A 72,089-nucleotide genomic window follows, 5' to 3' on the forward strand; every position below is an offset into this window, starting at 1 on the left:
CTCACGGTGTTTATAAGCAGAAACATATTCTGGGGAAGCAGAACATGAGAATGGCAATGATAGAAAGCCATGAAAATGCTAAGTGGTAGCATTAGTACAGTGGGTCAAGGTTTCAGTGAAAAGGGTGCCATTTGGAGTGGATTCCTGCAGGTGTAAATCAGTGATGTGGAAAATAGGCTCTAGAGAGTCATAGGAGGTTGATCTCTGAGGGAGCTCTAAAAATAAGCCACCACATGATCCTCCAATCCCACTCCTGGTCACACATCTGGAGAAAAACAATCGAAAATATACATGCATCCCAGTGATCATAGCAGCACTATTTACATTAGACAAAACATGAAAGCAGCCTAGATGCCCATCGACATATGACTGGATAAAGAAGATGTGTTACGTATATGCAGCAGAATATTACTCAGCCATGAATAGTAAGAATGGAATACTGCCATTTGCAGCAACATGGATGGGCCTAGATATGATCGTACTAAGGGAAGTAAGTCAGACAGAGAAAGACGAATATCATATGATATCACCTACGTGTGGAATCTGAAAAAATGATACAAACGGACTTATTTTAAAACCGAAATAGAAGGTTTTCCTGGTGGCACAGTGGTTGAGAATCCGCCTGCCAACATAGGGGCCATGGGTTTGAGCCCTGGTCCGGGAAGATCCCACATGCTGTGGAGCAACTAAGCCCGTGAGCCACAACTACTGAGCCCGCACGCTGCAACTATTGAAGCCCGCGTGCCTAGTGCCCATGCTCCGCAGCAAGAGAGGCCACCACCATGAGAAGCCCGCGCACCACAACGAAGAGTAGCCCCCGCTCGCCCCAACTAGAGAAAGCCTGCACGCAGTAATGAAGACCCAACACTGCCAAAAATAAATAAATAAATAAAATAAATTTATATATATGTATAAATGAAACAGCCTCACAGACATGGAACACAAACTCATGGTTACCAAAGGGGAAAGGTTGGGGGGAGGGATAAATTAGGAGTTTGGGATTAACGTATACACACTATTATATATAAAATAGATAATCAACAAGGACCTAGTGTATAGCACAGGGAATTCTACTCAATATTCTGTAATGAACTATATGGGAAAAGAATCGGAAAAAGAATAGATATATGTATATGTAGAACTGAATCACTTTGCTGTGCACCTGAAATTAACACCACATTGTAAATTATACTCCAATATAAAATAAAAATTAAAAAAAAAAAGAATTCAGGAGCACTGGCCCCCACCCCCCTCTCCTGTGTCCAAGAGCCTGTGGGTCCCCCTTTTAAGACAACGGCGGACAAGGTGTGTTAGAGACTAACACGGTGGGTCATACTTGGTGAGGCTGACGAAATCTGATGGATGCCAGATAATACCAGGGGGCAGGTGTAGGATTTATTTCCCAGGGGCCTCTGTTAGTCAATAACTGACTGATTCAGTCATGTTTGGTCTTTTGTGAAAAATGAGGATGAAGCTGCTTTAAAAATGTCTTAGCAAGTGGAGTGTGGCAGGCAAACTTCTGACACAGTTTGGGGAAGATTTTATACTCGAGGTCATGTAAAAGGAGCCCCTGTATGGCAGCGATTTTATTTCCCAAGCAATGAACAGGGGCCAATTCATTGGTCTGTCTGGAAAGAATTACTCAGTAAGAATAGGAACCCTACCTGCCTGCCTAAAGCAAAAAAGAAAAGTGCCCTAGATTCCAGTGAAATAATGTCGCTCTAGCAGGACATCCATCTATTTGAAGTGAGGTGATTCAGCCCCAGCAGAACAGCCTGGCACCTGAGTAGATGAAGCCAAGCTGGGCGTCCTCAGCAGCTGGGCAAGGCGTCTGCACCCACAAGGACTTGCAGGCTCCCAGAGCCATTCAGGTCCCCATCCTGCCAGTGTGAAGACTGCCTGACCCCCAGGGCCTCAGGCCCCCTTTAAAAAAGGGAAACTTGAGGCCATTTAATACCCTCGTTTCGATGTAAACTTATTTTTCACTGCCGATGGTAGTGCTGTTTAGAATGACTCTCTGGAGAGCAGATTCTTGGGTAAGATCTGTGTCCAGGTGGTGGGAGCCACTGACAGAGAAAACTGAAAAGCCCAAAACTTGGAAAGAATTAAATAGCTGTTATCAAAACCAGTTTATGGTATCAAGATTTGAATTCCTTTGTTAATAGAAGGTTCTGTTGTGCTGATCGATTCTTTGTATGGAAAATGTCTAAAAAGTCAAAAGGAGAAGACAAAAACATGGCGCCCAGGCGGGTCAAACGCATGGTGTCCCAACCCCTCTGAGGCTGGGGAAGAGGCAGAGAGAGGTGGAAAGAGAGAGAGGAAGCGTTTGCATCTCACTCCTCAAAACATCAGAATGTAAATGTTATTAGAACTCGAGGTCATAAGTGGAACTTTCACTAAGCCTCCCCACAAAACACACACACACACACACACACACACACACACACACACGAAGTGAAATATTGCCTCATGTTCTACCTTCTCCATAGAAAAGTGAGTAAGATCCACAACCTGCGTTTACTGGCTCCCTTTTTTTTTTATGAACATATTTTATTTTTCATTTTTTTACATCTTTATTGGAGTATAATTGCTTTACAATGGTGTTTTAGTTTCTGCTTTATAACAAAGTGAATAAGTTATACACATACATATGTTCCCATATCTCTTCCCTCTTGCGTCTCCCTCCCTCCCACCCTCCCTATCCCACCCCTCCAGGTGGTCACAAAGCACCGAGCCGATCTCCCCGTGCTATGCGGCTGCTTCCCACTAGCTATCTGTTTTACGTCTGGTAGTGTATATATGTCCATGCCTCTCTCTCTCTTTGTCACCCTCAGAATGGGAGAAAATACTGGCTCCCTTTTGCTTTGGTACTCCCACTTCTGTCTCCTCTGCTCTCGTGAACAACCTTATCCAGGTCCACAGTGGCTCCTTTGCTGCCTTCCTGCCGCCTCCTGGCATTCACCACCTCCTCCTTCCTGAAGTCCCCTCTTGCCCTCACTGCTAGGGCACTGCTCAGTCTTTTAGTGTCCCCAGGCTCTTCCAGCATCCTTTGCTATTTCTTTGTGAACCGTCTCCCTTCGGCTGCCCTCTAGTTTGTGAGGATTAAGTGAGGTGATGTTTCTGAAGACACTCAGTAGAGTGTGCAGCTGTCCAGGTGAAGAGTGTTAATAACTTGATAACGTTCTGACATTCGTTTTGTGTCTTCTCTTCTCAACCACATCAACCCACTTTTCAACTCCCTTTGGGTATCTCGCTTTTTCTCATGCAAACCTCGCCTCACGCTGAACTGACCACATTCTCTCACGTTCCGCTGTATCACCTGTGCTCACTCGACTTGGACAGAAGTCCCAAATGACGGTGATTGTGGCACATCGGTCGCAACCCATGTGAGCTTCTGTCAGTGAGGGGGAGGGGTTGGTGTTCCTCAAAGGGCCCCTCTGCCATCAAGCACTAGGTCCTAGTAGAAGCACGGAGTCACCAACAGCTTTGGTCCCTGGCTCATAACAGGCTTCCTAAAATTACTGCTTTCTGGGTTAACTGACCTGTTCTTTTTTGTCTCCTCAATCATGCCAATAATTTTATAATCAGTTCACTGTATTCAGTCCCCTCCATTGAAAGTACCTGATGGTGTTCGTTTTCCTGACCGATCCCTCTGCCTTTCCCATCTCCTCAGGATGTGCTGGAACCTTCCTCACAGCGAAGTCATTAGCTCACCATCAGATTCCATAATTTTGTCTGCCAAACTCAACAATAGTTAGAAATTTGACAAAACTTTGTGTAGGGTGTGTGTGTGTGGTGGTGGGTAGTGGTGCGGTAATGCTTTTCCCTTTAGCATCTGTTATAGTCTCTGGGGAAGAATATAGAAAATAAGCAACATTTAGGACTTAGGTGTAGACTTTTAAGTATCGTTTGACTTGGGGTTATGTCTGGGGAGAGAGCATGCATGAAGGTTTAGCATGAAATCTTAATAAAATGACAACTTCGAGGGCCTGATGCAGTCCTGTGTGCGCCAGTGTTTTTCTGACTATCACGGGTCCCATAAGCCGGGTAAGGCAAACGCTGTGCAGGTGAGTTGGGGCTGAAATCCACCTTGCTTTGTGCTCTCCAAGCCTTGGCTTATGGTGCAGGGCTGCATTCACCTCTACAGTGGTTTTGCAGACCTATTGTTTCTATTCTTTTCAGGCTTATGGTAATCACATCTGGAATAAAAGTTAATTTAAGGTCACTTAGTTCAAAATGATTCAGAGGAAGAGGGGCTTTTCAATCATACCCAGGTGCTATAGGGGCTAGCACAGGTAGGGTGGTTCTAGTTTCAGAAACCAAGGTAAGCTGCCCTCCTTGAGGTAAAGTCACTAATGTATTTTCCAAGGAAACACCCCGGTCTATTCCTCTGGTTATTCGGAGACTCCTGAGGGACAGATGTCTGATCGCTCGTTGTCAGAGTCTGCCTCTGAGCCTCAGTGCTTAAAATGCATGGGATCTAAATCTAATGGACAATGATTCCATCTCTCCACCTTGATTTAAGCTCTCTTTACTTTTTTTTAAATGAACAACTAACGACATTGAAATGAGTGCTTAATTCAATTAGGTTTGCCCTAATGGCTGAATAATTATAGCTTGACCCGAGTTTCAGGCTTCTGTGTTCAGATCTGATGGGACTGGAGCATGTCATGCTTTCCCTGACATTTTAGTTGCTGACAAATGAACATTAAATCCTATTTAATTCTAAGTGAGATGTTTTTTAAAGATGCACTTGCACCCTATCTTTGCACAACATTTCTCTAACAGTGAAAGTGACCAAGGCACGTGAAACAAAAGGGAAAGCCCATGAAATGACAATTCTTTAAAAAAAAATCTTTTGGTTCTTTTCCTTTATGGTTTATTACAGGATATTGAATATAGTTCCCTGTGCTGCACAGTAGGACCTTGTTGTTTATCCATTCTATATACAGTAGTTTGCATCTGCTAACCCCAAACTCCCAGTCCAGCCCTCCCTCATCTCCCCTTCCCCTTGGCAACCACAAGTCTCTTCTTTATGTTTGAGTCTGTTTCTGTTTAGTAGATATGTTCATTTGTGTCATATTTTAGATTCCACATATAAGTGATAGCATATGATATTTGTCTTTCTCTGTCTAACTTACTTCACTTAATATGATGATCTCTAGGTCCATCATGTTGCTGCAAATGGCATTGTTTCATTCTTTTTTATGGCTGAGTAATATTCCATTTTATATATAAATACACACACACACACACACATCTTTATCCATTCACCTGTCAATGGACAATTAGGTTGCTTCCATGTCTTGGTTATTGTAAATAGTGCTGCAGTGAACATTGGGGTGCATGTATCTTTTCAAATTATGTTTTTCTCTGGATATATGCCCAGTAGTGGGATTGCTAGGTCGTATGGTAGTTCTATTTTTAGTTTTTAAAGGAACCTCCGTACTGTTCTCCACAGTGGCTCTATCAATTTACATTCCCACCAGCAGTGTAGGAGGGTTCCCTTTTCTCCACACCCTCTCCAGCATTTGTTATTTGTAGACTTTGTAATGATGGCCGTTCTGACCTGTGTGAGGCGGTACCTCATTGTACTTTTGATTTGCATGAAATGACAATTCTTTAACAAAGAAAGAGCCCTGAACCTATGGCATATTGAATGAGATCATAAAAGTTCAGTGCTCAGCGTGTTGCCTGTTGTACAGCACAAGCTCAGTAATGCCAGGGGCTGATACACCTGTCTTACCAGCAAGGAGAAATGAACAAGAAAATGGATAATCAGTATTAATCAATAGCCCCAGAAGATCAGGTATTAAAAGGTACTTTTATAAAATAGATATTACGTGGTTTCCACAATTCTCTACGTCTTGTCCAAATCATCTCACTCTTGATATACTGAGGCAACACTTAGAAGAATTCCAGGTAGCATAGAATACAGCTAACTTGTGAGTTGGGTTACTTTTTCTATCTATAAGGCAATAGTCTTATCTATGTGACCTTGTGACTCTGCCTACTAGTTGTGCTTTTTGGACCCATAGTCCCAATAATGCAGGTGGGCCATGTGGGTTGTCCCTGTATCTGAGGGATCCATCATATATGATTTGGACCTGAATACACAGGAAGGAGATTTTAGGAAACGTCAAGTTCTAATTCATGTCTGTTAAGTTAGGGCCAACCACAGCTGAAACAATCGGGTAACTGAAATCCAGAAAAGTAAGAGATTAAGTTTTCCTGATGCTTGGGGGGGAAGGAATTTTGTAGACCTTCTGTTCTTTTAGCTCTAAACTGGCAAGATAAAACTATGTTGATAAAGACTGGGGCTTAAATGAAAACTGGAATTTCTCCTTCCTGGGTATTTTATCATAAAGCAGGATTTTGGCTTAACTTTCAAGAATTATTCCCCAACTTAAACCTATTTAACAAACAGAAAGCATCATTAGATGAGAAGTTCTTTTAGACTTAGAGTAATCAAAGTTAGAATAAAAGCCAGCTTAATTCACAATGATGTTTTTGCTTGTTTGGAAAGCTTTCTTGTCCAATATGTCTATAGCATATCAAGAAAGACCTAAGACTTTTGCCAATATTTTTTTCTCAGTGAGAGTGATGACAGACGTGTAAGAAAAATTATTGACACAGATCGAGGTTTCAGTGTATAAGTTGCCTTCTGTAATTGAGTGTCAGCTAACAGAGCTGTACATATTCCTCTTTTAAACACCAGCACCCAAAAGGCAAATGGTTTAGCCCAGGAGTCAGCTTGTAAAAAGAAAAAATAAGAAGGCATCTACCTGACTTTTTGTATTTAATAAGTATTGTAGCAATATCACAGTCATATGCTATGAAAGTCAGATTGCACACTTTAATATATACAAAGATTATTTGTCAATCATACCTCAATAAAGCTGAAACAAAGTTGAAAAAAAGGAAGAAAAAAGAATGGAAAAGTATCCTATCTTCTGTCTTTGCTGATGATGTTTTCGTTCTGTGGCAAAAGCTCATTCAATTCATGAGCTTGTTAGGTAGGAAAAGAATTTTATGGAATATTAATGTTTCCATCTTGAAAGTCTTGTCCCCCCACCCCCCCGCAACTTTGTGGCCAAGAAGCAAAGATCAAAGCTTTGGTAAGATAAACAAAAAGCATTTGATACCAACAATGAAATATTACTCTGGTAATATGAGTGAAAACACTTTGAATAAAAAACATTTAAAAAATTGTAGAGATTTGCTGTTACTTTAAAAACCTTAGGTCTTTCACTATGAGGATTATATTTTCTTATAGTCTTTATGTTTCTCATGATTTAGTGGCTTTAATGTTATTTTTATTCCCTTTTGTTGTCCCTAAGTTAAAAAATACATCTAAACACATTTCTCTAATGATCGACACAACCACTGATATAGTGACTACCTATTCCTTCCTTGTAAGAGCACAGATTTAGATGAGATAATTCGTCCTTACTCCGCACCTCATTTCCTAGTTCTTTTTTGATAAAACTTAAATTCTGAGCCCAGATTAAGTTTAATTAATTTAATTATAGAATTATAGAATTATATAATAATAATATTTTTGACACTTGCATTCTGTTACATGACCCTGTAATGATTTAGAACGTTTTCGTCTCGTTAGCCGTCATTCACCGTGCGCATCGCCACGCTGTTAAGAACACCCTGTTGCCTAGTCCCAGGAGCTATTTTTCAAATTGAGGTACAATATACGTACGATAAACTAATCCACGAATTTTCACACGTGTACCTCGTTTCCCGCAGGGCATTTTGGAAGACCCGCTAATGCAAGCACACATTTCCCAAAGCATGACTTATGGGGTCTGGCTGACACACGGGACTTAAGCACAGTAGACCCTGGCGCGCGTTTCGGCTTCTGAGCCAAGCAAAATAATCCTGAGGGTGCTTTGTACCCACTGATGAGTCTCCCCATGGGCTCTGTCATAGGGTGAGGATATGCTTCCTCCATCTTCACGGGGCTTTTGGTCTGTAACTCCTGTGCAGCACACACTTCCTAAGGACAAACAGTAATTTGCAGAGACAACCTTTGAAACTGAACCCAGAGAATTAGTTTCCTAAAGTCAACATGCGCAGGGGTTCCCTCTCCTGGTGAAGATGCTGTTTCATGTTGTCATCTAACAGGACCCCTGTTCTCATCCTCTGCCCTCCGTGTGCCCGGAGCTCCCTGTGGGCATAGAAGCAATGCCTCCCACTGGGCCTTCCCAGTCCGACCCCCATCTGCCCTGGCCATGACCACCAGATACCCCAAAACGTATTTCCTTCACGTAGGTCAGCTCAAGTTGTGGGCATGACTCCCTCCCACCGTCTCTCTACTGTAGTGGGAACAAGAGGTGCCTTATTCTTTCCCTCGTGCACAAGGCTCTAGGGGACGGGACGGGGCTCTCCAGGTCACATGGGAGAAATGGAAGCAGTTCACCAGGGTCTATCTGGGTGAAACACTCCTTCCTTTAATGCTACTAGTTGTTGGCTGTGAACTAGATGCAGTTCTTTCTTCAGTCTGGGGATTTCTTCCTCTCAACCCTTTAAGCACTTCCTCTCTTTTTGTGCTGCCTTCCCTTCTGGAGTATTGCTTACTGGCATGAACTTTCTGTCTTTGCGTTTTTGGCAGCCCGTCATGGACCCTAGCCTGATTTCTTTGGGGGAAATTGCACTTTCCTCATTGGATGCAGTCTGTGGGGCTGTTTATCTGGGAGTCCTGCCTTCCCTCAGCAAAGGAATGTGAGCCTGCCCCTCTGGAATTTAAATTCTGAACAGAGTGATAAAAAGACCACCCGGGGCTGGAGTTCATTTTCCTTAGTGACTGTATCAGGATGAGACCGTTGAGCTCCCTTGACCCAGGCAAGCATTCTGCCTCTGTCCAGCCTAGTTCTCTAGTCTTCCTTCGTCGACACAATGAATTCCCCGGATCTTGCCAATAGCTTCCCTTTGGGCTTAAGAGCTGGTTCTCGGAAACTTCAGCAACCAAAGAGACATAGCTGATACACTTATTCATAGGATACATCTCTTTGATCTTTGATCTGTCCTTCCTGTTTATTTTCATATCTTTATCTTTCTTTCATTGAGTTCGTCTGGTACTTCAATAATTTTCTTTAGCTGTTTCCAAAACTTTTGCGTGCTGCTGTCATGTGTTCATTACAGTTTGGTCCCGACTTAACTTCTTTCAGCTTCATCCTTAGCCATGGCCTCTGCCCCATTCCATATTCTAACCACAATAAATGGATTTTCTTCCTAATCCTGTCATTTTCACTTTAACCTTCCTGCCAGTGCATGGGCTATTCCGTTTTCCTAAAATATTCTTCTACAAAACTTTGGTTAAATCTCCTCTTAGAAGTCCGCCCTGGTTCCCTATGTGAAGAAAGACTCCATTTTTCATGCTCCCTCTAATGGGATCCCTTAGCATTTGGTCTTTTTTGAGCTGTCACTTGAATTAAAGTTATTTTCATCATGTCTGTTTTATCCAATAAGCTGTGAATTTCTTGAAGATAAAGTCTGTGCTTTACCTACCTCTGTATAGTCTCTATCTTACACAGTGCCCAGCACTTTTTTTTTTTCTTTTTTTTTTTTTTTTTCCGGTACGCGGGCCTCCCACTGCTGTGGCCTCTCCCGTTGCGGAGCACAGGCTCCGGACGCGCAGGCTCAGCGGCCATGGCTCACGGGCCCAGCCGCTCCGCAGCATGTGGGATCTTCCCGGACCAGGGCACAAACCCGTGTCCCCTGCATCGGCAGGTGGACTCCCAACCACTGCGCCACCAGGGAAGCCCTGCCCAGCACTTTTTATGCCCTCAACAAATGTTTACTGAGGGATGGAATGAGTGGCTGAATAAATGAGGGTTACTCACAGACTACCCATCCCTGGAGTGGAAGGCAGACTCGTTCGTTGGTTGGGAGCTCTCAGCCTGCTATTGTGTGCATGGAGCACACTTGCTTGTTTAGGTGTGTGGCTCTTCTCTGCAGGAATTGTACAACGAGAATGATATGTGACCTTTGGATGGCTGTTGACTCTGGACATCTGGCATTGAAACATTTGTTTTGCTTCTAGCCTTGCCAAAAATAAGAAAGCACATGTATCCATACCAACAATATTTATTGAGTATCTGTAATGGGCAAAGCTGGTCATTACCTAGGACGCAAAGATGAATCTGACACAATACGGTCCTCAAGGGAGACCCAGTAGAGTGATGTGATGTCACGGATGACCCCACTCTAGGTATAAAGTGTCACAGCAGATGCATGTCTGATGCATTTGACTAGAGCCTTGGCCCTCCGTCAATGCTGGGAGATGAGAAGGAGGCAGTTTTGAAGTACTGATTTCTAAGGGGTGCCTTTAAAAAATGATGAAGTGTATATTTCTGGAATTACAAAGCCCCCCACTTTTCTTCACCACATTTAAAAAACTTACAGAATAGTTGATTTACAATATTGTGTTAGTTTTAGGTGTATAGCAAAGTGATTCAGTTATATAAATACATGTTTTTTCCAATTCTTTTTCATTATAGGTTATTACCAGATATTGAATATAGTTTCCTGTGCTATACAGTAAATCCTTGTTGCTTATCTATTTTTTAAAATTTTCATTTTTTATAATCTTTTATTTTTATACAAATAAAAATATTTTTATACAATTTTAAAGGCTACTCTCTGTTTACAGTTTTTACTGTAAAACCTGTTGGCTCTATTCCCTGTGTTGTGAGTACACCTTTGAGCCTGTCTTATACCCAGTAGTTTGTACCTCCCATCCCCTTATGCCTATACTCTTCCTTCCCACCCCAAACCCTCACTGGTAACCACGAGTTCTCTATATCTGTGAGTCGGCTTCTTTTGAAAGGCCCGTTTTGGAGACTTTAGTTCATAGTTTGGATTGATCTCGAATTTCTCACGGAGGTCATTTACCTTGGAAGCTTTAACTTTAGAGGACGCTTTTCACTATGAAAATGTCCTACAAAGTCCAAGGAGGCTTCATTTTCTTGACATTTTCACCAAGTGTTTACAATGAAAGAGACGATTTTAATCAAGCATTTTGAGTTTTTGTCATCTGCCTGATGAAAACTGCTGTCCCTTTGCTTCCTTTGAATTGACTGGGAGCCCACACAAAAAGGGGTGCAGAGTCATTAGGAAGAGCTGCAGCTCCAGGGGCTGAGGAGTGGTGTTGCCCAGGAGGATGGCAGGAGCTATGCCCACGCATGGGGTCTCCCACCAGAGGGGTGTGAGGGCTGCCTTCCCTGTTACCAGGCAGGAGGGAAGTCTGGCCCAAGGAGAGAGCCAGAAAAGTACCTGTGGTCTCTACCAGCCACACTCAGCTTTGAGAGGCTCACGTAGACTGTCCTACAGCTGGTAAGGTTGGTAAGGATTCAGTACCTACCACTTTTCTTAAAGTAAGCTCATAAACAAAGGCTAACACTTATTTGTAAGGGCCTTGCGGGAAGAGTACCGTTGTGGCCTAGGAGCAAAGTGGGCTCTCTGGAGATCCAGATGGACAGCACGATATCCTGAACCTTTCTGGGGAGGGTCATCAGCAGTTTCTTAAGTAGGAGGAACTAGGAACTCATATCAGAGCCACTGTATTTCCTTTAGAGTTCATTATGTAAAAGTATGCCTAGGAAATTGTCAGGATTCTCACTGCAGACAGTGTGTTCAGAAATTCTCAACAAATTCCTTTATTATCTTTATAACGTTCTGAGTTAAAGAATCCTTCTAGATATTGTTATTTATACATATACCATCAGCGAGTGGAATATGCCTGACCATTAGCATCAGTCCCAGGAGTGGGAAAAACTAGGGAAGATTTATGCGTAGATAATTCACTTACTTTCCATCCATCTATCCTACAAATTAGGTTGAATTAATGAATATCTATTGAGTACTCGCTACAAGTAAGGATCTACACTAAATATTTTTCTGGAGAGTACAGAGAATTATGCCAAAAATAGCTCCGCCTTTAATCTAGTTGAGAAATCAAGACATAAATCTGCAAAAAGGTAAAAAAAATACAAGTGGTAAGAATATATGAGAATGACAGTGAAAGAGTTCCCCCTGGTATTATAGATCCAGCATGAAAGAATGGTGCCGCTATTTACAACAGGCAAGACATGGAAACAACCTAAATGTCCATCAACAGATAAATGGATAAAGAAGATGTGGTACATATATACAATGGAATACTACTCAGCCATGAAAAAGAATGAAATAATGCCACTTGCAGCAACATGGATGGACCTTGAGATTATTATACTAAGTGAAGGAAGTCAGACAGAGGCAAACACCATATGGTATCACTTATATGTGGAATCTAAAACACAACACAAATGAACTTATCTACAAAAGAGAAACAGACTCACAGACACAGAGAACAGACTTGTGGTTGCCAAGGGGGAGGGGAAGTAGGGGAGGGATGGATTGGGAGTTTGGGATTAGCAGATGCAAACTATTATATATATGGATAACTGAATCACTTTGCTGTACACCAGAGACTAAGACAAAAGTGTAAATCAACTACACTTCAATAAAATAATTTTTTTAAAAAATGGAAAGAAATAAAATAAAAAGAAATGGGGAAAAAAAGAATGGTGGCGAATGGGCCTCAGGGGAGCAGGTGTCTGCACACCAGGGGGCGGGAATTAGTCAACATTTGGATGGGTTAATGGGGTTTGCCTAGTGGACAGAAGAGGAGAATTCATGGCCTGAGTGAGAGCCCGAAGAGCAGGAAGTACCCAGATTGATCCGGGTGATGAGTCAGACAGTTGAACATAGGGTTTGCAGAGGGGAGGATGGGCAGGGGGTGACAATGAGGGATATTTTGGGGCCAGACCAGGAAGATATAATTAGCTCCCTATCTTGTGAAAGGCACACAGGTCCACAAAGCAGAAAGAGGTTTTCTTTTAAACTATACAATTATTAATTTTAATGTTAACTCACAAAGGTAGCTTAGTATGACGGGAAAACCAAATAAACTGTAAATTGGAGATCTTGGAGTCCCCTGCTCTAAGTAATCTGTGGCAAACCCCAACTCTCAGCTTTCAGGAAAAATGTGAGCACAGCCATGACGGCCTCGCCGGCCACCCAGTCTCACCATCCTATTGCCTCTTTGCTCACCGCCAAGTATCCTGGGTGATACTGCCTTGTTATCCCACGAGTGGGTCTGTTTTGGAAAGCACGTGATCTGTCATTTGGAGAAATCAGAGTCACTGATTTCTGCTTGTATTTCTGTACCAAAAGGAAAGAAAGAAAAAAGAAAGAGGCAAGTAATCCAAGAGAAAGTAAAAATCACTTAAAAGCAATCTCCCGATTGTTAGTAAATTCGAACAAAAATGATACCCTCTCCCCCTCCCCTAATACCAATGGCTGGCAAAGAGCAGTCAGAGAAAGCACACCGTTCACTGAACGCTCCCTGTGTTGGAGCAGGTTTTGTGGGGCAGCCTTTGAATTCCACCACCCATAGCAGCCAAGGGAGCTTGACCAGGGCCCTGAGAGCAGAGAGCAGATGGGGAAGGCACGAGGCTCTGGTGGGCTTTATTTGCTAGTGGGATCGCGGACAAGCCACCGGAGAGGCAGAGGATGAGCACAACGAATGGTCTACACCTCTCTTGAGTAGGCGAGTCATCACTTTCTCTTACAACACAGCACAACACAACACAACACAAAGTTAAGGACATTTTAAGAAGAAAGGCCAACGTATCTGAAAAGATTTCTCTAGAATATGCAGGATGTCTGTTAGACAGTGAGATATGCCATTTGATGGTTTAGGGTGAGGACATCATTTGAAGGGGGTGTTAAATGGAGTATTTAATGCAGATTCACAGTCTGAATGGCTGGGTGATTGGAAAGCTGGCAGTAAGTAGCAGAACATTCCTATAAGTCAGATGACCATTGTTTACTGAGGCCGTTTCCATTTCCTGTTGAAGAATGTACAGAGCTGAGTAGGTTTCCATTTCTTGTGGGTTTGGCAGCCATCTTCTCCCTTTTTGTATGGATAAAATGAACTTCTTCCATGTCTCTCCATTCCTCCTACTTCTGGATTATTTCCATAAGGACAGAGTGCTTTCTGGGATTGTCTGAGTCATTAGATAATGAGTAGGATTCTGGCATCCTCATTTAAAAAAAAGCTATGATTATCATTAATACTATTTTTTTTGTTTTGCGGAGTTCATCCAAGCAATAATAAAAAAGCAATTAGAAATATAAAATCATGGAAACTCTCATACCATTAAGAGGTCATTAAGCTTGGCAAGAATTGCTATATCGAAATTTCTGGTCTCATTCCTTGGTCTTTGGATTACATTTAAAAAAAACAGTGATTACATAAATTTTAATACAATAAATGATGTTTGGCTAAAATTTTAACTTGTATTTCTTTGGGGGAAAAGACAAAATATTGTGAACTGAAGACGGAGAAGCCAAATTGACTCTTAATTACTATTTACTATTGCTTTGAATCCAATTTTTAACCACGAGAAATGATCTGTATTTTGGAAGACTGGAAGCTTATACAATTCTAGAGGGCCCGCTTTAACTTATGAATATAAAGTTAGGTATGAAATTGAATATTTCTTTAAGGTGAAGAAAAACCCACACAGCAAATCACCAATTTACAAAAACTAACAAATACAGAAAACAACAATATCCTTATTAGACGAACCCAGGATGCACAGCTAGAATGCCTTTTTTTCCTACATTTCCTTAATTTATAATTCTGCACTTCAGGTGGTTTGAAGCCTTTTCCACAGACTAGCTTTTGCCTCCATCAGTTTCAAACATTGTTTCGTGTCTTCTATCCCTGGGTACTGTGGGACTCATTCTTAGAACAATGAAAGTTCTGGCCAAGTGAGTTGGCACGGTGGTCAGTAGGATTATTCCTGGAAGCCATTCCTGCCCTGCAACTGTATAAATATGTCCCTCTAGATCCAAATTAAATGCACCCTCACCTTATCTCCTTAACTAGAATTCCAAATGCCCGTGGCCCCTGCAACTCTGCCTGACACTTCTCTGAGTGTGATGGGGGGAAGCTGGAGTAGGAAACAGAAGCCTTAATTGACTTCCGTTAAAATATCTCACCTGGGCAAGTTACCCAAGAACCTGCGCCCTTGTGAATGCACTTTTACGGCACCTCCTAGAGCCTGGGGGGTCTGTGCAGGTGAGGAGTCCAAATGATGCGAAGCCACCTCTACTGATATAGCTTACCTTTCCTAGTGACAATTTTTTTGGCAAAAGAAACGCCAGCCAGCGTGCTGTTGGAGGGTCATATGTGTCCTCTCCTGTGTCCCCCTCCTCCCAGCACCGATCGGCTACCAGCGAGGTGTTCGGCATTCGAGCTCGCAGCTTTCCTTTCTCTGCTTCCTTTCCTCCCCCAGATCCTGGCTCAGTCCTGTTGATCTCAGAGTGCAGAGAGGTCCCTCCCTTGCCTTGACCACTCAACCGCCACGGCAGCAGCTTTGTGCGCTCAACCACGTTTACTGTGTGTTTTCCCAGACCTGGACCATTCGGAACCGCTCTGCTTCCAATTTCTGCTATCTGACCACAGTTTCCTACCCTCCCACACTTACCCGTCTTCATCCTATGACCCTTACTGTCTCACACTGTAGAGCATCCCACACTCTTGAATCCTTCTGCTTCTCATTTCTAGCAGCCCTTCTGTGACCTCTATCTTTTCCACTCTTGCAGCCTAGACTCCGAGTTCTACCACTTCAAATACTTTGTGTCTTATCTCTTCCCCTTTAGCCTCTGCGTCCAGTTGTCCATCACAAGCTCAGGGATCAGTCATTGCGTCACCCCTCACCCCGTACCTTCTCCACCAGCTCCTCTAGGCTATGTCGTGGTGTCACGTGCATGGATATGAGCTCAGGTTTCCTCCACGTTCGTAACAAACATTTATCAAGCTCTGTCTCCCTCTCTAGCCTCTGAAATATGGACATTCCCTGCCACTCCACAGATTTATTTTGGCTAAAATCAACAAGGACTTCTTAATTGACAAATCCCATGGACACTTACTGTTTTAAGTTATGGAATATATCAAACATTTTGAAGAGTACAGGTAATAACAGGATACACTCTCATATGCTCAGCGCTCAGATCCAACAAATGCTGTATTTGCTTAGGATATTTGAAATTTTTATTTGTTTAGCAATAAAATGTTACATAGATATGTTTGAAAAACTTTTCATTCAGTCTTCATCCATTTCCTTCCCTCCCTGGCTAGTTAATCGATATTATGAAGTTGGCATTTATTCAATATGTAGTGTTATCTTATGTGTTTTAAAAATTCACACAAATGGTAATGCATACAATACACCTTGTGACTTGCTTTTCTTATTCAAATTAATGTGTTCACTATTTACCCGTATTAATACAATGATAACTTGTTTATTTTAATTTCTCTAAAGTGATCTATTTTTATGAACATGCTACAGTTTATTTATCCTTTCTTCCATTGACATTCAGATTTTTTCTAGTTGTTCAATATTTAAGTAATGCAGTAAACATTAACATTAATGCAGTAAACATTCCAGTACCTGTCTCCTTGTGCACTAGTGATAAAGCTACACTTTGTAACAATATTCACAAGTTATGCCTGTCTTCACTTTTACTAGACCTCACCAAATTATTCTCCAAATTGGTGTACCAATTTATGCGACCATTAGCAACATGGGGGTTTCCATTTTCTTGCATTCTTGCCAATACTTGGAATTTGAAAACTTTACTAACATGGATATGAAATACTATCTTACTTCAGTTTACAATGACCTCATTATTAGAGAGTGTGGGTATATTTTTGTGAATTTCCTGTTGGTATTCTTTATCCACTTTTCTATTATGTGGGGTTCTTTCTACATTATGACTACTAATCTTTCATTACTTTGGAGTATTGCTCTGTCTTTCTGTTTAAAAAAGAAAACTGTTTCTGTGATTGACATACATACAAACAGAGGAAGTTCTTCAAATCATGACCTTACAATGCTATCTTGACTAGAAGTTCTGAATTTTTTTTCTACTTTATGCTGCAAATGACTTTCAAAGTAATACTTACACAGAACAGTGTCAGGAAAAATGTTGTCTATCCGTGGGGTAGTCACTGATAATGTTCTGCCATAGTCTTGCCTATTTTTTCTTTCAGGGTAAATTTTTCTTTATTTAAGACACATTTTTTGCAGTCTGTTTATTGGCTGAGCCTAATGGACATGTTCCGTCTTTTTGTTTTAGTAAATTCCTATTTATATAGATTTTATCCGAGAGGGAGATCAGCTTTTTGGAAGGCAGACGCAAAGCAGGGTGCATAGCTCATTTTGATTCCCTCATTGATTCTGTGTGCCTGCACAGGGGTGGAGTGGTCCTGGAGCAGCATGACTCATCTTTCTCAGTTTGACTGGATATAACGAAAACTCAGAATGTGGCTCCAGAAAGTGTCAGAGAGAGTGACTAGAGCTTTCCAAAGTGCCACCTTTGACTAATTCACTTACAAAGAAGATCTGGCTAAAAACACTCTAGCATCCAAGACACAAAGGCAGCATTTTAAGCAATGTACTTCTCTTCAGATTCAGAGATTTATGTATCCTAAACGTAAAAATACATAAAGATATAAGCCAAGAAAAACATTCCCCAATATGAAAACATTACCACCTTCCCTCACCACCCCAAGTTCATTCTTGAACTTGCTTAAAGTGGAATTTTCAACGATGAAATAATTCAAATATTTTAAAACCTTAGACTCTCAGTAAGAGAAGTAAGATATTATTCTGTTTTGAAAGTTTGTCCCCAAGCTCTGAATGAGTGGACCATGTCTCAGAGTGTGTGTGGAACATGAAAATCTTCCTTCAGCTGTAGCTCTCTTCTGTCAAAGGTGTTTTGTTAGCTGGTCCCTGCGAGGAATTAGTTCACAATCCTATGCTGTTGACACATTCTTCTCTTGTCCCAGGAATGTGGGTTTCAGGAATATGCTGAACTGATTCTAGAAAGGTTTGGAAGCTCTTTGCAGCCCAGTGCTTCTAGGAGAAGGTTTGCTTGTGGTTTGTTCTCTTTTTTAAAAAAGTATGGCTGAAACAAGGAACTTAAGCAATTTATTGAAAATGCAAATATTGATCTGATTTGAAGTCTGTATGGCAGTTGTCCTGATCCACCTTATTTGCAAGTTCTCCGTAAATACCTACCCCAGAAGTTACCTGCCTACTGTGATCCTGAACTCTCATTATTACTCCCCAGTGAGTTTTGCTGATTCAAGATAGAAAATTTTGGAAGAACACCTAGATGTTGAGTTGTTCTCTCCATCTTATGTCAGCTACGGACTGTCATCTCACAGAAACTTTAAATGGAAATCAATAATTGGGTTTCAGAAAAACTTATTTTTCACTCTTCAGAGGCATTGACTGAGTTTCCAGGCAGCAAAGCTGAGTCTGATTTGGAGCTCACTTTTCAGTGGAACCTGTTCACATACAGAGCTCTCTGTAGCTTTTTTTTTTCTGGAGTTCCCTCTCCTCCCTACTAAGTCCCCTTTTGGCTTTTTGTTAATATGTGTTGTTCATTTTCCACCAGAAAATTCATCTTTGGAGCCTGGTGACAGATCTGATTCTGTATAGTTGATGATGAGTATAAATTTCAGTTGCTTCTGTTCTCTGCAGTGAGGGTGGGGATGTAACATCGGTGAGGCCCAGACTCTCAGACTAAGGGCCTTTTGTGTTTTCTCAAGGTTTCAGGAAGTTTGAGTCGTTTATTTAGTGTAGCACAGTGATGACAAAATTAGATCTGTTTCTCTAAAGCTAAGACATTTCTCTCTCTGCTTGTTACTAAAGCACTGAACCATCCCTGGACCTGATAAGGTTGGGATGCACTGTGCTCCCTTCAAGCTTATGACATTTTAACCAGGCATAGTCCAATTAACCTCTGACCTTTCTCAAGTTCATCAGGAAATAGACTAGTACTCATTGCTAAATGCTAGGTTTGTAGTTAAAATTACACATTACCCAAAGAAAGTCTAGTAGCAGGAAATGTGTGAGAACTAATCCATAGAAACTAAAACAAACCTTTGGCTTACCTACAATTTTATTGGCATTTCCCTCTTGACTCCATTTCCCTTTAAAGTCAATAAAAACCTAGGGCTGCTTGTTAAAACTTCCGCAAGGCTTTGTTGGCAGCCGTGTGGTGAGCCTTCTGTTCCGTTTCTTCAGGGGTCTTTCCTGAGTCTGCATGATCAAGGGAGGGCTTCTCGGAAATGCTTACGATAATCACTGTTGATGCCGTTTTTAACCTTGATTAGAACTTCCTAATGTAATGATTTTTACCTAAATGGTGGTCAAAGCACAGAGTTGGGTCCATGAACAAATTGAGCAGATGGGGTTTTGACATGGAGGTTTATCTCTGGCAAAGACCTACTCTCAGTGGTAGATACAGAACACATGGTAAAACAAAAGCAAACAAATAAAAATACCATGGGCATCACTGAGGGAGATACAGGAAGACACTCAGCCTCCTATAAGAAGCCTTGGGTGACAACCGGGGGACACATTTCTATTCATGTTCTGCAATCGATTCCGACCCAAGGCCATTAACTTTTGGTCCCCCAAGGTATGTGCTCTTGAATTTCTAAACTGGAAATAATAGAGCAAGCACAGCCTCTGTATTGGCCAGGACGTTTTGAGAGTAAGTAAAGTAATAGCTTTTTAAAGAGTAGTTCATAAACAGAAGTTCAAAGGCATAGTGGTTAAAATCCTAGGCTCTGGAGCGAGGCAAATTTGGGTTTGATTTCTACTCCCATTTCATAGCTGTGTGCTCTTTACTTCCCTAAACCTCAGTTCTAATTTGTAGAAGATGGGCAATTACGTTCTCCATCAGCTGGTGAAGAAGGGCTCCAGGATGGTGTCTGCCATGCAGGAAGCATCATGCACCTCGTGGCGAGGTCACGTGCGTGACGTGGATCGCTGCCTTGGCAGTGTGGCTGGGGGTGTCGATAGAAACAGTCTGAAAAGTGTGAGAAACTGTTTGTCTGGGGTCTGTGGCAGGGTCTGCCGTCCCCTCCCCGCCTCAGCTTAGCGCTGAGCAAAGCAACCCAAGGGCAGCGAGGCCCTGCCTCGTGTGCCAGGCTGTCACGAGCCTCTTCCTCTGCCCCTAGCAGGTCTCCTCCCCACACCCCTTCTCCCCTCCCACCAGCACCCATCCAGGTCACATTCCTGGCAAGCTCTCACTCTCAGCTGCTTGTCAACTAAGGTGTTGGCTGATAACAAAGCTATGAACTGATAAGGCTTAATTCCTTCAAGTGGTATTTTAAAAGGCCAGAAAGCCTTCAAGAGCTAAAGAAATAATGGAGTAATGACAGGCATTAACTGTGTGTGTGTGTGTGTGTGTGTGTGTGTGTGTGTGTGTGTGTGTGAGTGTGTGTGTGTTTCTGGGAGATGTCTGGGCCGGGAGCCTTGACTGTCATTAGAATAAACCCTACAGAGGTTACCTGTGCCACCTCGGTCACAATAAAGCAGCTTCTTCGGTCTAAAATTGACACTGATCCCACTTAGGAACTAATCGAAGCCGTGCTTTTCCTATATTGGATTTAATACACTCTATTCTTAGCCTGGGAAGCCTTAGGACAAGCATAACAAAAATACAATTTAATGAAAATGTTAAAATATTTATATGCCACAATCTTTGTGATTGAATTAGAGACTAACTCACCCCATGGTCAGAAATAGTCACAAGGACTAAAAGAAAAAAGAAAATAGCTCTTAAGAATAAATTGTTTACCAAGTATTTCAAGTTGAAGATGCCCAAGTTAAGAAAATAGTAAATAAAAGAAAGCCAAAAGTTCATAGTAGTCCTCAACTGGAATTTCGTCTCCCTCTTGCTGTGAAGAAGACAAATTGGACCAGAACAGACGGCTGCTGCCTGCTACAAGCTAGACCATGCTCAGAAGATTTGAAATTCAATAATGTCACAGTACAAGCGGGGGGAAAAGAGAAGCCTCTGGGGAACTCTCTTGGAAAAGATTTACCAATATGCAACTAATTTTGATTCAGGAAAATTGTTATTGAATGTTGGGCTAGGATTCGTTGATGACAGTGTGGCCACAGGTAAGCATGGATACAGCCGCATGTGTATGTGTATATTGCCTTCTAAATATTTGTCATTATATTACCTTTTTTCCTTGATCACCTAGTTTATTATTTTTTTTCATGGAAAGGCATTTTATTTTAAATACAGCAGTGTGTACATGTCAATCCCAAACTCCCAGTCTATCCCTCCCCCGCCTTCCTCTCTGGTAAGCATAAATTCATTCTCTAAGTCTGTCAGTCTGTTTCTATTTTGTAAATAAGTTCATTTGTATCATTTTTTTTAGATTCTGCATATAATATCATAACACTTTCAAGGTTGTGACTAATAGTATTTTTTTTTTGCTGTTTTCCAAATTACTCCCAGCTTTATTTTTTCATCCTCTGCGTGTACAAGAAGTGGGTTTTAATTTTTCAGTATTATTGAGGAAAATACTAAATTTGTAAATTTTAAATCCAAATTTAAAGAAAAATGGCACTAAAACCATTATTTAATATTAGAACCATGGAAAGTAGATCAGAAATGAAGTTAGCTTACTGGTACAACTAATAGGATTTTGAATTCTATTTTGAACTATGAAAGTGAGGTGATGCTTGAGCCTCTGCTGCAATAGAAGGACACTTGCTGCGTCTCCAAGGACTTTTGGAAGGTTTCTGAGCCCAGTGAGAGCAGCAGAGGTGAATTAGGAGAAGTCGTGGGAGGGATGATGTCCCTGGCCACTTTCAACCACAGTATAAGGTTCATTCATTCATTCATGAAATGTGTATTGAGCTACTATGTGTGACACTTGAAAAGAATTTTGGGGCACACAGGGAGCATATAAGGCACAGGGTCCCCATGCTTATGGACGGGTGCTGTTCAGGAGAGGTCCCTGGAGCTATGCTTGGGGGATGCCACCTGTCAGGGAGGTCCAGGAAGGCTTCCTTGAGGAGACAGCAGTTAGGCTGGTATCTGAGGGATGAGTAAGGATATTCAAGGAAAGGAGGAGAGAGCAGAGTGCTCAATGCAGAGGGCCCCCAGCTCCTGCAACCAGGTTGGGGAGCATTATTTATAATAATATGTTCAGCCTAAAAGTTAGGTTATAAACCATAGCATGGCAGTTGTGCTCAGCATTCTTTATGTCAACAGCTGCTTGATTTCAATACATTTATTTCTTTCAACAACTCTTAATTTACCAGTGTGGTTGGAAAAATGTATGTCATACTGAAGGAAGTTCTATGATGACAAGAAATGTGCTCTTGAAAAGATCACTTTTGTCCCCAAAGAGATTTTGCACAGTGTGGAAATCAGAGATACCTTATTTATCCATGAAACATGGATGTTTCTGAAGACTTCCCCACAAATGTCACCGCCTGTCCTGCTGGGGATCTAAAGAACTTGAAATTCTAAACTAGGAGGGACAGGTGGAGGCCAAAACACTAAGTTAAAAAGAGCCAAGTTGGAGAACGTTGGAGAATCTGGCAGCTAAGGGGGCTCTAGGGCTAAACCCGAGGCAGGCTCCCACCTGCCCGTGTAGCCTGGTTGGGGCCCGCCTCCCCCAGGGAGGTGTGTTAATTTGCTGGGACTGCCTAACAAAGTGCCACAAACTGGATGGCTTAAAACAACAGAAGTTTATTGTCTCCCAGTTTTCGAGGCTTGATGTCTGAGATCAGGTGTTGGCAGGGCCATGCTCCCTCTGAACCTGGAGCATCCTTCCTGTCTCTTGCAGCTTCTGGGGGTGCCTGCCAATCTCTAGCTTGCATCTGTGTCGCTCCCACCTTGACCTCTGTTGTCACATGACCTTCTTCCTGTTCGTCTGTGTGTTTGTCCAAATGTCCCACTTATAAGAACACTAGTCATCTTGGATTAAGAGCCCACCCTAATGACTTCATCTTAACTCGATTGCACCTGCAAAGACTCTATTTCCAAATAAGAGCACATTCTGAGGTCCTGGGCTTAGGACTTCAATGTATCTTCTTTGGGGCCACAGCTGAACCTGTGAAGTGGGTCTCAGTACAATTTCTGGCACTAAACACAGAGAATTTCTGCTCCCTGAGCCCAGGTATTTCTCCCCAACGTGAAGAGCCATGATGTCCAGCCATGATGTCCAGCTATTGAATTTGATGTCAACTTCAACCCTAGGTGAATGGCATCACTCTCCCCAGGAACAAAGTGAGCAAAGACCCAGAAAGAGGTGAGAAGCGTCCACCAGTGGCGTTCTGCCTCCGGAAAGGAGAATCAGGAGGAAGAAGGGTCATACCTCCCCTCTCCCCCTTTTGTGTCCACTGAACAGTCAAGATAACACGTGTGAACCGGAACCCATTTTCAAGGTGTTACATTCGCCATGGACTTAAGAGGCATGTTTTCTTCTGTGTGGGAAGGCTTTGCAGTTTGCTTATAGCTTGTATTCCTGGAGAAAAGAGAGCACTGTCCCCCAGTATACGTCCAGGAGAGACTGCTAAGGTACCTTGGTCAGACCATCACTCCCCTACCCAGGGCTGGTCACTGCAGTGTGGCCGCTGGGATCCTCTGGTCGGGCCTGGGGTCACATCCCTCCCACCCCCCCAGAAGGTGCAGAATTGGGCAGGGGCTCAGGCCCACCTCAACCCACGAGCTTGGGTTGATAGAACAGCCTGCCCGTGAAGTCTGTCTTGGGACAAACCTTCCATAGGTTTCTATAATCTCAGTTTGGAATTACTGTGTTTAAGATCAGCGATTTTAATTGCGGTGGGAAGCATTTTGGAAAAGTGTGGGCATGTGTTTCCTTGTCAGTGATCGGGAGGCACAACTAACATGTGGTGAGCAGGGCCCAGGGAGACTAGACATTGTGTAACACATGGGACCGTCCTGAGTGACAGAGTTTGGTATATTTGCATGAGTTTCAAACATCCCTCTTGATATCCTTGTAGGGGAAAACCCTTCTCTTTTATGAACCTCCACTTTATATATGAATAAAAAGTCTGTTTTGTACCATATCATATATATTGATTTTTACAGGAATACAACTAGGAACTGTGTATAACAAGGGAAGGTAGAGTTTTTTTTTTTTTCTGAACTTTATCGGAAGTTCTTCATCAAGAATGAAAATCACTTCACGAGTGGCAATGCCCTCACAGTGTCTGGGTTACTAACCCTGACATCAGTCTGTATTTGAGGCTGTCACTTTCATGGTGTTTTTAAGACTTCCTGATTAGATGAGCAATACATTTGCATACTGAAATACATGTGATTTTTCTCTTGCTCTTTACTATAGTTAAGTAATTATATTGATTAAATTATGTGTAGAAGAAGGTAATATTAACTGCGAATTTTGTTTCAGGATAATAGGAGAATGCTATAAAATATTTGTAGCAAAGAGGGCGTTGAGTCTGATTGCATTGAGAACCACTGATTAAATGTCTGAGCGTGTATGCTACTTCCTCAGGGACACCTTCACCGCACTCCACCCGATCTGTCTCCTCCCCTCCTCTGTGGCGGGTCAGGTGCTCTTGCTTTGTGTTTCCATGGAGGGTCCTGTGCATCTCCTATATGATGATTGATTTTTTAAATTACATATCTTCCTTAACAGACTGTGTGTTTCATGAGAGTAGGGACTCTAATTACGATATGTAGTCCTAAAACAACTTCTGATGTGTAATAGTTATTTAATACACATCTGCTGAATACACGAATGATTATTAAATAGTCACCCTGAATAAACTTTTCTTTTCTTCTGTTTTTTGGCTGCGAGACTTGCGGGATTTTCCCTGACCAGGGATTGAACCTGTGCCCCCTACAATGGAAGTGTGTGCGGAGTCCTAACAACTGGGCCGCCAGTGATTTCCCTGAATATGCTTTTCTATTCTTTATTCTTAGATTTCCTGACTCCTCATAATCCCCTATTTTGACTCTGCATCTGAGTTCCTTTTGATCACTCAGTTTTTCTCTGTATATCATGCTTTGAAATCAGCCTCCTGTTCTGGTGCCGGAAATCCTCCCAAGAACGACTTCTTGGGTGTCTCACCTTGATGTCCAGCTGGGCTCTGCAGGCCTCCGACCTCCCTTTCTTCCATCTAGATTCACCTTAATCCTACCCCACTATGCTCTACTTAACAGGTTTTCATTAACTTCCCCTCACAAGCCTTTTTTTTTTAATAACATCTTTATTGGAGTATAATTGCTCTACAATGGTGTGTTAGTTTCTGCTTTATAACAAAGTGAATCAGCCACACATATACATATATCCCCATATCTCCTCCCTCTTGCATCTCCCTCCCACCCTCCCTATCCCACCCCTCTAGGTGGTCACAAAGCACCGAGCTGATCTCCCTGTGCTATGTGGCTGCTTCCCACTACCTATCTGTTTTACGTTTGGTAGTGTATATATGTCCATGCCACTCTCTCACTTCGTCCCAGCTTCCCCTTTCCCCTCCCCGTGTCCTCAAGTCCATTCTCTATGTCTGCTTCTTTATTCCTGTCCTGCCCCTAGGTTCTTCAGACCTTTTTTTCTTTTTTAGATTCCATGTATATGTGTTAGCATACGGTATTTGTTTGTCTTTTTCTGACTTACTTCACTCTGTATGACAGACTCTAGGTCCATCCACCTCACTAAAAATAACTCAATTTCGTTTCTTTTTATGGCTGAGTAATATTCCATTGTATATATGTGCCACATCTTCTTTATCCATTCATCTGTCGATGGACACTTAGGTTGCTTCCATATCCTGGTTATTGTAAATAGAGCTGCAATGAACATTGTGGTACATGTCTCTTTTTGAATTATGGTTTTCTCAGGGTATATGCCCAGTAGTGGGATTGCTGGGTCATATGGTAGTTCTATTTTTAGTTTTTTAAGGAACCTCCATACTGTTCTCCATAGTGGCTGTATCAATTTACATTCCCACCAGCAGTGCAAGAGTGTTCCCTTTTCTCCACCCTGGTGTGAGGTGATACCTCATTGTAGTTTCGAATTGCATTTCTCTAATGATTAGTGATGTTGAGCATCCTTTCATGTGTTTGTTGGCAATCTGTATATCTTCTTTGGAGAAATGTCTATTTAGGTCTTCTGCCCATTTTTGGATTGAGTTGTTTGTTTTCTTAATATTGAGCTGCATGAACTACTTGTGAATTTTGGAAATTAATCTTTTGTCAGTTGCTTCGTTTGCAAATATTTTCTCCCATTCTGAGGGTTGTCTTTTCATCTTGTTTAAGGTTTCCTTTGCTATGCAAAAGCTTTTAAGTTTCATTAGGTCCCATTTCTTTATTTTTGTTTTTATTTCCATTTCTCTAGGAGGTGGGTCAAAAAGGATCTTGCTGTGATTTATGTCATAGAGTGTTCTGCCTACGTTTTCCTCTAAGAGTTTTATACTGTTCAGTCTTACATTTAGGTCTCTAATCCATTTTGAGTTTATTTTTGTGTATGGTGTTAGGGAGTGTTCTAATTTCATTCTTTTACATGTAGCTGTCCAGTTTCCGCAGCATCACTTAATGAAGAGTCTGTCTTTTCTCCATTGTATATTCTTGCCTCCTGTATCAATATAAGGTGACCATATGTATGTGGGTTTATCTCTGGGCTTTCTATCCTGTTCCATTTATCTATATTTCTGTTTTTGTGCCCATACCATACTGTCTTGATTACTGTAGCTTTGTAGTATAGTCTGAAGTCTGGGAGCCTGATTCCTCCAGCTCCGTTTCTCTTTCTCAAGATTGCTTTGGCTATTCGGGGTCTTTTGTGTTTCTATAAAAATTCTGAAATTTTTTGTTCTAGTTCTGTGAAAAATGCCATTGGTAGTTTGATAGGGATTGCATTGAATCTGTAGATTGCTTTGGGTTACTATAATCATTTTCACAATGTTGATTCTTCCAATCCAGGAACATGGTATATCTCTCCATCTGTTTGTATCATCTTTAATTTTCTTTCATCAGTGTCTTATAGTTTTCTGCATACAGGTCTTTTGTCTCCTTAGGTAGACAAAAGGAGACTTCCTTAGGTAGGTTTATTCCTAGGTGTTTTATTCTTTTTGATGCAATGGTGGAGTGTTTCCTTTATTTCTCTTTCAGATTTTCATCATTAGTGTGTAGAAATGTAAGGGATTTCTGTGCACTAATTTTGTATCCTGCTACTTTACCAAAATCATTGATTAGCTCTAGTAGTTCTCTGGTAGCATCTTTAGGATTCTCTATATATAGTATCATGTCATCTGCAAACAGTTACAGCTTTACTTTTTCTTTTCCAGTTTGGATTCCTTTTCTTTCTTTTCCTTCTCTGATAGCTGTGGCTAAAACTTCCAAAACTATGTTGAATAAAAATGGTGAGAGTGGGCATCCTTGTCTTGTTCCTGATCTTAGAGGAAATGTTTTTCACCATTGAGAACGATATTGGTTGTGGGTTTGTCATATATGGCCTTTATTATGTTGAGATAAGTTCCCTCATGCCTATTTTCTGGAGGGTTTTTATCATAAATGGGTGTTGAATTTTGTCAAAAGCTTTTTCTGCATCTAGTGAGATGATCATATTGTTTTTCTCCTTCAATTTGTTAATATGGTGTATCACATTGATTGATTTGCATATATTGAAGAATCCTTGTATTCCTGGGATAAACCCCACTTGATCATGGTGTCTGATCCTTTTAATGTGCTGTTGGATTCTGTTTGCTAGTATTTTGTTGAGTATTTTTGCATCCATGTTCATCAGTGATATTGGCCTGTAGTTTTCTTTCTTTGTGACGTCTTTGTCTGGTTTTGGTATCAGGGTGATGGTGGACTCGTAGAATGAGTTTGGGAGTGTTCCTCCCTCTGCTATATTTTGGAAGAGTTTGAGAAGGATAGGTGTTAGCCCTTCTCTAAATGTTTGATAGAATTCACCTGTGAAGCCAGCTGGTCCTGGACTTTTGCTTGTTGGAAGATTTTTAATCACAGTCTCAATTTCAGTGCTTGTGATTGGTCTGTTTATATTTTCCATTTCTTCCTGGTTCAGCCTCCGAAAGTTGTGCTTTTCTAAGAATTTGTCCATTTCTTCCAGGTTGTCCATTTTATTGGCATAGAGTTGCTTGTAGTAATGTCTCATGATCCTTTGTATTTCTGCAGTGTCAGTTGTTACTTCTCCTTTTTCATTTCTAATTCTATTGATTTGAGTCTTCTCCCTTTTTTTCTTGATGTGTCTGGCTAATGGTTTATCAAATTTGTTTATCTTCTCAAAGAACTAGCTTTTAGTTTTCTTGATCTTTGCTATTGTTTCCTTCATTTCTTTTTCATTTATTTCTGATTTGATCTTTATGATTTCTTTCCTCCTGCTAACTTTGTTTATTTTTTGTTCTTCTTTCTCTAATTGCTTGAGGTATAAGGTTAGGTTGTTTATTTGAGATGTGTCTTGTTTCTTGAGGTAGGATTATATTGCTATAAACTTCCCTCTTAGAACTGCTTTTGCTGTATCCCATAGGTTTTGGGTCATAGTGTTTTCATTGTCATTTGTTTCTAGGTATTTTTTTATTTCCTCTTTGATTTCTTCAGTGATCTCTTGGTTATTTAGTAGTGTATTGTTTAGCCTCCACGTGTCTGTATTTTTTACAGATTTTTTCCTGTAATTGATATCTAGTCTCAAAGCGTTGTGGTTGGAAAAGATACTTGAAATGATTTCAATTTTATTAAATTTACCAAGGCTTGATTTGTGACCCAAGATATGATCTATCCTGGAGAATGTTCCATGAGCACTTGAGAAGAAAGTGTATTCTGTTGTTTTTGGATGGAATGTCCTATAAATATTAATTGAGTCCATCTTGTTTAATGTATCATTTAAAGCTTGTGTTTCCTTATTTATTTTCATTTTGGATGATCTGTCCATTGGTGTAAGTGGAGTGTTTAAGTCATCTCTCTGAAGTTGTTCTGAACTTCTAACCCATGGAGCTCCATCCTCATGTTAGACATGACAGTCTGTTCTGTGGAGGCTGCCTCCTCTAGAATTAACTTTCCTTCATCTGGACTGGAGTAACAAGTCTGATGGATTCTTTACCCTCTCACAGTCTAGTCCGGGTCAGGAAACCATTTGCAGATGACCTGACACACGTGCCCCACATCTTCAGACTCTTCTTTAGAGCTGATGACCCTCAGGAGTGTCCTCTTTTGTTAACCGATGGGACAGTCTTCATCTGTCCTGGGAGCGGAAGGAGAGATAGCAACACGTGTGTGGGACTCTGAGTTTCCAGTCGTTGGGCTGGAAATATGTTACATGAAAGGGGTCATGCTGTGAGAAATGATCATCCCTTAATCTTACACAGGATTTGTTCCAAAATTAGTCTTATAGACTCAGACTGGAAGAATTTGACGGAGGAACGGTAGGTTTCGAAGGGCCAGCAAGGGTCCTGGAGGGAGGTGGGGGCAGACCCGCATGGTGGTCCCTGTGGGTTGGTAGGGGGACAGTCAGGGGGGCTGTGAGAGCTGAAGGGAGAGTGGCAAGAGGAAGGAGAGCCAATGAAGAGAGGCAGAAGCAACCCCAAACCAAATGTTTCCTTTTTTTTTTTTTTTTTTTGCGGTACGAGGTCCTCTCGGCCTCTCCCGCCGCGGAGCACAGGCTCCAGACGCGCAGGTCCAGTGGCCATGGCTCACGGGCCCAGCCGCACCGCGGCATGTGGAATCCTCCCCGACCGGGGCACGAACCCGTGTCCCCCGCATCGGCAGGCGGACTCCCAACCACTGCACCACCAAGGAAGCCCCCAAATGTTTCCTTTTTGAAGACAAATTCTAGAACAAACCCTGTGTAGAAAGATGATGAGGTCTTAACTGGGTAAGTATTTGTAAGAATGAAGGATCCTTATGCGTTTGCAGAACGGGGAGACCAGGAGATTCAGCCTCCGTCTCAACTCACTTCTCTGATCCCGGTGGCGCTGACGTGGGGCTGGGGATGTGAAGGCAGACACATCCTTAGTCATGAGGATGCTCCATTTTGCACAATTTTAATCAAATCGTCCTAATAACAACACATCTTTGAATTGCTTTAGTTGCTATTCACAGATATGTGTGGTGACTCTGTTTTTGATAAAGCAGACCATCTTCTGTCATTGTAACATGAAGTGGGCAATCACTGGACCGTACTACTCTGCAGATCCTTCTGCCCGCGGCAGGTTTGCTGAGTGCACCTGCGGTGACTCCCAGGCACCGGGCAAGTGCAGGGAGCCAGAGCTCCCATGAGCCGGGTGGGGGGATCTGAGCACAGTCCAAGGCAAGTGCTGCCTGACCAAACAAGCCAGTGCAGTTGCTGAATAAACAATTCCCCTCCTGCATCTGTCCAACTAAATATTTGTACAGTGGCTGATCAAGGCGCTGTGCGTTAACTACCATGTCCAGTAGTGACGATTTACATCACTTCTTCAGGAAGATGCTCCTGGCGGACCTTTCATTTTTGCAGTTTATGCTGTGACATTGCCAGGATGTATTGTCTGCATTTGCAAAACACAGCTACAGGCTAGCTTCAATTCATGTTTATTTATACGGATGCTCTTCACACCAGGGTAACAGCAGGTCTGGCGGAACGAGAGAAACTTTTTTGCTGAAGACACACCACAGACGCTGGGACTTGAAAGAACCCCTTTGATTCTTTCTTTGACTCAACAGAGCCAAGAAAGCAGGTTGGGGAAAACAATAACTTGAAGAACCTGGATAAAGTTAATCCTTAACTTGAGACCATTAAAGCCAGGAAATGGAGGTGAATTTAAAAATCCTGTTGGCAGTGATTCTGTATTCATACTTGTAATGACTTTCCTTCTTCTCCATCTTTTCCTTTCTTCCCACAAAGATGGTGCTGGTGGGCAGGCGGGGGGAAGAGCTGAGAATAAGGTTTAATATCATGAACTGAATTCTTATCCTTAAAGTAACCTTGCCACCGGGTTTCCTTAGGTGTTGAATTCAAATCACTTTTGCTTGAAAAGTTTGGCTTTCTTTTGGTTAAATTTTCTCCCCTATTGCTCCTTTATACTTCCAGGTATATGTAAATCTGGAAATCTCTGTTTCAAAAGAGGCTGATATAAACTGTTGGAAGGCTTCCACATTGAGAAAATCCTGATCTCTACAAAACCACTGATCACCATTCCCAGGCGAGGGAACAATGATTCAGCATTCATTACAAAATGATTCATAAGCAATCATGACCATTTTCAGGGAAAGAGACAATTATCAATTTCAGGGACTCGTACGTGATCACGACTGCTTCCAGGGACTTACAGTGATCAATGACCCATTCCCTGATTAATTAAGAGCTTCAGCTTCCCACCCATATAATATGAACAGTAGTGCGCTCGCCAAGCAGCCTATTCTATTTCCTGACGACAAAGCCTCGACTGAGTGGTAATGGAAAACTCAGACCGGCTGCTCTAGCTTGCGTGCCTCTGCCGCCAAATACAGTAGTCATGGCTCAGTGGCCCCAGACTCTCAGATTTGCTAGGAGCTGGGATAATGCCCTTCTTCACAAAGCCCGCATCTAACTCGCTTTGTCTTTTAGCCTCAGAAGCTTTACTCTTAAAACTCTTTACAAATAGCCAACGGGGCAGTTTGCCAAGAGGGAAGAAATGTCTCAGGTAAAGAGCAAGTTTCTTGGTACTGATGCTCAGATGCTGATGGTCTATTTCCCCGCTGCCTTCTTTCTTCTCTTGCACATCGGACGCTGAGTCCGCGGGTGGAGTGGGGTCACTGTGGTTCTCTTAACATGGCCCCTTCCGACTCTCCCTTCCTCTTCTCTAGAGCCCCCAGAGTTAGGGTCCTGTCCCTGCCCACACTTAGCAGTCATCAACAGCCCCTGGGGCCCCCCTGGCTTATCACAGTCTTTCCACCACGACTGTTACCCTCTTCCTGGTATTCGAACATCCACGAGCACCATCCTTTCAGTGTTCTGGTCTCTCAGTTCCTTGACCTCTTCTCCAAAGATCTCACTCCAGACACCACAGCTCTCCCTTGTTAATAACTGCAGTCACACCCTACAATACCCCCCATTCAGGCATCCAGTCTCCAGCCACAGCCTCCTTTCACCTCCACCTTTACCGTCCCATCGTCAGTGATACTTTGACCCACAGTTCACCTGTTCTATTGCCTGCATTGTCCCTCATCCCCTTCACATCTTCCTTCCCCTCCGTTCCCAGCTTAGATTCCAGTTTCATCATTATAATCATTCCCTGTATCACCATCCCTCTCCTTTTCTCTTCGAATCAGACTTACCTTGCAAAACCCAAACACTGGTTACATCCACCGTCCGTCTACTCTGTACCTGAACTGCGTGGCTAAGGGCGGCTGGAGAAAAACACACACCCGGGCTGACCAATCTAACGCTAATTCATGCCCACGAGCCTCCCATGGGCTCTCATGCACGTGGCTGGGAGACCACGTTCTCTGGTCCACTCAGTCCTGGCCCTTGCCTGTGACTCTTCCTCTTCTCCTTCTAATGGATAATCTGGCTTCCCATCTAACCAGAGTGCAGAGCTGACCAGAAGAGAACTTTCACATGTCTTCATTTTCTCAGCCCACCTCCCTGCATCTGGATCAGGACCGCACATCTTTCCTTCTGCTGCAAAAAGGCAGTTGGCCAGGACCCGGAGGCCGGAGGCAGGAGGCCTTGAAAAGCCAGCTGGGACCTGGATGTGCAGAGGCTGTGAGGGGCAGCCAACGTGTGTCTCTGTAGACCTTTATCTTCAGCCAAGAGGAGGTCTCCCTCATCCACCCAGACTCTACATTTCCCCAAAGTTATAGAGTTATCCAAAAGAGGTGATCTAAACCAGCGCTGATAGGGAGTTGAATCTTGAGTTGATCACTTAAAGACAATATTTAAACTCTAGGAGACTGTGCTATTTTTAATTAGAAAGTTTGTTTTCCCTACTACCCAGGTTGTAACTCATGAGTCATAGAAAAAGTAAGGGAGCTATATCTTTCTCGGCATATTTGAGGCACAGCAAATCCCCTGGTTCCAAGCCTTCTTGCCGTCGCTTCTCTTTGGGCCCTGGGTTAAGCCCACTTAGGACATCGCGATGGTCTCTTACCGGTCCCGCCTCCTGGTCTCGCCCACTCCAGGGCACCTTGCACACCACTGCCAGCCCCTCCTTCTTAGGATGCCAGGGGGAAGGCTCTAGTCCTTTGCTCACAGTCCAGCCAAGGCTCCCCTTCACATTCAGGCCCCAGCGTTGGGCACGGCATGTAACGCCCTGCAGGGCTGGCTCCCCTCCCTCCCCGTTGCCACCTCACTGTGCGCACGTGACACTTCAGGGGTCACACCCTTCAGTCCCTGAGAATGTGCGTGTTCCCGTTTGTCTCCTTCCACTGGCCTAACTCACCTTGACCTAGTCTGCCAGGAGAACTCCTACACATACTTCAGGCCCATCTAGTGGGTCACCTCCATTACTACCCTCCCGTGAACACCCTGGATGGAGCTGACTGCTATCTCTTTTTGACCCTTGTGGTACCTTGTCCACGGGCTTTTATGACAATATGTACAGCAACTTCTTTGAGTCCTTATTTCTGTGTCTTACCCTCCTCTGAGGGCGGGACCAGTCCTGACTCATGATGGAGCGTCAGTGTCTGGCGGAGTGTCCTGCACATAGTAAATGCTCAGTGAATATTTGTTGAAGGACAAAAATGAAAGAATCAACTCACAACGTGTTTACCTTTTTTCTAGGTCTCGGGCTTAATCACAGATTGAAGAGACAGTAAATGTGGTAATTAAAAGAAAGTAAACAGTCAACAAACACAATGAAATGATAGCAACTAAATGACATTTAAAATCTGGTGCCGACCTACCTGACTCCTGCGAACCAAGTGAGGTTGTACGTGTAAGTTGTCACTGTCCTTCCTTTTCAAATGATGTTCACGCTTTTTAAACATTTGTTTTTAGAAAGAGTAGATTATGTGGAGTGCTTCATCAAGTGTGTTCAGTAACCCATGAAAAAGAATGAAATAATGCCATTTGCAGCAACATGGATAGACCTAGAGATTATCATACTAAATGAAGTAAGTAGACAGAGAAAGACAAAAATCATATGATATCACTTATTTGTGGAATCTAAAAAATGATACAAATGAACTTATTTACAAAACAGAAATAGACTCTCAGACTGAAAACAAACTTATGGTTACCAAAGGGGAAAGGGGTGGGGAGGGATAAATTAGGAGTTTGGGATTGACATTATAAATAGATACTACTATAGATAGATACTACTAGATACTAGATACTATACTATAGTAGTATATAGATACTACTATAAATAAAATAAACAACAGCGCCCTACTTTATAGCACAGAGAACTATACCCACTATCTTGTAATGACCCAAAATGGAAAAGAATCTGAAAAAGTATATATAAAACATTGTACGAAAAAACCGGAACGAACTTTTTGGCCAACCCAATATAGATGGATGTATAAATGAATCACTTTACTATGTACTTGAAACTAACACAACATGTAAATTAACTCTACTCCAATAAAAAAGTGTTCAATAACGTTGAAAACAGTACCAAAGAGTCAAACAGCAAAGTTGTACCGCCCATTACTAAATGAACGCAAAGCGAGAAGCCATCGTTTACATGCTGGGATGTGCAGACCCACTTGGCTGAAAGAGTCGGCTTCATCATCTCAGGCAGTAACTGTGACCCAGGAGGGTACTGCCAGTGTGGCTGTAGTTGAAATTCTGCACTTGCTTTGCCGTGAGTCTCTGCGCTTCGTTCCACCGGTGCCTCGAGATGCTTGTTCTGTTTCATGTTGGGCGACAGCTGTGCTGGCGACAGGAGCATTGAGAGCAGGCAGTGGACTTTGTTTAAATACGGAGAAAGCCTTTCTCTCTGTCCTGTAATAAAGGCTTTTCACATTGTATTCAACCTGATATTATCTCACTCGCTCCATTGACTATAGAATAATTATACATACGTTCCAGTCTTATAAGAATTGAATCGAGCAGCAGCTATAAATAATTAAACGTATCCTAGCTGGGACTTGCCAGTATAAAGGTGTTACAAATTCAAAGCCATACCAAGGACAGTAGAACAAGCGAGTTATCATTGCTAAGCCTACAACTGCCAGCTTCTGGGTCTGTGCTTCTATTTCACTGGCTTGTTGCTCAGTCAAGGTCGTTTGTGGCCACAGAGCCCCGTGGCAGGGGACAGAGAAGGACTTGCCGTGGTTTCTCCTAGCTGTCCTGTAAACGTGCAGGGGACAGGGAGACTTTTCATAGCTCACCCCAACTGATGTTTCTGGAAGGTTCTTCACAATTAGAGTCAACGTGTTGCTGCAGCGTTAGTATTAGAAGCCCACACGTACACCAGCAGGGAACATGGGCCTTTCCCAGGGGTCCTGCCTGTGGCAGCAGACACACCTCTTATCTTCTCTACTTTCAAAACCTAACCATGCGTCACTAGATAAATTCACTTCAAAATGGGAGCACAGTTGCTACCAGATCCATCTCAAACCATTCACTTCGGTAACAGAGCTTAATTATGATCTCAGCTCAGGATAAAAGCCTCTGAGGGTCTTTGTGTCATCCCTTCTAAATTTGATTACCGACTCAGCATGAGAATTCTTGGAAGGTACTACTCTAGTAAAGACTAAATGCATAACAATTGCCTTGAAAATGAAATGATCACCAGAGAGGGAAAGAGCCTGTGTTTCGCTTTTCCTGAGTGTGACCAGGGTACTGGGATGCGGGTGTAAAGCTGGAGCCGCTGGCATTACAGGGCACCAACTCTAAAACGACTGGAAGAGTCACAGTGGGTGTGTTCATGGGACGAATTCCCAGTCACAGAGAAGGCTGGTCCGTGCTGAGAGACGGCACAGTGAGCACAAGGCCAGAGGGGTCCTGGAAGGGTGTGTTTAAAAGGCATATACCGTGCAAATTATATACACTGTAAGGATGTAAACAGCAAAAACCGCGTGTGGGTTTATATGTGGAATCTAAAATATGACGCAAATGAACATATCTACAAAACAGGAACAGAATCATGGACATAGAGAACAAACTTGTGGTTGCCAAGGGGGAGGCAGGTGGGGGAGGGATGGATTGGGAGTTTGGGATGAGCAGATGGAAACTAGTATATAGAGAATGGATAGACAACAAGGTCCTACTGTATAGCACAGGGGACTATATTCAATCTCCTGTGATAAACTGTAACGGAAAAGAATGTGAAACAGAATATATGTATATATAATTGAGTCACTTTGCTGTGCAGCAGAAATTGACACAGCACTGTAAATCAACTATAGTTCAATTAAAACAAAACAACTGTGTGTGGGGAAGGATTCAATCCAAGGAAAGAATGGGGAAAGGGGTGGTGAGAAGAGGAGGGACAGCAGCTGGCTTGCGAGGGGAAGGAGGCTGACGTTTTCAAGCAAATGCAAAGGGCTGTATCTCAATTTCGCCTGGAACCAGCCTGCATCATGGCGACTGGACATTGTCTGTGTTGGAAACTTCAGCTCCCAAATCCACTTTTTCAAGAAGACCCACTGTCTCCAAGTGCCAGTCCTGCTACCTTGGCTCTCAGGTGCCAGCGATGGATGAAGAAAGACAGCTCTCGAAGGCAGCTTCTTACCGGAAAGATGCTTAAGCCCCTTGGACACCAAGCCGATTTGCTGACTAATCCACCAGGACAGCTGGTTTCTCTATTCTCTTCTGTGAATCTCTCCTGAGATGGAGATGCCAAATTCAGTGGTCAAGTACTGATAGTAGAGAAATTTTTTCCTGCTTCAAGTGACAATTGTTCCTACGTTTTTCATTCCTCTGTGAGTGAGGGAGCTATTCATCCGGTTGCCTTAAGAAAAACCCTCTTATACTTGACATTATTAAAAAGCCATCATGTAACCGCATCTGAGCAGCTGCATTCTCTTTGCATTTTTCCCTACAATTTGGAAAATTTATATGAAGTGAAATGGAGTGGTGAGTAACTAACGTTTGAAGACATTTTGCACGTGTTTATTGATCTCTCAGCCATTTATGGAGGGCCCACTATGTGTCAGTATAGACGTCCATGGAAAATCCCACTCTGGAATGTCACAGAGTTCTGGAAAGTTCTAGCACCAATTACTGAATTGGTCTGGGTCTCCCCACCTTGTAAAATGACAAGGATGATACTTAAATGATCATGGTGAGAATGAAATGCTTAAAATGCTGAAAATGTCAACTACATAATAGATGTATAATGAATTTTAGATTTTCATTCAGGAGCTATGCCAGGTACAAAGGTTCAGAGAAAAACATGATTCTGATTCTTCCTCTGGGAGCACACTGTGAACCCGGGCAGGAGATGTGGCTGGGATCTGAGGGGAGTGATCAGGCCGGGCTCCCCAGGGGAGACCCCCGGTCTGGAGGTGGGGCTGCAGGGGGGAAGGTCAAGTGAAACCTCTAAAGTGGCCAGCTGCCGTGGTAGCAAGAGCTCTTGGGACAAAGCATTCCTGTGAAAGCAGGCCTCACTCCCCACCGGCCCAGCCTCAGAAGGAGGAGGCCGGAAGGAACTAGTGGCTGGGCTTCCAGCCCAGGGTATGGGGCCCTCGACCTCTGGAGGGTGCCTGGCAGGGCTGCTGCTCGGGGACTCTGCCGGGGCGTGCGAAGGGTTGTGCTGGGTTGAGTGTCCATTGGCTGAATGGCCACTGTCTTGGGCTGGTAGAGCCCGGACAGAGGCCTGTCTTGGTGGAGGGACCACACTGGGCTCTCAGGTCTCAGATGCAGTATCAAGGCTGCAGGGCTGGCAGGTGTTCAGGAGGCCTATGGGTCAGTGGGTCTGTGGCATCTCTGATGCCCATCAGGGCGAGTTTCCCAGCAAATGGGCAGGGACTAGATCCCAAGAGAGCAAGATGAGATGTGGCAGGAGAAAGCCTCACCCCCAAAAGGCCTGGACTTGACAGAAAATAGCAGGCCTCCGTGCTGGTTGGCGCAATCCCTCTGTCAGGCAGCAGGCTGTGCACTGGGTGTGATGCTCAGGCCAACCTTGACTCCTGATGATTTCGGGGAAGGAAATGACATAACTCCTGCCGTGTGCTCTTTCCTCTCTGCTCTCGTGTTCCCATGACTCACCTTCCAAGAAACAGATGCGGCTTTGGTTGCGCAGGATGAAGGCAGGTGGCACTCTGAATGGTGGTGGTTGGTGGGAGAGGATGTCAGAGCCACCGGCCTTGGGGAAGGTCTCCGTGTCCACCGGGCTCCGGGCTCACTCCTCACATCTAAAAGGCTAGCTTCTGAGGCTAATCTGCCATTCTCACCAGGTCTTTCCTGTCCTGTGCCCCTGATGGCAATATGGCCTTGTGCCTTGTCTCCCAGGGCCCGTGAGGCCTGAAGGGTAGGAACTGGGACCATCATTTTACAGAAAAGGAAACGGAGACCCAGAGCTGGGGATGCTTGTTTGGGTTCGTAAAAGCTGGGAGGGAAGATCTGAACCCAGGCCTCTCTTAATGCCCAAAGCTCTCGTTGTCCCCAATATACTATGCTTTATATCGTTATAAAAAATGAGCTCTGTGTTTGTTCTCTTAGAATTGGGATCTCAAGAGGCATCCAGGTCACGTGGGTGACTGTCCTGTGGGTCTCATCGGGGAGGGTTCCCAGCCATTTCCTAAGGCCCACCTCACCGAAACCTCAAATTTTCTTCTTATTCTCTAATCACTTGTCCTGACGTTGCATCAGAGGTGACCAACTCCCACCCTGTCCCCGGCCCTCTTTGACTGCACATCCCCAGGTGGTCCCATGCTGCCGGGACTGCGTAGACTGTGGGTGCAGCCAGTTTCTCCCACCTACTTGCCTTCCCCACAGTTTGCTGCACAAGTAAAATTTCAATCATTCTCCACCATTACTGTGGCCTGAAGGAGCAGAGCCGCGGAGAGAACAATTACTAATAACGTCTGTCCCTCTAAGTCATGGCAGGCGCACCAGTAAAAAGCCAGGAGTTGCTGAAATTCCTCCACTTCTGCAGATGTGTTGCCTTTCCGGGCCTGTGTGACAACGTTTGCTGCCCCTGCTGTCACTCTGCACATCCCCAAGTCTCTTTGGATGGCATTTCATGATTGCTCCCTGCAGCAATGATGGAGCTATGTCAGGGATGTCAAAGGCAATGGCTCCAACAGAAGGGAACAGCTCCAAGCAAAGGTTGTGACCCCCCCCCCACAAGGACCTTGCTTGCCACTGGAAGATGTGGTTGGAGGGTGTTTGAGGCAGACTAAATAGTTTAAAAATAATCAGGTAACTATTTTAGACAGAAGCCAAATACTTTTGTAGTGGATGAAACCTGTTAACGTACAGTCCTTTAGGAGAAAACATCACGACTTACTCTCTGTTGGTATAACACTTAGAAAGTTCATTTCCACCTCTTACCCAAACCAAGCTCTCTAATAACATGGTTCACAAGCATATGTGTCAAATGCAACTTCTGTTAAATTAATATAGTAGATTAAATATATTAAGTAACCTCACCAACAGTAGAACTGCAGAAGTTCATATGTGTAAATTTCTGTGAATTTCCATCTCTGTGTGAAGCAGGTGACGCTTCTTCTGTTCTCCAATGAGCAGCTGACGTGGCTTGGGGGAGACTTAAGGTCACAGTCGGACTCATAGTGCTGTTATTGGCATTGATGTCAGTATCACATTATCAGTGTTTCCCACCACTAGGTATTTTCATTTCTTCTTTCCTTCCTTCCTCCCTCTCACCCTCCCTCCCTCCCTCCCTCCCTTCCTTTCTACATAAAACACAATTTTTACTATATTGCTTCCATCACAGCAAATAGAGAACTTTCCAAAGGAGAAAACAAAAACAATGAAATCTCATGCCTCTGAGAAGGTAGAGTTGCATAGGAGGCAAATGAAATTACAGCATCAGCTCTGCAATCCAGAAACTAAGCTGTTAGGTCAGCAGCGAGATGGAGGAGGCGGGGAGAGGAGTGAGCCCAGGACTCCGCAGGCTCCAAATGTGGGTTAAAAGTGGTTGCAGGGGCGGGCTTCCCTGGTGGCGCAGTGGTTGAGAGTCCGCCTGCCGATGCAGGGGACGCGGGTTCGTGCCCCGGTCCGGGAAGATCCCACATGCCGCAGAGCTATGGCCGCTGAGCCTGCGCGTCCGTCCGGAGCCTGTGCTCCGCAACGGGAGAGGCCACAACAGTGAGAGGCCCGCGTACAGCAAAAAAAAAAAAAAAGTGGTTACAGGTTTGCAGCAGTCCCAGGTTTCTGGAAGACGTGAAAAAAAATTATATCTGGAGGAAGCATCCTCAACTTGGGTCACAGATTTTAAACAGATGAATATCAACCAACTGTCAGCTTACAATCAAAGATCACCAAAACCATGTAGATAAGAGAAAAGAACGAGATTTCACACAAACAATAAATAACAAATTTAGACCACCAAGAACTCCAGATATTAGAATATCAGACAGAACTATAAAATAGCTGGGGATGACATGTTTAAGGAAACAAAAGATGTCGATTTCTCCTTTTATGGCTGTTAGTATTTGCTTTCTAAAAAGGAAAAGAAAGAAAAGAAACTAAATGGAAAGTATTCATATAAAACTGTTCTGTGTAGACTTTGAATGTCTTTGTATGAGTAAAATGATGGAAGAGGTTGTTTGCTCCTGGTAGGCAGGACTATTCACCGGAAAGAGATGTTTACATTTCGAAATGTTGAAATGCACAAAGTAAACTATTGTATCACACTTTTAGCTAAGTGTTGAATGTTTCGAAAATTAGTAAATTCATGAGGTGGAAAGTGACCTCAGACTTTGTACCTCTTCATTGACAGATGAAGAGATGGAGGCCTAAGTGGACCAAGTTGCTGAGATCAAATAGCGAGTTAGTGGGTGAGTCACGGCTAGCACACAGCTCTTTGCCCACGAATGAGCCGTCTCTCCACAACAGTTAAATAAATTTATGCTTGTGATCATTTTGGGCAGCTCGATGGTTGCTTCCTTGTCTTCATATGGTTTTATTGTTGTAGTTTTTAAACACAAGAATATCTAAAATGGTTGGCTGTTACATTTTTCTTGTATGCATTTGTTCCTTGAAGGTAACAGGAGATTCCCATGCCGGATCCCCTGCACACCAGATGGTTTATGGCTTGGAGAAGACAGTTGTCAGGTACCAACTTGCGTTTAGGAAGTCTCCTTCAGCTCAAGACCATCCTGGTAGAATTGCCACAGGAAACCTGGCCACGAAGAAGGGGTGCTCAAGAAATCTGATTTGTAAGTGTGTACTTTCATAGCCAGGCCTGTGCTGGTGCCCCCAGAGATCGGATTCAAAGAAATTCAGGGAACATTTGTTGCCTGCTGCTCTCAAGAAGCTTGTGTTTTCTTGGGGAGGAACTATTACACATCATGCCACCTATTGTAAGGTAGGTAGTTGCGAATCATAGGAAGGAGAGGAAAGTTCTGAGTCTTTCTCCTCTCCCGTCCCCACCTGCCCTCCCATCTGCAGGGGTCACTAATTAACTGGTCACATTCCAAGACCCTGGTTGGCTACTTGACGAGTAGACAAGGTCACCATGCTTAAAAGGGCATAGACACTTCTGCCACCTTCTCTTTGCTCGAGGTCACCAGGCTCGGCCCCTCTTTGCACATCCAGCTTGCTCTTGCTTCCTGAGTGTGGGCTTGGGTGTCTGGGAATGCCGCTTGTAGCTGTGGTCAGTCACTTCCTGATGGCAAGATTGGGATTTGGAGGAGAAAGGAGAGGCCCTGCTTGAAGCCCACGCCTAGATCAGCAGAGTGTCCCAGCCTCGGGGTGGGCGTTTCAAGCCCAGATGGTGCAAAAGGAGCACGCCAGTCTCTAGATTCCACGTGAGAGCATTTCTTTGGGGATCTGACCATAGAAGGGGGGATGGGCAGGGCACAATCCCAGCATTTCTCGCTCAATCTGATATCATCCCTGTTCCCCGTCACCCCTTGTGCCAGGATCAATAACAAAGTGGTGTCAGTGTTGAAACAACCAAAGACTGCTGGTTTGAGAACTGTTACAAGTAGCTGATGCAATTGTGGACAAAACATTTTCAGCATTTAGCCGAAGACGCATTATACATAAGCAAAGTCAGGATAAAAGAACACCCAGAAGTTTCTGGACTAAAAACTTCCCTTCAACAAGGGACCACGTGCCCTCCTAGAAAGTTCTAACAACACACGAATAGTGGGTATCAGCTGGTGAGGTGATGTGATTGAGTTGGGGGCAGAAATGCCCTGAGACCTGATGCAGCACAGCTGCAGTGGGCTTGAGAACGAATCTGTTTAACTAAAGAGCATTCGTCCTGGGACAGCAGGATGCAGGACGACAGCGATAAGGAAAGGACAACATTTTTGAAAGGGTTGAGGGATATGTACGTCCTGCTGGCACCCCAGCACCCTTGACGCCCCTCCAGGCTTTCTCTTAATCGGGCCCTTGGACTGGGAGCCACAGGAAGTTTGACAGGTGACATCTACGTGCTTCAACGTCGGGCCAGCTTTGGGGGCATGGGAGGCTGGTATGGACTGCCCAAGGCAGGTCCCTACAGGAAGCAGGGAGTTCTTAAAACATTTGTCAGCAAGTGAAGGGAGGGCCCTTTCCTCAGGTCCTTATCTCCATGGTGAACTTGGAAGAACTCAAATTCAGGGTGAAAAATCCCACTGCTGAATGAGGCGCAGAAGCTCTGACTGTGTCCATGCCAGACGTGTAACAGGGTGTGTAAGGACAGCTTCCTTGAATATTTCTGTTATTTCTTTTTTAACAACTTTGCAGTTGACTCATTTATTTGCTGGATTGGGTGAGGGATAGAAGAATAGGAAAGGGAGTGAGGGCAGGGAGGGGAAAAGCGATGGATAAAGGGGAAGAGAGGGCTGCCTTCCCAATTCCTTGCTAAGAATTGATGATTGATGGTGATTAATTTGATGAATGATGGTGATTGATCTGACTTGACCTTCAAGGTGGGTGCAATAACATGGTCAAGATAAACTTGTGTGAACTATTTCCTATTTGAATTATCTTGAATACTTGGATCATATATTTTACAAAAAGTCATATCTACCCTTTAATATTGGCTTAAATCTACCTCTTCAACAAAACCTTTTCTAAGCTTCCCAGCCAGCAAATTTTTAGTTCTCTACACTTTTTGAGCCTATTATTCACTTGAAGCTAATTGAGTGGAACTCTATTCCACATGATTATTTCCAAGGGTACATGTGTCTCACATCTCCCAGTAGATGTTTTTCTTAGGGAGGGAGGAACCGTGCACGCTTCTAACATTTTCCTCATGGGCTTCCTACGCTGTGTTCTGTATAGAGAGGATGCTTAATGCCCACTTGCCAGGTGCCTGACATTTGGAAAGTTTGGCTCGTTTTCAAGGCTATGCACTTTAAAGTACTGACAGAAAACCAGATTTTTAAATTCCATTTAGGTATTTCATTGTCCTGACTTCATTTTAGTAGGAGAGAGACTTATTGTCCAACGTATTATTTTTTATTTTCTAATGTGGATAGTAATAAACCAACTCATGCAAATGTTTTGAAAAATTAGGGATGAATACATTTTGGCAACCAAAAGTAAGTACAAAGATGTTTCTTTACATTCAGGTCATGTTAATGGAGATTAAGAAAATGTACCAGTTAGTATTGGTGCGAAAATGATGAGTTTAAAGTTGCACTTTTAAGTTCGTTATGTGTATAAATATTTATGCAAACCAAATTTCTAGTGACTAAACAGAAGATGACTTGGATAAAATAGATGGAATTTTGTGGATAATTCTGAGGTACAGGAGAAATTAAAAAAATTCTGAGGGCTTAAGATAGGAAGCTCTAAGGCTATAATCCTCCCAGCCTCTTGCACGCTGTTTAAATAAAGCAGATATTAATGTTGTTTAACAATTTAATTAAACAACTTTTGATTAGGTAATACAAGTGCATGGTAAAAAATTCAATGAAACAAAGTCTTTCATCTATTCCTGTCTCCCAGGTCCCGGACCCCTCCTCAGAGAACTACTCTGTTTCTTGCATTTTCTTCAGAGATATTCTCTGTGGATACAAGCATATGTCTCAACGCACCAGTTCACTTTTATGACATAAATGTTGGCATGCTGAAAAGAAAGTCCTACGTCTTGCTTTTTTTCACTTACCAATATACCTGGAGACTGTTCCACATCAGTACATGGGGATCTACCGTGCTCTTTTTAGCACTGCGAAGTTCTTTGTTATAGATGGAGCGTCATTAGTCAGGCAGATAATTTCAAGGTTGTTATACAAGACGCAATTTTTAGTGGGAATGTCTTCGTCAGAGCAAGTCTGGGCTTTTGATGTGCCATATGAATTATTGCTGGAGATGTATGGCTTTGTTCTCTGGAGTTTCACTCTCATTCAAGGTCGGTGTTACAACATTAACAGTTATATTCCTGGACCCTGCGCCTTCATGCTTCAATTTAGACTGGTTGTTATTCAGCCATCCTGTACTACCATCAGCCTTGAACTTGTTTTAGAAACTCCTATTTTTTGGATTTCTTATTTTTGATTCCTCCAGTAGAAATGTATGGAAGAGTTTGCGGAGGTTAATTTTTTTTTTAGTCCTTGAATATCTGAGAACACCTTTATTCTGTTCTCACAATAGAATGGTAATTTGGTTATAGGTACCTAGGTGAAAAATAATTTTCTCCAAAATACTTTAGGCATTAAACCAGCATTCATTATTTCTATTGAGAATTCTGATTCTCTTTCTTTGAATTAACCTATTGTTTAGCTCTAGAAGGTTTAGGAATTTCTGTCTTTGATTTTTTGACCTGTCATTATAATGTGTACCTTTTGTCTTTTGTTGTGCTGGACGTTAATTTAGTGCCTTTCATCTGAAAAATTATATCCTTTGGTTCTGCAAATTTTCTTGTAATATTACTTCTATGACAGTTTCATTCCATCTCTTTTTTTCTTTCTGTTTACTCTTTCTGGAACTGATATTTCTTGGGAGTTTGGTCACTGGATTCAAACCTTATTTTTTTCTTTATATACTTCATTTCCTTATGGAGAATGTAAGTTCTTTGAGGGCGGAGATTTTTGTTCACTTTTTGTTCCCAATACCTTGGAACAGTGCCTGGAGCATGGGAGGTGCTCAGTAAATATTTATGGTATGTTCTTTTTCTGTTCAATATCTAGTAGATTTCTTCAAATTTATTTTCCACACAACTAATGCTTGGCTTGTGGTATGTATTATGTTACAGTGTTTTCCTATGATTATTATTATTATTTCTTTCACTTTCACTTGTAGCCAATCAATCAAACAGTCAGGATTTTACTCCTTAAATATTTCTTGAATTTGAACATTTACTTCTATTTTCTCTGCTAATACCATAGGTTGAATTAAGACCACCTCTTGCTGGTTTACTGCAAGAATTTTCTTTTCCTCTGAGAATCTCCCAGCTGTTCTGTGTTTACTCTTGCTTTCTTCTAGTTTATTCTCCATGGTGCTCCCAGAGGGATCTCCCAGAAGGCAAATCTGCTTATATCACCCACGTTCTTTTTTTTTTTTTAGGTGGTAGGATTTTTTTTTTATTGAAGTATGGTTAATTTACAATGTTGTATTAGTTTCAGGTGTAGAGCAAAGTGATTCAGTTTATATATATTTCTTTTTCATACTCTTTTCATTATGGTTTATTACAAGATACTGAATATCGTTCCCTGTGCTATACAGTAGGTCCTTGTTTTTTACCTATTTTATATACAGTAGTGTATCACTCACCTTCCTAAAACTCTTCCATGGTTTCCCTTGCTCTTGGGATAAAACCACCAGCCTACGGGCCCAACCTGATCTGGCCCCTGCCTACATCTCCAGCCTCGTCTCTCGCCTCCCTAACCTGGAACCACCATTCTTGCTCCCAAGGGTCCTGACTGGTCTTTCATTGATTCAGGTGTGCACGCCTTTCATCCCACATGGTTTTGCAGCTTCTGTCCTCTCTGCTTGAAATGCTGTTCTCCATCCAGGGTCACCTAGTTAATCCCTCCTGCACTCACAAATGCATATAACACCTTGCGTTTCCGTTAATGTCGCAACAGTATATAATTGATCACGTTTGTGGTCTAAGCTTGTCCCTAACCCTGGAATGACACTCTTTGAGCGCAGAACCATGTGTGTGCCTCCTGTTCATTGTTGCCTCCTTAGTGTCAGGCGTAGTGCTTTTGCTTGGTAAATATTCCTTGAATGAATGACCTAAATATTTTGCATCGATAATTTACCTAAAATCTCAGTGACTCAAGTATGTGCTGACTTAAACAATTTGCATTTGTATAGGGTTTTACATTTTACAAAACACTTTCACATCTATTAGCTCACCATAGCCTAAGGGATTCGGTGTGGCAACTCTGATGATGTTGATTCTGCAGCTGAGGAAATCCAGTTAGGGTCACATAATTAATAAGAGAGGGAACATTGCCCTTGTACAAGCTACTCCATGGGTCTCCTCCATACACCATTCTGGTGTTTTCTTGGGTATCAGGACAAAGCAGCCAAGAGCATCTTTGGCTGCTATGCGTGAGAAGCCACTGCTGAATTAATACCAGTTGAGGTTCAATTTTATGGTCTGAGAAATGAGACACTGGGAGAATCTCTCGTTTCCACGGGAGCAGGGTATTAGGCCGGTCAGAGCTGAGCTGAGAAGAAAGAGATGTGCTAGTGCCCTGAGACCTTGGTGGGAGGCCTGAGTTGGAGAAACAGTCTGTCCATTGAACCAATAGTGACGGATCACCGGCTACATGTGGTGTCCAGTATTTGGTGCTGTGGGATCCAAAAGCCATATGACCTGGTCTCTTCCTTCAAGAAACTAAAGCAAATCCCATGAGAATCCATTTAAAAATACAAATTGTACTATATGTCATATGCCAGAATACACAATACCATGTGCTGTTGAGTTTTTGGGAAAAATATAAATGTTAGCAAAGCTTGAACAATAAGAAAGAGACAGGTGGAAGAGACAAATGTGTTCATTAAAAGATGTTTCTTGGGAACCTATCACATGTCAAGCCTTTATCTAGGCACTGGAGATGCAGCAGTAAACAAAACGGGCCCTGTTCCTGATTTTACGGCTATGTGAGGCTAGGGAAATAACGAATCTTAGTCTAGGGACAGTGGGGAGATGAATTTGCCCAGAACTGCACTCTCCAATAAGGTAGCCACTAGCCACGTGAGGCTATTTAAATTTAAATCCATTCAAATAAAATAAGATGAAATAGCAAAAGAATTCAGTTCCTCAGTCACACCAACCACATTTTAAGTGCTCAGCAGTAGCCTGTGGCCAGCGGCTACCATATTGGACAGAGCAGCTATAGAACATTCCATCGTCACCGAAGGTTCTGTTGGACTGCACCCTCCTAGAATGTAATATTTGGGTTGAAAGCTGTCTTTAAGATGAGTGACCAGGGACTTCCCTGGTGATCCAGCCATTAAGACTCTGTGCTTCCACTGCAAGAGGTGCGGGTTCCATCCCTGGCAGGGGAACTAAGATCCCGCATGCTGTGGGTGCAGCCAAAAAAAAAAAGAAAGAAAGTAAAAGGTTAATAACTGGTCTCAATGGAGAGACTGGATCTGGGGGAGGAGATGCTTGACCTGGAGAGAGGTCTTAACCAGGGCAGTGGTGGAGGAATGTCAAAGGGCCTTGCAGAGGGTGGGGTAGACAGAATCACGTGCAAGGGCCGCAGCCAGTGTGGACTCCGAGCTTCCCGCCCAAGGGACCAGAGAATGAAGCCACCTAAAACAGGCACTCGGAGTTTAGAGAAAGAGTAGTTTAAGGACCACTTGATGGGGACAGTTTTAGGCAGGGCTCAAAACAAACAAGAAAGCAAGTGTGCTTGTTTACCAGACAGTGGACGGCAAGAGACTGGAGAGAGAGAGGGGGGCAGGTGTAATTGGGATAACTGGGTCCATCTGAGTTAGTCAGCTCCCGTGTCAGACAGGATTGCCCATGTCATCTTTGATCTAACTTGCCTGATTTTCTAGCTCAACTGGTGTTAAACAGGAAGGATTCGGAGACCTGGGTTTGAAAAAAAATCTTGAGCCTCAGTTCTCAAACCTACAAACAAGCATCCGGGTGATTCATTAAGATAACTGTGGTTATACGTGTCTGGCACAGTTCCTGGTCCCACGTGGGAACCCATCCATGGTGCCACCCTCCGTCTCTCCCGTGGGCGCAGACACCACCACATCCCTGGTGAACACCTGATAACGCACCTGGATTCTGCAGTTCTTTGTCTCCAGCGGAGCCGTGGCAAGCCTGGGGGACACCGCGCTCTCATTTCTGATGGAGTGACAGCAGCTCCCCAGCAGGCAGAGCAGGAGCAGGGGCAGAGAACAGGCTCAGGGCTGGTCAGTTTCCCCGGGGGCGTGGCCTGGCCCGCTCGGTTATTCTCCGTCTGTCAAATGAGGGGGCGGCGCAGGGTGGCTCCTGAGGTCCCTTCTGTGATCTCAGTGTTCTGGGCCAGGAACGATCTTATGTTTGCTTTTAGAGTGTCAGCTAACAGATAGGTCTTTTTTTGGATCTGAGATTGAGAAGACCGCTGTGCCTCTGCAACTTGAAATGCTTTTAATAATAAAAAAAAATTATGTATTCATCTAGACACACGAAGCAGTAAACACTCAGTAATGACAGAACCAACACAGAATCAGAATTGGCCTGTTTGACCTTGCAAAGCAGTACCAGTGGGCGCGGTTCACGGAACTCCTAAAGTGGATATTGATCGAGCTCTTTTGAAAGTTGGACATTCAGAACTTCTGACGCCACCGTTGACCAAATCGGCCTCATTGATTCCATGGTGAACGACAGTGGTAGAACAATCGTGGGGAAGTAAACGAGGCACTGAGGACAGGACCAGAGAGGCCCCTGCAGCATGCAATGCCACCCTCTCACACGCACAGAATCCAGACTCTTTTATCCTAAAGCCCAGGAATCCAGATTATGATTGGGGGTGTGGTGAGAAAAAAGTACATTTTGATGAAAATCCAATTAAAAGCGCGATTAATTGGGCACTTTGCTCGATGACTTTAAGGAGATGAGGATGAATCAAATAGGCTCTGTGCCCTGAAGGAATTTACAAGGGAGTGGGGGGTGGGTAGGTAGGAGCAAAATAAACAACAAAGGGATGAGTCCAGGTTTCCAAGGGAAGATTAGATTGAGATCAAGGCAGATAACCTGGAAGGAATATTGGAGTTACTTGCGACTGGCTTGGACCAAGGAAACCTGAGAAGAGGCAGACCATGAGAGATGTTCTGGTTAACACCTGCACTCCACCCCACCCTCCAATATGCTTTGCTGCCCAAAACGAAATTGGAAAACTTTGGTAAGGGGTGACTTTCCTTCGCAAATCATATTTAAATGAGACAGCTGTATTTTTCTGCTTCATGCTTAGCCAAATACTATTTAATTAACCTACTTAGACTTGTTGATTGAGGTTAATTAGACCCTAGGATTGATGTTAATTGCCATTGTAAACTGCCAAAGCTATAAGCAGTACATTTTGGATTTGGTTTAAAAAAAAATGAGGTAGAGGTCTATTTTCTTCGCTTGCTTGCTTTTTGTCTCTCTCCCTCCTTTAAGATAAAAAGGCATCCCCCCTTCCCTAATTGTGTTGTCCTTTGTTTTTGTTGTGGTTGATGGGTGGATGGGTTACTGAAGGGTCTGTTTCCTTTTGGTCAAGAATTCTTTAGACATAGAGGCAGTCCCTTTCTCTTGATCCCCCCTTCTCTCTCCTTTCTGATTACACCACACCTAACACATGCACACGTGTGCACACATACGCACACATATGTGCACATAAGCTTACACGCACACAAATGTACACACACAGCACGACCCACTCCTACTTTTCTCCCAACTTGCATGGACTTTTCTCAGGCAGCTGCACACTGTTGATCCGGGGGGAGATTGAAGGAAGGTCTGTGGCAATTTGAGGAGACCTTCAATGGACTAACAAAGATGATTAACTTTTTTGTAAAACGTATGTGTATGTGGTGGTGGTGATGTCTGAGGAGGGTAAGAGAGGCAAGCAGGTGTAGCAAGAGAGAAAAGAGAAAAAGCAGCATTTTCGGAGCCAGAAGGTGTGAGGGGCGTGATGTTTCCCCTGTTTTATCTTGGGGATAAGAGTTCAAATTCTGAAGGACAAACTCCTGTGCCAATAACGCCTCCTCTTCAGCTTTTAGCTCTTCTTTTCCAGAAACTCAGTTCCGCTAAAGCTGTCGCATTAAAGGTTCTCTCTCCTCACACGTGGAAGAGACGCAGCTACGTGTACCCAAGGCTGCGTGGATTTATACAAGATCTCTAAATGCATAGGTAATTTGGCCCTGAGCGCTGCGGGCAGTGAGCTGCTCTAGGGGACATTTTGATGCGCCACTGCCCACGGGCTTCACGGGATCCAGCTCCTGCCACCGCCTCCCTTTCTCTCGGTAAGTGACGGTTCTCTGCCACCCCTCACCCTCACCCACACCCGAGCTCTGACTCCATGGGTAGGATGGGTCTAAGTCCCCTCTAATGCCTGGATTGAGGTGGGCATGTCTGGCAGACACATCAATAACAAACTAGCCACGAAGATGGCAGACAAATCTCCATCTGTTCTCGTTGTCTTATGAGGTGGACTTGAACTTCAGGAACGCTGTAGCTGTGAGACTAGAAACTAGATCGCAAAACTGGGCAGCATGGACTTTCCTAGACCGGGAGACAAAAGGCATGCTTTTGTGTATGTGTATTTATGTGTTTGTGTCTGTTGAAGTGTCTTTTTTTTTTTTAATAACTTGATGAGTTTGGAGATATACATCCATGAACCATCATTGCAAACCATACTGTACACATACAGATCACCTCTAAAAGTTTCCTCCCACCTCATCCTCTTTTTTACTATTATGTGATAAGCACACAACATAAGATCTACCCTCTTAGCAAACATTTAAGTGTACAATACAGTATTGTTAACAATGGGCTCTATGTACTGTACACAGTAGAGCTTGTTTATCTTGTGTAACTGGAACTCTGTACCCTTTGACTAGTACCTTCCCCTCTCCCCTCCCTCTGGCCCCTGGTAACCACCATTCTGCTTCTATGGATTTGATTATTTTAGATTTCACAAAAGGTGATATCACGTACTGTTTGTCCTTCTGTGACTGACTTATTTCACTTAACATAACATCCTCTAGGTTAATCTGTGTTGTTGCAAACAGCAGGCTTTCCTTCTTTTTTAAGGCTGAATAATATTTTATTGTGTGTAGAGACCACATTTTCTTTATTCATTCACCCATCAGTGGACAATGCGGTGGCGTCCATGTCTGGGCTACTGTGAATAGCTAACATCGAACGCTTGGGAAAACGAATAGAATCTTAGCATCTCATCTTGTTCTGTTACCCATCTCCCTTTTCTTCCACAGCCCACTGGCTCTTCTGCTTGTATGTGTTTTCTTAATGATCAAAAATTCTTCTGATTTTCTGGTTAATATTAAGATCCCTTGGGTAATTCTACACTGGAGTTTAGACTACATTTGGCCAAGATGATACATCTTAAAACTCTCAGTGAGGCGAGATTCAGTTTGTCTCAAAGAATCCAGCATGAACATTTTCATTTGGTTTCTGCAGAAGGCTTAATTTTTATAATATTTTCTAAATTGAAAGGATGAATCATGTTTAAAAATGCATTTTTTTCTACTTAGAGTGGCCTTACCTGTGTCTTTACTAATGCAGATGTGTATGATGACAGCAACAGTTTAAAAATATTTTCAGTGTAATAATAATCTTAATAATCTTAATGGCTTAATAATCATGCCAGTTCTCCTTTTTCAAATAAACAAGTTTGAGATTGATGTTTGAACAACATTATAAAAGAGCTCGTTTATTTTGGTGTATGATTTAATAATTTAAGTTTTAAAACTGTATTTTTGTCTCTATCATCTTTGCAAAGTTGCTTCCTACTGTTAAGAGAAGTGGTATAAGTATTTTTGTGTTTATTCAATAAACATTTTTAATGTCATTATTATATGCCAGGCCCTATGCTAGGTGCTGGGGCTTCAGAGATAAGATATAGTGTCTGGTCTCAGGAAACTCACAGGTTACAGCAGGGAATGGTCAGGGTCATGACAGACTCCTTGGCTACAGGGCAGGGGCTCCAACTATGGCTAGAGTTCTGGCGAGTGGAAAAGCTTCCTGGAGATGATAACTCTAGAGGTGATTCTTGAGTAATGAGTGGAAATTAGTCAAGTTAGGGTTCAGGGTTTGCTTCCAGGAGATACTGACGATATTTTTAACCCAAATAATGTATACATTATTCTTAGGTTTTCACGCCTTGCTATGCGTGTATAAGAAAGTTCTGGAATTGTAAGATCCATGTATTTATAATTTATTTTTTATCTACTTCCCCAAACCACTTACACGGATGATGATGATGATGTGTGTATGTGTACATGTGTGTACATTTACACACACTAGGAATATATGAATGAAAACTAAACACAGAGTGAGAAGGGGGAATGAAATTAAAATTGTAGGCTAAGTTTTATAATTCAGTACTAAGTATACCTTTAATTACCACTATGCCAAGATATAGATGTGTTTGTTTTTTTTGTGTGTGGTACGCGGGTCTCTCACTGCTGTGGCCTCTCCCGTTGCAGAGCACAGGCTCCGGACGCGCAGGCTCAGCGGCCATGGCTCACGGGCCCAGCCACTCCACGGCATGTGGGATCCTCCCGGACCGGGGCACGAACCCGTGTCCCCTGCATCGGCAGGCGGACTCTCAACCACTGCACCACCAGGGAAGCCCATAGATGTGTTTTATACTTCTATTTGCCTAATAACATAATTAGGTGGAACAGACTAGCTCTTGGTACTAAATTCGAAAAGGAATATATTGTGTTGATCTCTATGTAAGGGACTTCAAGCGATTCTTATTTGAAATAGCCTTTGTTTCCATGGGCTTCTAGCAACACTGAGAAGATTTCAAGCCTGTATTCTTTGGCAAGTGCCTGGAAGGCAGAGTTCTACTGCTGATTGAAGGGATATACTAATTCATCAGACACTAGACACACAGGTAGCAAAGCTGACATTTCTTTGTGAAGGCTGAGGAGCCCTAGCTGAATACTTCCTTGTTGAGAAAGCTCTTCTCACCCCAGCATGAAACTTGGCTGGGGCCACACTTTCCTGATGTACAGTTTTGGATCTGCCTTGGTTTAAACCCCACTGTTCCATGCCATAAATCACGGACAAGATGACTGGGGCCTGGAGAACATCAAAGGGGCTGGTATTGCCAGTTGATCAGCCTGACCATGGAAGAACCTTGCCATGATTCCTGTGGAACAGTTGATCTCGAGTACCCCTGCCTCCGTATACTGGGAATTAGCTATGCAAGCTACCACAAAGGAACTAAACTATCCTCTAGGGTAGAGTTATTTAATATCTTTAATTTGAACAATGAAGATGGTTTGCCCCCAATCATGATTTTTGATTCCAGCATTATTTTTGAGTTATTCTTTTAGATGATCCATTTTTTTGGAGAAAAAAATGTTCACAGTAAGTCATGTCTCTAATCCATCTAGGAGCTACATCAAATTATTTAGACACGGAGAAAGAAGGGAGCTGGAAAACAGTCTTATTTCACTCCATTTGGGATTAAGATTGGATCTTTGAGAAAATTACTTCTGTCCTCTCAGATTGTTAGACTATTATTGTGTTATTATTGTTAGAATATATTATGACTAAGGCGTTGAAGACAATTTCCATCTATAGAACCAGAAGCTTATAATAGATAGAGCTAATACGGTGACACGCTGGGTGGAGAGGAGAGGACACGTCGGATGTCTGGAAGGATTGCCTGTGTGTCTTAGGTATAAGATAAAAATATGAACATATCTCACTCTTGTAAAACATTTCTGTTACTGGGGGCTTTAATATACATCAATGCTTTTGATTTTCACAGCAATCTTATGGAGCACAGGAGGGCAATAGGATTATCCTTGCTTTACCTATGATGGAACCGAGATGAAACTCTGAGAAGTTAAATGATATATTCATGATGACGGGAAATATGTAGCAAACTTGGGATTTGGACTTGGGTTTTCTGACTCCAAATCTAATGTTCTTTCTACTCTATTTAAACTGCAGTTCATTTCAAAGAAAGCTAATATAAAGTTTGGATGAATTCAGAAGTCAATTAATAGAAATTATGTACCTAAATGTTAAATTATGAATCATCGTGCAATATTCACCAACTGTAGCACTAGTGCAAGTTAAGATTAAACAAAATGAGGAACGTAGTAGTTTAAGTGTCTTCCTGGGTAAAATAAGTGTAATTAGATATTGACCTCTTTTGTGATGGGAGAGAGTATTTGTTACGATGCTCTTACGTCCTTGGGAACAATGAAAAGCTTTAGAGAACAGTTCAGAAATTCTGCTCAATTACAACAGCTGTCCAGTTCTTTCTGCTTCAGGAAACATGGTGCCCAATGTTGTGATCTCAAGCAGTATGTGCATAGGGTTGTGGTGGTCATAAAAGACATGGAAATAAGTCTCTTTGGTGGCCTTCTAGTTTAGATTCTTTGTGTCTTCCTTCCATTCCAACAACTCTGGGAATGCTTAATGATATCACTGAACTTCAACAACCACCAAAGCTGTGCCCCAGAGGGACAAAGTATGCTCTGTTCCTGAAAACATTTCGAGACATCCCTGTACAAATGTGTGATGAGCTGACGGAAGAAAACCTCCGCCCTCTTATCAGAGGCTCCCCCTCCCTTCCGCAGACTTCACTTGGATATCATCTGTGTTCTCAACTGGTGTCAAAACCCACAAGCCTTTTACTTGTCTGTCTGGATTGTTGATTCTTGCTCAGCATCACAGAAAGACTTTCTCCCTTGCGCTTCCCCTCTCGCCCTCCCTTTCCCTGTTAAGAAGAGCTGTCACTACTTCAGTAACTACAAGCAACAGATCATTTTATACTTCAATCCATAAATAAACATTTCTTCCTTTGAACTTCATTAAATTTGGATGTGTTTTCAGTTTGAAACAATCTGGCATCCCTATCATTGAGACATACAAAACTATAAAACTAGCAATTAATTTTTGTCTTTAGGAGTACTGGTGGTCTAGAAACTGTGAGTTTATGCCAACAAAAGCAAATGCAAACCTCAAACATGTAAACATAACACTTAAATAAGAAAATCACCAAGTGTCATGCTCAGTAGCTAAAGGAGATTATATGAAACTTGTTCCTGATGGTGTCCATCAAAATTCTCAGCTTGCTTAAAGAATACTGAAGTGTGAATTCTATTCCCTAAAACATTATTCATCTGAATAAAATAATGGTCCAATGAAAACCTAAAAATTAAGTTATAATTTGGCTGATCATGAAAATTTTGATAATATTTACTAGCACATAGCTTTCTACTAATTGTAATACATTAAAGATCTGAGTGTTTACTAGGTACAGAGAAAAGCACTGTACCAGATCCTACAAGGAAGTTATGACAGTTTCTTCTTTCAAAGAGAATATAAACTAGTGAAGGAGAAGACACCCAACCAAAAACAATTACCTATTGACTGTAATGCTAGCTTCCTGGAGACAGAGTGGCTTCCGAAGCTGGGTCATTGCAACTTCTGCCTTGGTGTCTTGGATTGCTCACTCTGGGGGAGACAGCCTTCTGCTGGGAGAACACTGTCAGCCCTCTGGGGAGGGCCATGTGGGAATCACTGAGGCCCCTTGCCACAGTCAACCAGGTGAGTGGGCCATGTCACAAGTCACTCCATCCTAGTAGAGTCTTGAGATCCCTGTGACCCTGGTCAACACCTGCTGCAACCTCAGGGGAGACTCTGAGCCAGAACCCCCAGATGAGCTGCTCCTGAATTCCTGGTCCACAGAAACTGTGAAGGCACTTAGCAATTATTCTTGTTTTCAGCAAGCACGTTTTGGGGGTAATTTTTTATCCAATAAGAGCTAACACTGATATCTAGTATGTGGTAGGTGTTATTTTGAGGGTCAAAATAGTGATCAAAATGGGCAATGTCTGTGACCACCCCCACAAGCTTATAATTTATCAAGGAGATAATCAATTAATGAGTAAACATGGGGGAGAATTCTGGGACAATGGCAGAGTAGGAAGCACCAGGAATCTGCCTCCCCACCTAAACAGCAATTGCACTGGCGGAATCTGTCTGATGTAACCATTCTGGAACTCTGGAGTGTGCTGAAGGCTTGTAGCTTCCAGAGGGGAGACTTGGTTGGGCAAATTGAGGTTGATTTTGATCAATTTCAGCTCTCAGCACAGTAGTAGCTACCCGTGCCTCACCACTGGCCACACAGCAGGCAGCTGTACACGTGTTCCTCTTGGAGCATCTTGAACATAGCTTGTGGGAACCAGGGTGGACGAAAAGAACCCTGCCCTCCAACAGCAAGGATCTGTGCTCCGATGGCTGACTGCTGCTTCTGATCAGGGGTGCAGACAAAGAGCCATGGTTGTTGCATCTCCCCCATTGTTGCAAGCCCCTCGCTCTCTCGTGAAGTGAGTTCCAGAGGGATTTAAAGGGCTAGTGCCCTTCTCCTTCCCCCTCCTTTCATTTTTTCCTTTTTCCCCTTTTGGAAGCCAGACATGAAAGACCAGGGCATTAAAAAACAACCACATACATGGGGAAAGTTAGAAAGTGACTGCACATGCCCAGGGAAAGTCTCAGAAAATACCTCAGATCACCTTCAGTTTATACCTCAAGTTGATCCTTGATGCAAAGACAGACTCTGGCAAAACCCAAACAAACAAATATACAAACAACAACAACAAAAACCTAAAAAAAGAACAAAATCAGCAAACCCTGGGGAAGGGGGGAGAATCTGATTTCCAGAGTTACCACATTAGAGTCAAATGTACAGTGTTCAACAAAAAAGTTACAAGGTGTACAAAGAAACAGGGAAATATGGCCCATTCAAAGGAAAAAATAAATCAACAGAAACTCCCTGAAGGGCCTAATGACAGATATACTAGACAAAGACTTTAAACAAATGTCTTAAAGGTGCTCAAGGAACTAAAGGAAGATGTGGAGAAAGCCAAGAAAAATAATGTGTGAACAAAATGGAGATATCAAGAAACAGATAGAAAACCTAAAAAAAAACCGAAAAGGTATTCTGGAGCTGAAAAGGGCAATAGCTAAAATGAACAGTTCACTAGAGAGATTCAACTGTAGATTTGAGCAGGCAGAGGAAAGAATTGGTGAACTAGCATATAGGACAATGAAAGTTATTGAGTCTCAGGAACAGAGAGAAAAAAGATTGAAGAAAAGTGAACAGAGTCTAGGATATCATGAGATGTACAAACATATGCATTGTGAGAGTCCCAGAAGGATAAGAGAGAGAGAGAGAAAGGTGAGGAGAGAATATTGGAAGAAATATTGGCTAAAAACTTCCCCAATTTTATGAAAAACATGAATATAAATATCCAACTAGCTCAATGGACTCCAAGTGAGATGAACCCAAAGAGAACTATGGTGAGACACATTATAATCAAATTTTCAAAAGCAAAAAGCAAAGAGAGAATATTGAAACCAGCAAGATAGAAGCAAATCATCCCATGCAAGTGATCCTCAACAAGATCATCGGCAGATTTCTCCTCAGAAACTTTGGAGACCAGAAGACTGTGGGATGATATATTAAAAGTGCTAAAAGGAAAAACCTGTCAATCAAGAATCCTGTATCAGGCAAGACTGTCCTTCAGAAGTGAGGAAGAAATTAAGACATTCCTGGATTAAAGAAAAGTTTTACAAGATGAAAGAATTATGGGGATGGATGGTGGCGATTGTTATGATAATATGAATGTATTTAATACCACTGAACTGTACACTTAAAGTGGTTAAGATGGTAAATGTTAAGTTCTGTGTATTTTAGCACAATAAAAGAAAAGAAAAAAAGAATAGAGTAAATATGATGGGGCCATACATAATATTTTGACCAACAATTAAGACTGAATGTGAGACATTTCAAATGAATTGTAGTTATAAAGCTATAGGGGTCAAGAGAAAATGAAGGTGACTGCTTGACTTGAGGAGTTGGAGAATAGCTCCCAGGAGAGGTGGGCTTGAGGGGGCTTGGAGGGAAGGGCACATGTGATTTAGATAGGCTGAGCACAGGAGGAAGGGCACGCCAGGTAGAAGGAGAAAAATAAGCAAAGACAGCAAGGTGGGAACTGCCACCATGCTTGGGATGTGGCAAATGAATCAGCTGAGGCAGAATCAGGGACAGAAGCATCAGGACTTGTAAGGGAGACTTGCTGCCTGCCTAAGAAGGTCAGATTTGCACCCTGAGCAACAGAAATCATTGGAGATTTTTGAGTTGGTACATGGTGGTACAAGATTTTAAAATTGGCTTACCACTTCCAGGAGTATTTATTAATCAACTGCTCTACGTCTGCCACTCTTGCTAGGCATTTTGTGAGACCAAATTAATAATGAACCACCCTTGCCCTCAGGGGATGTATTCTCACCGGAGATATAAAATACATTCAACTTGAGCAGTGGAAATCAGTATCTCTCTGCTTAAAACAAGAAGGGAGCAACAACTCAGAGGGTCAGTGTAGTTCATGGTAATAACAGATGTTTATATTGTGCCTACTATGTGCTAAAGATTACTCCAGGGCTTTGCATGTACTAATTCAGTTAATACAACACCTATGTGACGTAGGTACCATTAGTATCCCTGTTTTACAGATGAGAAAACGGACACATGGAGAGTTAAGCAACCCACCCAACATCTGAACCAGTTGAGTAGATGAAAGAATTAAATCCAGACAGTCTGGATCCTAGGCTCTTACTAACACTATTGCCCCTCAAATAGTAGGTTAGACCTATTGATGACCGGAATATACCAACCCATTAACTTGTTTATATCCCCCTTCATTAACCTGTTTAATTTGTAGTCAGTATAAACTGTTAGTCATTATCCAGTTTGAGAGAGTAAACCTTATATCAACTTTGCTGAACTCTTGTTTCACTGGATAAAATGCTACTGTAATTGCTTTGTAACACACTAGAAGTTGACTTAAACATAGACTGTTTCTTTTAGTGATACATTGCACACCTATTCTTTTTTCTTTTTCTTTTCACATCTTTATTGGAGTATAAATGCTTTACAATGTTGTGTTAGTTTCTGCTGTACAACAAAGTAAATCAGCTATATGTATACATATATCCCCATATCCCCTCCCTCTTGAGATTCCCTCCCACCCTCCCTATCCCATCCCTCTAGGTCGTCACAAAGCATCGAGTTGATATCCTTGTGCTATGCGGCTGCTTCCCACTAGCTATCTATTTTACGTTTGGTAGTGTATATATGTCCATGCCACTCTCTCACTTTGTCCTAGCTTCCCTTCACCCCTGTGCCCTCAAGTCTGTTCTCTACATCTGTGTCTTGATTCCTGCCCTGCCATTAGGTTCATCAGTACCGCTTTTTAAAATTCCATATATATGTGTTAGCATATGGTATTTGTTTTTCTCTTTCTGACTTACTTCACTCTGTATGACAGAGTCTAGGTCTAGCCACCTCACTACAAATAACTCAGTTTCGTTCCCTTTTATGGCTGAGTAATATTCCATTGTATATGTGTGCCACATCTTTATCCATTCATCTGTTGATGGACACTTAGGTTGCTTCCATATCCTGGCTATTGCAAATAGTGCTGCAATGAACATTGTGGTACATGTCTCTTTTTGAATTATGGTTTTCTCAGGGTACATGCCCAGTAGTGGGATTGCTGGGTCGTATGGTAGTTCTATTTTTAGTTTTTTAAGGAACCTCCATACTGTTCTCCATAGTGGCTGTATCAATTTACATTCCCACCAACAGTGCAGGGGGGTTCCCATTTCTCCACACCCTCTCCAGCATTTATTGTTTGTAGATTTTTTGATGATGGCCATTCTGGCGGGTGTGAGGCGATACCTCACTGTGGTTTTCATTTGCATTTCTCTAATGATTAGTGATGTTGAGCATCTTTTCATGTGTTTGTTGGCCATCTGTATGTCTTCTTTGGAGAAATGTCTGTTAGGTCTTCTGCCCATGTTTGGATTGGGTTGTTTGTTTTTGTGATATTGAGCTGCATGAGCTGCTTGTATATTTTGGAGATTAATCCTTTGTCAGTTGCTTCATTTGCAAATATTTTTTCCCATTCTGAGGGCTGTCCTTTCGTCTTGTTTATGGTTTCCTTTGCTGTGCAAAAGCTTTGAAGTTTCATAATTATTTTCTTTAACATCTTTATTGGAGTACAATGTCTTTACAATGGTGTGTTAGTTTCTGCTTTATAACAAAGTGAATCAGTTATACATATACATATATCCCCATATCTCCTGCGTCTTGCGTCGCCCTCCCACCCTCCTTATCCCACCCCTCTAGGTGGTCACAAAGCACCGAGCTGATCTCCCTATGCTATGCGGCTGCTTCCCACTAGCTATGTTTCACATTTGGTAGTGTATATATGTCCATGCCACTCTCTCACGTCGTCCCAGCTTACCCTTCCCCCTCCCCGTGTCCTCAAGTCCATTCTGTACATCTGCGTCTTTATTCCATAATTATTTTTTAAAAACAGTAAGCATTGTGATGGCACTCACAGTGCAGCAGCATTGACAGCATGTATAGAATACACACGGTACGTGGAAAAAGCACAGACCCAAGAGTCAGAACCCTGAGTTCTAGTTTCTGTCTTGTTGGTGGTGTGACCCTGGGAAAGTCACCTTCCTGACCCTGGTTCTGCATGGAGGGGCTCACAGGGCCTGCTGATCCCTGTTCCCAGGTGAAGAAGATAAAGATGTGAACACTCCAAGAAAACCATGAACTTGGGCTGGGAACTTAATTCCCTGTAAAAAGGATCCTCTGTGAAGAGGAGAAAATTCCCTTTTTCACAGGCTTGTTTGGAGGATTCAGTGGATATTAGTTGTGAAACGCAATTGCTGAATAAACATTAGGTACACCTAGACGATCAGATGTTAGACGCATGTAAAGTCGTAGTATTTTTACTTTTCTTGGTTGTATCTCACAATTCTCTGAAGTTTCCAGGCTGAACTGGGAAAGTTCTGGAATACCACAGTAGGGCTTGTCTAGTGTTTTCTTTCCACCAACTTGTTTTGAAAGCAGAAGTACTGGAAATATTGCATAAAAACCCAGGCTGGCTAGATGTCAAGCCCTATTTCTAGACCAGAGTGGTTTGGATCTGGTTGAATAAGATTCTGAGCATTTGGATGTGGAGACAAAACTGAACCTCAGCAAACTGAGAAATGACAAACAAACTGAAAATTTGCAAATTATGGGACGGTTTAGGGGCTATGGGCAAACGTCCATTAGCAGCTAGGATGCAATTATCAAGCATGTTTTTAGACTCTGTCCAAAGGGCCAGTTTTTGTTTTCAGTTGTTCTCTTTTGAAGTGAAATTCCTGCTTGCCTAGGACTTGTCAGCCATAGTCATTAGAAGAACAGCATATTGTGGTCAGTTCCCTGTTAAATTTCTGCTTAAAGATCATTACATTGGCAATGACTAGTTTGTGCTCACTTTATAATTCTTCTTTTTCAAAAGTTATAATAATTACTGGACTAATGACAATCTTGTTTCCTTATTGTTATGTGAGATTATTACATGAATTAACAAGTAATCATAATTATGTGTAATGATAAAATTATCTTGTAAAAGTTCCATTGAGTCCCTTTTCTGTACCAGACAATGTTGAACGCCGAGGGTGGAAGGGAACGAGACCTGGGCCCTGGTGCTTTGTAGGAGAGGCAGACAAGCTGGCGGCCAATGGTGATGCAGTGGAACGTGCTCGGTGGTCCAGATGCCACTCCACCTGTGATGAAGATGGAGGTGGTTGTTTAGCATCAGTGAAGTGCCACGAGCTTCAGTGCATCTTCTCTGTGCTGTTCCCAACTCTTGCACTGTAACTCTATTTTGCAGACGAGGAAACCGAGGCTCACAGAAGTAACACGCAAAACTGCACGTGAATCCGTGTGTGTCTGTCCCCAGCTCTTCCCATTTGCTGTGTTTCAAAGGTGCTCCTGGGTACCCCTGGCTGCCTCTTTATATGGAAACCATGAAAAAGCTGGGCTGCTCACTTGGAAGACCCATCCAGGGCTTGGTAAGGGGTGTGGATTCTTCTTGCACAAAATGATGCCCCTGGGGTAGGGGGAGGTGGGGAGAGTTTCCATTTCCCTTTATCCCGGCAGGGGCAGCCCCGGCTTCTCCAGCTGCCACTGTGTGTGCAGGAGGAAAAGCCCTGCACCAGCGGCCACCTCTGTCCTGCTCAGTCCTCGCAGGAAAGTAACATGTTACACGGTGCCGTGAATTTTTAATGACTTGAACTTGAAAAGTAGTTTCAGAAGGTGAGCAAACTACTACGTTATTTGAGCCCTGCCGCTCAGCCTTCCTCTCCCAATGTAGTTTTCAAGGAAATATGGCTGAAATGTCAGTTGTCAGACGATGAATATTTTAAAGAAAATTCTATTATGCATCCAAGGTTCACTCAGCTTGCTAATGAGAGTAATGAGGACAGTTACTTTTCGGGAAAGGAAGTGAGATCATTCTTGCCACTTACCGGGGGCTGGTTTGACAGGCATCTGCTCTGAGCACAGGGCTATGTCTGGGGAAATCACAGCCACTTGTTGTAACCTCACCCGGTAGGAAAAGCCCCACCTTACAAAGGTTGGGAGCTCTGTCTGTGGCAGAGAGCTGGCTGCAAACTGTTTTTATTCTTCTTGCTGATCGTTGAGGTAGAAGCCATCACCTGATGAATATTCAACGGGTGAAGTTAAAAAAAAAAGAACATCTCTGCTCTCCTGCAAAACCCTCTGTGGCCCAAACTGAAAGAAATTCCAAAGGCAGGAGAGGAAAACCAGGCGCATCACCTTCCTCCTCGACAAGACTGCTCTGCACGGATGCTGGGAAAGTTCTGACCCAGGGAAGGTAAGGGAAATACATTTTCAAATTATCTCAGAGAAGTAGCCAGAGAGAAGAGACTCTGACCTTGAAATGAAGAGAATATGAAAAGTGAGCCAGGTGTATCCCTGTTACGGTTGCTACCTGTGATCCAGTAGAGGATGTCTGGCTTTTACCTTGAGTTGGGGATGGAGGTTTGGGCACAAAAGGGAGAAAAAGGACCGCATTGTGTTCCTGCAGGGAATGCAGCATTGCTTGGAGTCAATAAATAGCACACGACACATTTTTACAAAGGAGAAAGACAGGAAGGAATTCTTTCTCCATGAGCTGTGTTAAGAAGTCGGTTTTGCAAGTCATGCAACTCTTACTTGTCAGGCTACAATGGAAGTAGTGGGTATTTTTGCCTGTGCTGTTGCAGCAGGATTTGCTGAACCGCGTGGTTGCAGAGTGACCATAACCCATGACAAAAGGGTGAAGTCGGCACCGTCTGCGTCTCTCACTGTCCTGCCTGTGCTGGTCTCTGTTCCCCATGCCATTCTCATGGCTGTCCCCAACTCGTCCCCTGTCATCATGGCAGCTCCCACGAGTTACTACCCAGCGATGGTTTGCTTATTGCGAAAACAGCATCAAGAGGGATAAACAACAAGGTCCTACTGTAGAGCCCAGGGAACCATAGTCAGTATCCTGTGATAAACCACAATGGAAAAGAATATGAAAAAGAACGTGTGTGTGTGTGTATATATATATATATATATATATATATATTATATATATGAATCACTTTGCTGTACAGCAGAAACTAACACAACATTGTAAACCAACTACACTGCAGTAAAATAAATTTTAAGAAAAAGGAACTGAGAAGCCAGACACCCATTGAGGAAGAGTATAGAATATTCTTGATAATAAAAACTGCAGAAGGACTTCCCTGGCAGTCCAGTGGTTAAGAGTCCATGCTCCCACTGTAGGGGGCACAGGTTCGATCCCTGGTCAGGGAACTAAAATCCCGCATGCCACTTGGCACGGCCAAAAAAACAGAACAAAACAAAACAAAACAAAAAATCCAGCTGCATGGATACTGTGCTCTCTAGATACCTGGTATTATTAGGCATACTATAGCTTGTTGAATCTGCACTGGGACACAATGGCTTATGGAAAATCTTCTTCATTTTACAAATAAGGAAAATGGGGCTCAGAGAGCTTAAGTGTTTTGGCTGAAATCACACAGCTTTAAATGGAGCAGCTGGGGTTTGAACCCAGGCCAGTATCACCCCACAATCTGTGCTCCCCCTTTTCTCTTTCTAGGAGGAGAAGGAGGTAGACTGGTCTTAGGGTGAGGGGCTCTGGCCAGCTTCTCTGGGCAGTTGGGGAGTTAGAAGAAGCCCTTTCTCTTTTATTGCTGGTTTGTGGCTTCCTGGTCTTGGATGGTCGTAACCTGGCTTCAGGCAGCTGTGGCATCTCAGTGGCCAAGCACACAGGGGAGAGGAAAGGGGCCGTGCGTGAGGACGTTCCAGCATCAAATCGACACCCACCCAGAAACACGGTTGCAGTGGGACTGGCCAGGAGGCTTGGGCAAGTCCCGGCAAGTAAAAGGTGGAACAGAGATGCTGGATGGCGGGAAAAATGCACACACGTGGTTCCACGCTCCAAGTGTGGCAATTTGATAACAGAAACAGAGGTCCCGTTTTCACTTAAAAATACTTAATGTAGTTTTTCCAGCCCCATAAAAAGTTCTGAGTTTGTGATACAATGAAATAGTGCCTAATGGAAGGGTGGTGTAACTCAGCGGCAGAGAGCACAGCAGACTTTCTCGCCGTTAGGATCTGCTGATGCAGCTTCCAGGGAGGGGAGCATTCTAGGGAACCTAGTCATAATCACTGGTACTTACCAATTCGCTGCTCCGTGCAGACACTTCATGTATTTCATTCCCACTAGGACATAAAACAGCCCTAAGAAGAAATACTGCTTATATGTGGAATCTAAAAATAGTGATACAAATGAATTTAGTTACAAAACAGAAATAGAGGCACAGACAAAGAAAACAAACTTATGGTTACCAAAGGGGAAGGTGGGGGTAGGGGGAGGTAGGGGAGGTGGGAGGATAAGTTAGGAGTGTGGGATTAGCAGATACACACGACTATATACAAAACAGAAAACCCACAAGGGCCAACTGTATGCACAGGGAACTATATTCAATATCTTGTGATAACCTATAAGGGAAAAGTATCTGAAAAAGAATAGACTTCTATATATGCATAACTGAATCACTTTGCTGTACGCCTAAAACAAATGCAACATTGTAAATCAACTCTACTTCCATTAAAAAATAAATAAATGAAAGAAAAAGAAAAAGAAAGAAGTAACTACTATTCCCCCATTTTCCGAAGAGGGAACTGAAACTCTAAAATGTTGATTTATTTGCCAAAGACAACACAGGGATTTAAGCAACAGGATAGGGATTTGAACTCAGACCCGACGCCAGAGCTGCATTTCTGCTAGTTCTCTGATCTTTGCTACGCACAGTGGGGCTGCTTTGTAGCTTCTTTATCATTTTATCCTGTGTGTAGACATGGTACCACCATGTCATAGGACATCCAAGGTCCCTACCCCCGTTCAGGTGACTGACATAACTCAGTTGTTCACAGTGACTGGGGTTTCCATGCCTAAAGCTGGTGTTCTCCGTTGGGTCCCTCTACCTGCTCCCTGGCCTTGTGCCGGAAGGCTCCATCCCACTCCCCTGGGGACTCCACAGTGCCTCTTTTGGATGGCTTCCCTGGTCCTGGAGGGGACATCTCGTCCCACCAACAAGGCACAGAGGATCTTGCTGGGAACTCAGGTCATATTTCCCTCCTAAACTTCTCCTGGGTTGGGGAAGTGAAAATGGCCCTTGGAGTCCAAAGAAGGGAGGGAAAGAGGGGGTTAGTGAGCAGATGACTACTTCCAGAAAACCTGTGTGGGACCTGCCCTGGGTTTAGTTAGTTGTTCTCCAGTTAGGGGTTAGCCAGGGATGGCTGGGCCCTTTTGAGGTAAAGACTACAAAACTGTTGTTACCAACCAGGGTTCTTGGCCTCCTTAATCAATAGAAATTGGTCAGAGTCCCGACAAATAATTCAGGCAAGGCTTTATTGGGGCCCCTGCTGCCACAGGAGGGAGTGAAAACAAGTAACAGTTTCCCTTGCTCACTCGCTCCCTGAAGGGGGGCGAGCTTGTTCCTTATATGGGGTAAGGGTAGGGGTGTGCCCAGGAGTCGGGCCACAGGGGTGGCTTAGGTCGTTTTCCCACCCCTTTGGAGGTGTTGAGTGCAGGGGGCCTGCGCACTACCCTGCTTTTGCTCCCAGCTCTCCAGAAGTGGCAGGTGGGCTTTTTGGTCTCTTTGTATCTTGTTGTCCATAATTTGCCCCAACTGTGCATGCACACAGTTATTTTCAGTCCCTTATGGTTTCTTTGTATTTTGTTTCTGGAGGAGATGTTTGTCCAGGTGCAAGCACCACAGCAAAGTGTCCCAGGTCCCAGGTCCCAGCCTGTCTCACTGTGACCAGCAAATTAGATACAGAGCCCGAGAAGAGGTCCATACAAGCAAGGGGCCTTGAGGCTGATGCATCATTAGCTGCACAGTTTTTACCTTGATTTTGGTGAAGAGCCTTCGAGATGTTGGAGGTAGTGGGGGATGGCTGCTCCCCACACTTGCTATCAGGTTACAATGAACTGGATTTTTCTCTACAGACATTTATTAGCCAAATATTCAGGCACAAACAGTTTATCAACCTGTTCTGCACTCAGTGTAACCCCAGCTCCTGGCCTTTTAGAGGTTCCAAACCCAAAGGGTCTGTCTGTCAAGCTGGCAGCCCCCTGGAGGCGGGATTCTGTGCCTTCTGGGGGCACCAGGTGCCCGACTGCACCCTGCACTGGGGATCAGACTCCGAGTGGATCCCTCAGGGGCACCCCATGCAAGCCACGTGGTGGTGTCTTCCCAGTTCACGCACGGATGGGAGTGTCTCGAAACGGTTTTAGTGAATCCACACTGAATACCTTTAATTTCACCAGTGGAAGACAATTCCTAATATCCATCATGCTCCTTAAAAGTCACCAATTTAGCAAATGAAAACCCATTTTTGACACTTGTATGCTCATTCACAAAATGTTAGTTTTAAAAATATAGCAGTGCGTACATCCCAAACATGTACTCAACATCCCCGTCCATCCCCATAACTCTTTTTATCTTGTAAAACTGAAACTCTGTCCCCGTTCAACACTGCCTCCCCACCTTCCCTTCCTCCTGTCTCCTGACAGCCATGATTCTACTTTCTGTCTCTATGAATTTCAGTATTCTGAGTATCTCATATAAGTGGACTCATACAATGTTTGTCCTTTTGTGACTGACTTATTTTACTTATCAGGTCCTCTAGGTTTATTCGTGTTGTAGCAAGGGTCAGAATTTTCTTCCTTTTTAAGCCTAAATAATATTCCTTTGTATGTAGACTCCACATTTTGTTTATCCCTTCATCCTTTGATGGACACATGGGCTGCTTCTGCCTCTTGGCTATTGTGAAGGATGTGCCACAGATATCTCTTCCAGATCCAGCTTTCAGTTTTTTGGGGTATATAACCGGAAGTGGGATTACTTGATCATATGGGAATTCTAATTTTCATTTTTTGTGGAATCGCCAGACTGTTCTGCAAACTGTCCATTTTGGTGCAATACCAATAACAGAAGGACTCCGTGTATGGGTCTCTCTGACTCAGGGCTGCAGAGCCTCTCTGAACAGGGCATTCCAGAGAGCACGTAGGAGCTGACCATTCCTAAAATGAATGAGTAAACTCACTGCTTCTTACTGAGATATTACAGCTGGTAACTCACAGCTGCATGAAATTCTCTTTTCACAAAGAGGATGGGAAGCCCTTTGGCAATAGAGATCAAGTCTAGTACTTCTTTATTTCTTTCCTTTGCCTTAGAGTAGTTATTCATTTGAAAGAGGCAGATTGGCAAGAAAGAGCACTGACTCGAGGTGGAAAACCCTTCTGTTTTTCCAGTTCAGGTCTCGAGTCTTTTCTTTCTGTGATAAGGGAATCTTGGGCAATTTCTCCTCCTTGAAACTACAGAAGTCCCATCCAGACCTTACAAGGATGATGTGTTGTTCAAATACCACAGCTGAGAGCCCGGGTCCATCTCTCCTACACGAGTATCGTCGCTCACTGACAGTGGTTTTCTGAGGGAAAAAAAGGTGGGATTTCTTGATCCATGATTTACATCCAGATATGCTGCCGCCCAGCCACCTGAGCTCATTCCCCCACGTCACACAGAGTGGAGGACAGCTCTTGCAGGGCAGTTTGAGGCAGAAGCCCCCACCCTTTGTTCTCATCTGACTGGGAGATTTGATGGCGTGGGGGAGGGGAGGCAGGGGAAAGGAGGCAGGGGTAGCAGGGGTAGGTGGAGCTGAGTTTCCTCTTCAGATTCTGGGATGACAGCTCAAGCTGTCACCTCAGCCTGTCTCAGCTGCTTAGTGTTTCGCTGCTCCATCTTACTCTCCAATTAATGGTTCTAATCAGTGACTTAAGCATGTATCAGATCAAAGGACAAAAACCAGAGCCCTGGGCCCTGCCCGGCAGGCTGTAGGCTTACACTGAGGTTTGTTGCAGAGACTTTGACTAACGTTTTTCTGGGGAAAAAAGTAAGACATCTCCTCTTTGTTTTTAATTAATGCAGTCACCAGTTTTTTCATCCCAAAGTATCACATGCAGAAAATGAAAGAAGTCCTTGTATAAATAATAAGAAAAAAAAGGTTCTCTCTATTAGTAATGGAAAGCATTTTCAAGGTAGGCTTGGCACCTCCTGCAGGTGAGATCTCTCAAAAATCATAACATAAATTATAGATTTGTCCAAGTCTTTTCACGATAGGATATTAAGAGTCTTGTATTAATATCTTACCTTGTGTTGTAAAGAAAAAGAAAAATATATATAAGAACCTTTTATCTAGCTTATCACATGAGTCCTTCTGACTCAACTAAAATGCAAAATCTTCTAGCTTTTTCTTGGAGTTGTTTTTTTTGTTTTAGTTTAGTTACAGCCTTGAAAAGGATTCTGTGAAAAACATTATTCTAGGGATTTGTTTTTGTCTCTCACCAGTTTCTCTGGAAAACTTGATCAGGGATGTGTAATGGATGATTTCATTTCATTTGACCTGTCAGATCTGAATCCTTGGCCAGAGACAGGATGGAGGAGCTGAGTGTCCTCCAGTGATTTGCCAGGTGGAGTATTAACTGTCAGTCACCGGGGTGGGAAGCTAGGAGCTCAGGCCCTTTTGGGGATGGTTTATTTCCTTTGGGTCTGTTGTGTTAAATCTCCTGAAATGTGCTAGTTGGAGCACGCCATCTTTAACTCCCGTTCTCACTGTGAGATGTGTCCCTAGGACTTGCCAAGAGAAGTCAAACTGATTTTACATCCCTCAGCAGCATTGCCTGACCGCTAGTTGCTACCTACTTTCTATTCTTCCAGAAGAGGTTTCCTCAGTACTCACCCCCTCCTCACAATCTCACATCGCCAAACCTGTGACTTCACTGAGTTTCCCACCTGTGACTCCTCTCTTTCTTTAGCAGATTTGGTAATGGACTTGAAACAAACAGGGCACAGTGGCAGGCAGGCAGGACACGAACCCACTGGAATCCATTCTTTCCTTGTAACGTTGTGCTTGGACGTACATCAGCCCGTCTGTGCATTGCAGCCCTTGTAAGAAGTTGGCAGGGAGGGTATGTTTTTTGCTACCACAACTGTTATGGACTGAATGTTTGTATCTCTCCCAGATTGATATGTTGAAGCCCTCCCCCCTCCCCTACGGTGATGGTGGCCTCTGGGGAGGTGATTAGGACTAGATGGGGTCATGAGGGTGGAGCTCTCATGAATGGGATTAGTGCCCTTCCAGGAGTCCTGGGAGCTGGCTTCCCTCTCTGCTCTCTGCCGTGTGAGGACACAAGTGAAGTCAGCAGTCTGCACCCTGGAAAGAGGGTTCTCACCAGAACCTGACCATTCAGGCACCCTGATCTCAGAAGTCCAGCCTCCAGAACCATGAGAAATAAGTTTCTATTGTTTCTACTGAAGTTTCTACTAAAGCCACCAGTTTATAGTACTCTGTTTTAGAGCCTGCGCTGACAGAGACACCAATTTTACAGATGGAGACGTTGCTGAAGGTCACGTGTCCAGCAAAAGACCAGCCCAGCTTGAATGGGGAGGGATTTCTGGGTCCTTCCATGATGTGACACTGCCTCTTGGAAATTGGTGTTAGAAGGTCCGAGGAATAAACGGTTGATGTGAAATCAAAAGACACAGGTTTGAGCGCAGGTCTGGTTACCTCCTACTCCTATGCCCTGAACCCCTGTTCCATTTTCTGTGCTGTAGGAAAGTACAGGATCACTGGAGGGATCGAATAAAATTGCATGGTGACAAGCTTGTAACGATCCCTCCACCCCTCCACAAAACCCCACAAAGCTATTAAAAATGTTTAAGTTGCCCGCATTTTGCATCTGACAAGTTCATTAATTAAGCGCTCTCTGTAGAAGGGGTGGTCTGGAAGGAGAGAGGGGAGAAAGCCTGGGTGCAAGAGCTCTGGGAATGCTGCTGCCTTGGTCTTTATGGTTTTAGCAATAACAAAAGAGGAGACCTTAACAAAGAAAGCGAAAGAACTTCCCATGATATCAAGTAGTTCCTTTATTTGTAAACGAATGGGTGGAATAATTAAAGAAAAATCACAACTGCTTTCTTAGAACGTGAATTCACTGATTTGTCAGCAAATACTTAACGATGATGCAATATATACCAGCCACCGTTCCAGGGGCAAGTTGAAAGCAGCACAGACAAGCTCCTTTCTCTTCTGGGTCTTACCTTCCAGTGAGGGAACAGAGACAATGAAGAAATCACGCAGGAGTACACAAGAAATCACTAGTGTTGTGATGAGAAAAAAAAAACCAGGGAGAGGCCAGCTAGAAAGACCGGGAGGCTTCCTTAGATTGGAAGGCGAGAGAAGGCGTCTGGGAGGAGGTGACGTTTGTACCACATCCTGAATGAGGAGGCAGCCATGCGAGCAAGGGGCAGATCAAGCAGCCAGGGAGTCAGACCGGCACCTTGACTCTCTGTGCCAATGGAGAGAAACATGGAAATGAGCATTCTAAAATTGTGGCTAATTCAAAAGTGATACATGTTTGTCCTTGAATATATTGTTAAAGATACACATCCAGAAGGCTGATGCATTCTCCTCATGCCACACTTGCATCTCAGAAACTCAGATTTGGTTCACTACTCCAGGTCCTGCCTGGGCAGGTGCAGAAGGCGTATGGGGTGTCTGTGAAAACACACAGTTACAAGCCTGGTGCAACCACAGTCCCCACGGAGTGAGACTTGTGAGATGTCCTGAAGGATTAGGCTTCCTGAAGGGAGTGCCTTATTCTCTCTGTTTAGGAGGAGAACGATAGAGGCTGAGAAGTTAGCTTAGGTTGAATGAAGACGCAAGTTTGGCTATAGCAACTGGCAAGCAAAGTCTGGGGCCAATGACCAGATAGGTTTGGCTGAAGCAAGAGGTTTTCCGAGGGACTAAAGAGAAAGGACCATAGTGAAAGAGGATGGGGGTCTGATGGAGGGCATCCAAGGGTGAGCCGAGGCACTTGGATTTCACAGAGCAGGCGGTGGAGGGCCTTGGTAGTGCTTGGAAGTGGATTTGTTGTAGACGGGACACCCACACGTGTCCATCTCCCTGGAGGAGGACGCCCAGAGAGCCTGTTTCCTCCCTCTCACCCCCATCACTCCCCTTCATCCCTCCCGTACCAGTCGGGCCAGTCCGGGAAGCTGGGCTCATGCCTCACTTGCCTGGTTAAATAGGCTCCTCCTTTCAGATGTAATGGTCCCCTCCCCTGAGCGCCCAGGTTTATAAGGCAAAGGTCTCCATGACAAAGGCATAGCGGAACTATCTAGTAGAATTTACGCCCAGCCATGCCAGAGAAAGCTAATGTTTGGAGTGTCCATCAGTTAGTGGAAATTCGGGACTAGCCTCATGCTCGGGTCAGTCTTGGAAGGTAAACAGAAGCTTCCATCTGACAGAAAACAAACAGAGGCTTAGAAACCAGTCTGGCACTCAGCAGTCGGTGGACATTGGTCAGGGATCTGGTTTCCTTGCTTATTCCCTTTCAAAAGTTAAAGTTGCCCTGCGATATTTGTCACTTAAAAGCTTTCACTGCTTTCTCATTTCTTTTTTTTTTTTATTAATTAACTAATTTATTTATTTTTCGCTGCTTT

This window comes from Pseudorca crassidens, chromosome 1 (genome assembly GCF_039906515.1).
Source record: "Pseudorca crassidens isolate mPseCra1 chromosome 1, mPseCra1.hap1, whole genome shotgun sequence".
Classification (NCBI taxonomy): Eukaryota; Metazoa; Chordata; class Mammalia; order Artiodactyla; family Delphinidae; genus Pseudorca; species Pseudorca crassidens.